The sequence below is a fragment of the Quercus lobata genome, chromosome 10 (assembly GCF_001633185.2).
Source record: "Quercus lobata isolate SW786 chromosome 10, ValleyOak3.0 Primary Assembly, whole genome shotgun sequence".
Lineage (NCBI taxonomy): Eukaryota > Viridiplantae > Streptophyta > Magnoliopsida > Fagales > Fagaceae > Quercus > Quercus lobata.
In genome coordinates this window covers 41,033,409-41,105,497 of record NC_044913.1, presented here as the reverse complement: position 1 = coordinate 41,105,497, position 72,089 = coordinate 41,033,409, and the positions used below count along the sequence as shown (strand labels likewise).

Below are 72,089 nucleotides of genomic sequence, written 5' to 3'. Positions count from 1 at the left end.
TCCCTTCCTCACTTCACAGACTGATTCAAATTAAACAAATCCACCAGTTGAATTGCATTAATACGCAAATGTTTGTTTGTTTCCAAATATTTTTACAACCTTTGTTTGACTTGTTCTCTAGATGCTTTAGACTTTTGTTTTACTTCTTTTTCTTTTCTTTTTTTGAGTTTTTTACTCTAATTAAATGGCCTCTTGGTTTTTTTTTTTTTTTTTTTTTTTTTTTTTATAAGTTGTGTATCAATGTTGAGGTTGAGATTTCCAATATTTTTCTATCGGCTCTTTGTTAGTCTTCTTATACTTTTTTACATTTACCTTATTGATATTACCAGGCTTATATGTGGGATTTTTACTTTACATTTCTCTTTTGCATGTTGTCAAAATTTGGTATATGTGGTCAAATTTAAGCAGCACTTGGTTAAAGTTGGCAGTTTTCCTTTTGGTTTAATTTCATTATTAATGATTTTTTTCTTATAAATGCAATGATTATTTTTCTCAATATATATATTAGTTGTTGTCGTTTTTTCCACAAGTTTGATACTTGTATGGGGCAAAAATCCAAGACCCAAAAAGGAATTCCACTTGGATTAAGGTCCAATGTAATTAATTTATAGAGATGGGACTCCGGACTAACAATTAAACTTTCGGCGTCAATTCTTATTCAAAGATATAAAAATGACAAGAAAATAGTTATGGGATTACTCATAAAGTGTAAATTAGTTCGTATTATCTTCCTCAGAAATGGCCAAGGAGCTGTTTACATTTAGGAAAATACAAGTATATGTGCTACTTTCAATTTCGTAAATCAACTTTCCTCTGTTCAATGGGGGTCTCTTACCTTTTATAGTAATCTTCTTTTGATCATTCCAATGGATAAACCGAAACAATATTCAGAACATTGGTTTATATTAGATTTTGAATAACTTTGTTGTAATATGTATTTATAATTTTGTTTAGTAATAACCTAAAATAAACTTGGTATTGAAATATTCAGTTCCAATGGATAAACCAAAATAGTATTCAAAAATGGGTTCCAGTTAGCTCAACTAGTTAAATCTTTTATGATTGTATAAGAGATTTAGAATTCAACTCCGCTTACACAAAAAATTGATTGGTATTTAGGTCTAATGGTAAAGAGTTATTATCAAGAGCGGATATCATAGGATGAAAATCTCTCCAAAAAAAAAAAAAAAAACAGTATTCAGAACATTGGCTTATATTAGATTTTGAATGCCTTTGTTGTTGAAATGGACCTATCATGGGCTTTAGCCACGAATTGGATCATTTTATTGTGAGTTTGTGTGGGTTTCATGTTTTCTTTTGGGTGGCCCTTTTTCAATTGTTGGCACTTGTGGGTGAGAGTGAGATCCATGATTGGATCTTACCTTCCGTGACACCAACCTACCCTTTTTCTTTTTTTCTTTTTTTATTATTATTGTTTTTTTTTTCGTAAAGGAATGCACGACAGCACGAGTACATTGGCCTAATTCCATTCGGTCGCTGATTTGGGTCTTTATGTTTTGACATGTAGTCAATAATAATAATAATAATAATCTTAAGAAAAGACATAATTAGTGTTAATTTGGATAGCAACGCACTTATGTTTGTGCTGGCGGCTATGTTTTTTGGTTCGGTTCTATACATTGTTTATCAGACCCACAAGTAAGGAAAAATGTAAATCTAACTTTAAAACTGGCTCTCATGGTACTATTCACACATTTAAAAATTATTTTGCTACAGTGTTTTCAGTTTGTAATTTTCAGTAATAAACGACGTTCAAACAAACTCTTAAAAACAATGTCAAAAATTTAGGACTAAAAGTAAAAAAGAAATTTAAGTATCATGACAAAAATCAATTTGGAGAGTATAATTTGGATTTTGTTTTATGGGTATCTTAATCTTTGGCGATATTTGTCTGCGTTGAAGATTCAAAACCAAGATATAGTTTAATATTTCAGATTATCCTACAGTTGGTCCCCCCACCTTGGGCAAAGTGGGTGTCCAAGTCTAGATATGGAGTTTGCTATACCTACAGCTGAAAATTATACGAGTTGTGAAATCAAAAAAATAAATAATAATAATAATAATAATAAGAGTTGTACTGTAAACTGTAAGGCCATATTCCTATCAATAAATTGCACTTATAAATATTTTGATTCGACGAATCCACAGCTAAATTTAAGCATTTCCCTGGACTTTAATTTGACTTGCATATATTCCAGCGAATGTACCTATGAAAAAAAATGGGTAGCTAAGAATATGACATCTGAAAATTCTAGAGCTAGACATCTTACTTAAGAAAATGACATCTACTCATCAAAAAAATGATTAGCTTTTACTGTCTTTTACGGTTGTAATTGTATTTTGGTGGAGCTGAGCTCCTGAATGGTAAGGAGAGTGAAATAATTTTGGATGTTTCGTTGTATGTCATATAAGTAGCAAGTAGCAACTAGCAAGGCTCTGAGTACAATGGACTAAACTGCTTAACCTATCATGAACCAAAAAGACAAAGGAAAAACGAATGGACTTATCATCCGTGAAAGAGATGACTCATATACAAAATTTGTGAAGGAGAAGACTTATATACCCTATTAAGGACTCAACATATGCGAGAGAGAGGACTCATATGCCTTCTCCTAAACAGGGAAGAGTGGATCGACTGCCAGCAAGTTATATAGTACTCACTACTCTCTCTCTCTCTCTCTCTCTCTCTCTCTCTCTCTATATATATATATATATATATGTTCTATCAAGCAAAGTACTCTCTATATAGTATACATACATGAAGGTATCAAATTGTAACTGAGTGAATACCTAAACACACATAATTTAATGAATCAAATTATGCAAGGAACCCAAGGACCTTCGGCTTTTGTTGGTTGGCCATTCAAAGATTATTTATCATGTCGACTAAATCTTTGGGCCCCCAGCTGCTATGATGCAATTCAATCAAATTTGTTCAGTGCTACTTACACTGCTAGTCTGCTACTGCTACCGTCCGATAAAATAAAGCTCCAGTCGGATTGCTATTGCTACAATAATTTGCAACTTAGCTACAGTAATGTTGTATTTGAGCACTAGCATTCAGGGATGCAAAAAAAAAAAAAAAAAAAAAAAAAAAAAAAAAAAAAAAAAAAAAAAACCGATTTTATATCCTCAAACACCACTTACCAACTTATTTTACAATTCACCTTATATCTTAGTTTTTATTTTTACATATAACCCAATAAAATAATATAAACTACTTAATAAAGTAATAAAAATTACTCTTATCTCTCTTTCCTCCCACTCTCTTTTTCTCTTCACACACAACTACAAGATTAAAAAATTAATTTTTTTCTTTACCACCTGTGTAGCACTAGCATAGAGGTTGCATATATGCAACCTTACTATAGCTGGTGGGTATAATTTTTTGCATCTAGCAACCCAGTTGTGGCATGCTTTTAATGGTTTGAATTGTAAAATTGCAAATTGGGGGGTTTTACAACCCCCCTCCCCCCCCCCCCCCCCAAATGATGTGCATACAACCTCACCATAGCCGTTGCTTGACTTTTTAATTATTTTTTTCCTTCTCATTTTCCCCTCTCTCCTTCTATCATCAGCTACCTCCCTTTCTTGTCTCATTTTTATTCTTTTCTCCTCTATCGTAAAGTAGTGTTTATACTATTTTATTAAGTTGTATATAAAAATAAGAACTGAAATGTTGATCATATTGTAAAATGAGTTGATAAAATAGATAAAATGGTATTTGAGGAGGTAAAATAAGTTTTTTTTTTTGGTTGAATCCATGCTAATGCTCTGAGTGTTATTCACTTATCTCAAGCAGCGTCGGTGGGTGCTATTAAACAGTGAGGTGAGAGCATGTGTGGATGGTACTGATAGATTAGGGAATATTGGCATGTGCTATGTGGGCTCGTGGTTTGCACGTTGCACGTAGTAAAGGCACTTTGACAGAGGGAGAAAATCTAGCTTTGTCCCACTCTTATAATCTATTATACTATATTATATCATCATATATATTATTAACGTTTCTTCATATATATTTTTTATCTGGGAAATTTAAATCCTAATATTCTTATTTGAAAATATATAAAAAATGTCAGTTGATTTACAATTGTAAAAAAATTAACTTTAATAATACTTGATTGAAATGAACTTCTCATATCCTCACAGCATAACCCAAATGCACATTAATTGTATTCTTTTACAAGTAGTAACATCCAAATAAAGATGAATAAATGTTGTTAGAAAATGGATATTTTTATCAAACTTAATTTGATGCTTAGCACAAAATATACAATTTTTTATTATTAACAAAATACTTCGATCTGAGATCCAGATTTATTATTAACAAGTTATATATATACTTTTTTTTTTTTTTTTTTTTGTGTGGTTGAGAAAAGGTACGGTAGCTTCCTACACTAATTGGACGGGCCAAAAAGGTTTAAAACTACGCAAGCATCTATAATTATAAATGAGGTGACTTGGGATTATGAATTTAGAAATGAGTCTTGGCCTTTGACTTAATTACTACTACTTGCTTATATTGGCCGCTTGCTTACTTTTTACAAAAGTTTCAATCACAACAACACTAGTCAAAGACCAACTTAGGAATATGGAGACAATTTTGACCTCAACCATTTTATTTTACACTATCTGTATCAAATATAATTTTCTCAAAACTTCGATAGAAATTGGAACGTTATGAAATTAAATTAGGAAAATGGTAGGAGTAGCCGGCAATGAGGATTGACTATTGAGGGTTATGTCCTACCTCTATGAGTACTAAAAAATATAACTGGAGTGCTTGTTTATATATAGTTGCTGATTAAAAAAAATAAAAATCAGGTTTGGTAAACCATTCAATGAAAAGCAAGCCAAACTAGACAAAGCCCTAGTTTAGTTTATGATATAATAAATAATATGGATAATAGGATCCACGTAGGCCAAGTACCTCATTTGAATATCCTATTTCTCATACCATGACTCTCACACCAATCTCTCTCTCTCTCTCTCTCTATATATATATATATATATAAGTTAATTATTTGCATGTTTATATTATGTTCCTAAAAGATGTGGTGCATAAATATAAGCTGCAGTAGGTGTATACTCTTACTCGTCCAAAAGGTCAGTCCCAGCTCTAAGTCTCCAACGGGGTTGGTGTGTTAGGTGAGGGTGTTATCGGAAGTCCCAAATTTAATAACCACGACACAGACAGGGTGAAGATTGAAGACATCTATTAGAATAAATATCCAAACTAATGGGGATTGATGAAGAGCGATTGAGCGAATACATGTATCAAAAATATTCAATGCCTCTAATATGATTAAGGTTGAGTTTTTTTATTATAATCAATCAACTTTAGTTAAAAATAAATAAAATAAGATTGCTTTCCATTACAGTGGAACTCAATAAATTTTTTCTTGACATAAGCGTTAATAAAAGCCATATTTTTCAATATATATATGGAGGCATGAAAGAAAACTAGCGCCAGTTTGGTTCGGCTTTTAGGAGGAAAATAACACGATGCAGTTTTAAATCGTAATTTTTTGAAAACTCACGATTTGGTACTGCACTCTTGGAGGATCAATGCAAAAACACAGTGGAAACCCAATAGCTTTGGTGTTGTTGGTGACCAAAGCTATTTCTAATTCCAACTCAAGAGTCAGTCCCTCCAGAGACTCCATGGTTCTCACTTACCTTTACATTGCGATGAGAGAGTCATGATAATTTCCATCTGAGATAAAATAAGGGAGAAAGAGAGAGAAATAGAAGCATGCACGGTGAAAAATGAAACTAATCACTACCTCATTGACGATGAAAACAAAGATGGAAAGGCCACATTAGATCACTAACAGGGGAGTGAGATAGAGAATGAGAGAGTAAAAAAAAATATATACGACTTTAGAGTCTTTAAGCAGAGTAAAGATTTAGCCTTTTGTTTTAAAACACTAAAAGATAGGCTCAAATATCAATCAATAAAAAAATAAATAAAATAATAAAAAAAAGAAAAAAGAAAAAAAGATAAGCTCAAATAAATAATGGAAGTCTCTGGAATGTTTGAGAAAATGATAAAATAATTAATTTTTTATATTTTTTATGAAGGTGGTGTTATAACTTTTTTAGTCTTTGTTTGGGAATAATTTAACATGCTTTTTACTAAAAACTTTTTACTAAAAATATGCTAAAGTATACTCGTACCTTGAAAAATATTAAAAAAAGAAAAAAATGTGGGAAAAAGTGAGGTTTTAAAAAACTATACATAAAAGTTAAAAACTAAACTTATAAACTAATGCCAAATTAATACATATGATTTATTAATAACTGTTCCAAGGACACCCATTAATATAATCTTCCACATGAATGGAAGCATGAAAGAAAACTAAGGCTTCATTTGGAAATTCATAAGGAAATGGAATAAAATAAAATAATCATAAGAGAATGGAAATGAATAGAATGTATTTGAACAGAGAAAATGAATGGAATGGAATTAAGTATTCTTGATTGGATGTTTTAAAATAAAAGAATGGAAATGAATGAAAGGTAAGTAATTTTGTTTAGGAGTAACATAGAGGAAATAAAATGAAATCATTTTATAACAATATTACTATTAAACTCCTATTTTAAAATAAATTGTTGAATATATAAGAGTATTTGGGGATTTTTAGTAAAATTTTTTATTAAATCTAATTTCATTCTCTCATATTCCTCCCAATTTCGAGAGAAATGAAAATTTGAAATTTTAAGGAAATAGAGAGGAATGAGTGTTCATTTCTATCTATTCCATTTCCTCTCACTTAAACTCTCCAACAAAGAAATAAATTTTCTATTTTCTCCATTAAAACTTCCAAACAAAAGAAGAGAATAATATTCTAAAATTATTCTTCTCATTCTATTTCATTCCATCTTCCCGAGCTAAAGGTTGATCATGATGTATAGCAATTAAAAGTAAGGCACCAAGTCCAACAACCACATTGGCTGCTAAACAAGTGTAGTGGGGGAAAAGGATTAAGGAAGATGTCATTATCAGTGGGGTTGGTATTGTCAAAATGACCAAATTACGTCTCAACAACCCACAAACTTCCAACATCTCCTTTTTATTGTATTGTTTTGTTTTGAGTCTAATTCCAAACCACAACCATCATCTCCTACCATTTACCAACTCTAACAATGACATGGTGAACACATCATTCCCTTCAAGAAAAGTCTCTACATTACTTATTAGACACGTGTCCGAATTACCTTCATTCACTATTCAATACCTATTTTATTATTTTGGCAATTTACGTTCGATTCCTTCTTTCCCTTTTGGTGAATCCATTGTGAACTGAACACCTTAGATCATAAAAACTGCGTTTGTTAAGCCCAAAAGAAGTCTTTGGGCTTTTAGATCTTAGACGAAAACTACGTTTTTGTTTTCGGAGCAATTCAGCGTGCTTTTGTTAAGCCCAAAAAGAAAAGTCGGCTTTTAGATCATACTTTGACGGCCCTGCACAAACCCAAAAACAAAAACAAAACAAAACAATTTCGGTTTTCCTTTCGTTTCTACTATATTTTCGGAAAATAAGCCATTGGCAAAGTGCATGCAAACGTGATAACTAAGCATATTTATACTATTATTTAAGGAGTTTTTCCTGTTTGAATCAATTTTTATTTAATTCCAAAATACTCCTACACCCCTAGGTTTAAATAGAGATAAAATTAAAGAATAGTTTGGTAAAAATACATGTTTAACTTACACTAAAACATTGCCTACAAAATAAGAACACTCTTCCACTAACCCACTTCTTCAAAATAACTATATGTTTTTTTTTAAAAAAAATAGAAAAACAAGTTAAACAACTCAGCAGAGTTGTTTTTTTTTCCTACAAAAAAACATTCCACCTTCATCCAAAAACAAAACTAAATATCAAAAAGAAAATAGTTATTAAAAAAAAAAAAAAAAACTAAATAGATATATACATGTTCTCAAATTACTTGCCACTTGCCTTTCAATTTTTTTACCCTTATCAGAAATGAACAAAGTTTCTTTTCAAACTAGTTTGGAAAGAAACCCTTCAAATTTATTATATATTTTTATATTGAGTGTGAATTTTTAACCAATGGATTACATGTTCTTATTATATCTTTCATGTTTGCAAAATTTCAAGAAGATCAAAGATCAATTACTATGTCATCAAACAAATGATAAAATTTTAAGTTTTTGTGTTCTAAAATTGTATATAAAAAAAAAAAGTTTATTGATTGAATAGTAAATAATATCTTATTTGAACAAAATTTGATATGCATGTTAAGAATATAAGGAACAAGAAATTCAACGGTTAGATTTTCAAAATTTACACCCGAAAATGAGATATACGATAAGTTTGAAGGATATACTAGTTTGGAGAGAAACTTTGTTCATTAAAAACCTCTTCAGTTTGAGTCTTTTCACAACAACTTTTTCTTCTTCTTTGTTCATCACTCCCCTATACGGCAATCTTTATTCCTTCTTCTCCTCATTCGATGGCCATTAAAAGTCTTAACTATGTGCGCTATTGGCTAAGGAAATTTGAAGATATGCTTAAATTTTAAGTTATTACGTACCTGGCTGCTCTATTAGTATTACCACATATTTTGTGATTGTTTTGATCGAACCAAAATTACCAAATCAAAATAAAACCCAGGAAATGGAGCAAATATTGTTGATTGGAATGAAAGCCCAGTACTAAGTGCAGCAATAACAAGTTGTTCAAGAATGGATACATCAAAGGCTCAAATACCTGTTTTCCCCGGTATTATAGTGGTGAGGGAGATTCAATGTAGATGGAGGAGGTAGTGCCACAAATATAAAATTTGATGCAGGTTCAGCTATAAAGATTTTGAGGCATGGAATGCTAATGTTTTAATTTAGGTAGAGAGTGTGTTGATCTAGAAGATAGATATGTCAAGTTTAAAATGGAAAAAAAAAAAAAAAATTATGATTGGTAGATTATAAAGTGAAACACAAAAAATTGTACAAAAGATTTGTATTCATTCATGTGTTTTGTATATTGTAGTTGTAATTTTTTCTCTTTTGTAGTGTTTGGCCTTTTTTAGATGGGTAAGCTTTACATAAGAAATTTAGGCTTTCAATTGGGGTTCATGGGTCTTTTCATGGAATAATTTATGAAAATTTTTAGGTTGTTACTTCAAGAGAAATTTTTATACTTTAAAATGTACAATACCCAATTTCAAATAAGCGAAATGGTGTATGATAAGATTTATATGCGAAAAAATTATTTAACTCACATAAATCTTATTACATATCAACGATTTTTGTGATTCGAAAAATGTAGTCACCCTGAATTATGATAATGGAAGGTATTGACTTTTTTTAAAAAAAAAAAAAATGTTATGTCCACAACAATTTCAAAACATTTTAAATTATTATCCTTATCTCATCATAAAAATAAAAAAATAAAATCTCTTTTGCAAGATCTCCTTTTTTTCCTCTCTCCTTCACATTAATTTTTTTTAATTACCTAATTAAATATTAAAATATTTTCAAGTTTATGAAAATCAAGCTTTAATAACATAAGCCTGTAGACACCCAATTTTGCACCCATGATTTAATCAAGGAGAATGACTTGAATGACTAATTCATATACCCCAAAAATCATAATTGCATTAAATGCATTAGTTTGTCTTTGCATTACATGCATCAATTCATTTATACATATCATAAAAATGATCTTGAGATTCTAATAGTTGCAACAGTGTTTTCAGTTTTCAAATCGAACCATCGGATCAAAAAATATCACATGATCAAGTTTGCACGGTCAACATGCATTGTGTCTAGCTAGAGTCAACCACACATGATTAGTTTAAATTAATTCTGATTGGTTAAACAATTAGAATTGATTAAATAATTTTGTGATTGGTTGATAATTAGTGTTTAAAATTGGGATGCATGCATGGGAATAAAAGGAATGATTGGATAACAAAAAAATTGTGGATAATCTGAATTTTCTCTAGATTTATTTTAGGGTATTTATCGTCAAGATAATTATTCTTAAAAAGCCTGAATTATCCAGAAAAGAGATAAAAAAAAAAAAAAAAATCATAGACGGAGGATGAAAACACATCTAAGTACAAGGACCAGCCAAAAAACCCTAGAAGATGAGTCCAAACGTCACCCAAACACGAAAGAGTGTTCAAAGCCACAGGGCCAATTTGGCACCTTTGGAGTGCCGAATGGCACTCTAAAAGGGCCGAATTTCCATGATGTGGGTTTTGGCCCAATGGCCTTCGGGTGACGATAAAGCACACACTTTTCGACCTTTTCGCAAAAGGATGCATCCAAATTCAAACCCTAATTGTTTGTGCCTATTTTTTAGAGCCTTCTGGCCTCTATAAATAAAGACCGAACCTCATAATTCAACACCTTTTTTTTTACGCTCTAAGAGGCATACGTTTTGGAAACTCACAAATTGCTGAGATTAATTGATCCTCTCTGAGATTTGCTACAAGAATTAGGGTTTTTAGGTTTCAAAGATAGATGAACAAGTTTCTTTGAACCTTAAAACATCCTCTCAAGTAGAAGAGTGCTCATGCAAGAGGTTGCTTTCTAACCCTTTTGTTCTTATGTTCTTTCATCATGATGATGCATGCTTTCTTGTTTTAAATATGCATGTTCTGATTTATTAATTCAGATTATCAAAATATGTTCTTGATTCTTTTATCATTACTATAATATGTTTCTTAGTTTTAGAAATCTACAGTACTAAATTGATTTTTTTTTAAATAAAATAAAATGGATCTACACCTTTCTTAGATGTAGATATGTGTTTTTCATAAAAATAAAACAGATCTACATCTTTCTTAGATGTAGATCTGAGTTTTTCATCAAAATAAAACAAATCTACATCTTTCTTAGATGTAGATTTGAATTTTTCTTAAAATAAAGAACGGATTTTGTATCTTTTTTAGATACAGATTTGATTTTTTAACACATGCAGATTTTTGAAATAAAGAAAGAGATCATGAATTGTTATTTTGTTGTTTGTTTTGTTTGAGTCATGTAACATGAAATTATTTTGTGAATGAGATCCTCTTCATAAAAAATATGTCTTTTTCAAATATAGAAACAAATTTGATTTTTCTATTACATAAAAAACCATTTTTTTTATCATCATCAAAACAGATCTGATCTTTTACAAGACTCAAAACCTTTTTTTTTTTTATCTCTTTTAAAACAAATCTGAATTTTTTTAACAAACCAAGAGACTTTGTGTTTTATTAATAAAAACAAATCTGAATTTTCTCTTCAAAAACCTTTTTTTTTCACATATATAAAAACATATCTAATTTTTCTTTATAAGTCAAAATCAATTTTTTTTTAATCATTAAAACAAATCTAAATTTTTTTTTAAAAACAAAAGGAGGATACATTCATAAATGGTTTTGTGTGATTTATTTAACATTTTCATCATATCATTCATGATATGCTTAAAAAAGTACATTGGTCAAAAGAGTATAGAAGACCAAACTCTATCTAGGTGGAATGGATGCCTAACACCTTCCCATTCCGTAATCTGGCCTCCAGATTTAGGTCTTTGGTTAAGTAGATCTAGTCTTGTCTTTGTTTATTTTGGGTAGAATGTAACTAGGACAAAAGCCATGTATTTTGGTAGATTTTAACTAGGACTCAAAGCTATGTAACTTTTCAATTTTCCAAATATGTAATATTTATTCAATCAATGAAGAGAAAATTTCAGTCGTGTATTTGTATATATTTAGTTTTTCTTATTTTTTGTATAAAAAAAAAAATAAGTGGGGACTCTATACCACTTGCCTAAAAAAAGAGGTACCCCAAAAGGTACCTAAATCTCTTTTTTGAGGGACGTTTTTTTGTTGAGGTATCTCACAAAGCCATCTAATATAAAATTTGAATTTTAATGTTAATTAAGGAAGAGACAAATCAATGTATCATGAGATACACAAACAACTAAGAATTTTTAAAAAAAAAATTATAGATATACATATATAAAAGTTATATTCATTATAAATTCTGAATATATTCAACTAATAACCAATTTAATCATTACTTATGTAATAATATTTAACAAAGCTAACTAGATATATAATATTAACTTATCTTTATAACATATGCATTCAAATTAATTAAACTTAGAAGTGAAAGTACATGATCTTCCTAATCAACTCCATCTTTTTTTCTTTTTCTTTTTTATTATGAAAACTACTTCATTTAATTGAGACGAGGATAAAAACAATACATCTTGAGACACTACTTGCTCAATGATACATGGAGTTTCCTCTATCCTAGAACTAGACTTTAACAGGTTCCTAGCATATTTAGCTAGCCCATGTACCACTCTGTTACCATCCCGGGGAACAAAAGAAAACTTGCACTCACTAAACCTTTTAGCTTGTAACAAAGACCCTGAAATCATATTGAAAATGCTTGAAGGTGGGGTGGCTAAACCAAGCAGGGAATGAAAGACCACCTGTGAATCCCTTTCTAAAATTGCAGCTCTAATACCCATATCCCAAGCAAAACTCATTCCCTCCTCCATCGCCTTGGCTTTAGTCTCTAGAAGCCCCAATGGAGCTTGAATTTTTCTACTCAAAGAAACTCTTACCGACCGAAGATGGTCCCGAATTACAACTCCAATCCCTACTACCCGTAGACTTTCAAATATAGCACCATCAACATTAATTTTGTACCATGGAGCATGAGGAAGCGACTAACCAATAGCAAGTTCTAGTTGCTTTGGCTTAACTTTATGATTAGCAACTTGAAACTCCTCCAGGTAATCCTTAGTCCAACTAGCAATGATGGAGGCTGACTTACGTGAGCCAGCTGTCTGAATCTCATTCCTATTTGACCAAATCCCCCATGCTATCATGAACAATTGGGCCAAAGCTTGATCAGACATTTGCTTCACATTCCGAGCATACCAAACTAGTTCTAGGAATTTGTGTATCTCCACCAAGTTAGACTTGAATTCTATGTTTGAAGTGGTCCACACCTATTTAGCTCATTCACATTGCCAAAATAAATGACCTGAGGATTCCACTGCTGCACCACACTCTTCACATATATTATCCTTAATCACTTGCCGATGAAAGAGATTTGCTTTAGTTGGCAAAATATTTTTGCAGGCTTGCCAAGCAAAAGCCTTTACTTTATTCGGTATAGGCAACTTGCAGATGCACCTCCAGAAATAAGTTAGTTGCTGAGGTGTAGAGCACTCACCATGTTGCAGATCAAGCATGAACTGCAAAGTAACCTTATAGGCACTGCTAACAGAAAACTGACCCATTGGAGTAAGGGCCCAGATTAGCTTATCAGTTAGCAGCGACAAACTGAGAGGAATAGAAAGAATAGCCTCAGCATCAAACGGTAGGAATATTTCATGGATGAAGTCTGATTTCCATGAAGCTATTTCTGAATTAATTAGAGTAGAGACCGTAGCATTATCTAGGAAAAAATGAGAAAAGGTTACTGGTCCATAGGACAACAGGTTAGGCAGCCATTTATCCCTCCACAACCTTGCAGTTTCTCCATTACCAATTTGCCAGCGACAACCTAGTTGAACAGTCTTTTACATAGCCATAGTACTGCGCCATGAGTAAGATGGGCGTTTCCCCAATGAGGCATTTAGAAAATCACCTTTAGGGAAATATTTAGCTTTGCAAACTTGGTGGAACAAAGAATTTGGACAAGTCTGGGTTAGAATTATGTGCCCTCAAAAACAATACTATGCATTTTTATTTGATGATAAAATTTTATTTTCACATTCATAACTTTTATAGGTATATTTCATTGTTTAAATGTGGCATGTGATGTCACCTCTGTAGGAAAAATCATGTTAATGGTTAAGGAACCAAAGACAGGGAGTAATGTTTTTTCATATACTATTAAATTGTTCTAGGCTGTGAATATTAATTAAATATTACCACTGAAGTCTACACTTGTTGTGCTGCTATATGATAGGATGATTTACTCCATCATTGAAGTAATGACTTTAAGCAAATAAGTGGGTGTAATGTAACAAGTACGTACACTGAATTGGATCTGATTAAGGACACCTTATGGAGTGATCATTGTTAATTAAAAGGTTGTTCTATCACAATTTTTCTATTGTCCTCAAACATGAAGGGTTTGTGTATATTTATTTATTATGCACATAATTTTGACAATGTCAACTGGTGATGCCAATTTTAAAGGCTATATATAGACACGTTGGGTTATGTGCGTAATGAGTAAAATATATAAATGCTCAACAATGAATCCACCAGTCTCTAAAGAAGATAGTATATTCAGTTGATTTTCATATTGAAGTTGGACTCAAAACAAAACTGGCCGGTGACTTTTTTCAAAAATGTTTTTCATATATATAATATTGTGTGTGTGTGTATATATATATATATATATATTTAAAGAGTTTTTTAAAGATATTTTGGAGTCCAATAGAAATTATGAAATCAAGAAATTAAGGGTCACATAAGCTAGAGACATGACAGTGATATTTATCCAGTCCTAGTGGCTTGTGGGAATATAGTATGGTGGAAGGACATAGATATAAAATTGTATGAAATGGGACCTCATTTGTAATTCTCAAATCTTCAGGGGTCAATTGCAATGTGTTGATGGACATTATTACAATATGTAGAAGTTCAGATATTTTCTTAATATAGTTGAGAAAATTAAGAAATAATTTTGGAAAGTGTTTCAAGATAAGTCAATAACGTTCAAAAAGTTATTAATAAAATCCTACGGCTGAAGATTAGGATTCCTAAGGATCCCACATCCAATCTCTCTCTAGGGTTTTAGAAGTCTACTATAAAATAAGATTTTATAATATCATATTTAGTGGTTGGCCATCAGAACTACTGTGTGATACTACAGTCTTCTGAAAACTCAAAAGAAATAGAGAGAGAGACGTGAATACCTTGGGAGGCAACACGCTTGGGTTGCTAAGAGAGGTATGCAATTTTCTTCTATTTAGAATCCATGGTTGTGTGGTACAACGATCTTTAAATGAAAATATGATTTTTTTTTTTTTGCTTTATATTGCTTCCGCAAAAGTCATCAGTCTGGAGTCGCCATCCCTGCTTAGCTAGCAAAGCAATGTTAAATGTTCTCAAATCATGAAATCCCATCCCTCCTTCCTCCTTTGGAGTACACATCTTCTCCCAGCTCAACCAAGCCAATTTATTATGATTTTCCTGTTGCCCCTACCAAAAGCGTCTCACCATACCAACAAGTTCATCACACAGAGCATCAGAGAGCTTAAAACAACTCATAATATATGATGGGATTGCTTGGGCCATTGACTTTATAAGAATTTTCCTGCTAGCATTTGAAAGAAGCTTTTCCTTCAAACTTGATAGTTTATTCCACAACTTTTCCTTTAAATCATTGAAAGTATTGCGTTTAGACCGCCCTACCAGTAAGGGTAATCCCAAATATTTTTCATGCTGCCGAATCACTGGAGCCCCAAAAAGCCGTTGTATTTCCTCTTGAATGGACCGTGGCGTATTTTTGTTGAAAAATAAGGCAGTCTTATTTCTATTCAATTGTTGACCCAACACTAATTCATATACTAAGAAAATCTGTTATAGCACTCTGCATTCCTCCAATGTAGCTTGGCAGAAGATCAGGCTATCATCTGCAAAAAATAAGTGAGAAATGCGAGGTGCACCATGACAAACAGCCACTCCCTTGATGCTACCTCTTTCCACCCGCTGTCTAATTAAACCAGATAAGCCCGCTGCACAAAGTCAAAATAGGTAAAGAGAAAGAGGATCCCCTTGATGTAAACCCCTGGTAAGGATAATACGCCCTTTAAGTTTCCCATTAATTAGAATTGAATATGTAACAGTGCAAATACATCTCATTACTATCTCCACCATCCTTCTATGAATACCAAGCTTTTGCATAATACCTTTCAAACAGTCTCATTCCACCCTATCATATGCCTTACTCATATCTAGTTTCAGCACCATCTCCCGAATTTTTCTAATCATTTTTTGGCTAATATGGTGCATAGCTCATAAGCTACTAGGATATTATCAGTTATGAACCGACCCTTAGTAAATGAACTTTGATTTTCACTAACAATGCTAGATAGAATAGTCTTCAGTCTATTACCACAGTTTTAGATGTCAGTTTATAAATAACATTGCAGAGGCTTATAAGCCTATACTCAGTAATCTTCCTGGGATTTTTAACATTTGGTATAAGAACAATGTGGGTTTCGTTAAAGTCTAAGGTGGGCCACCCCATGGTTCAAAAAATCTAATACTGCCTGTGTAACACAAACACCAGAAAGAGACCAAATTTTTTTATAGAAAAGAGGGGGCATACCATTTGGGCCTGGGGCCGTAGTCGGATGCATCTATTTTAGCGCTTGCTATACTTCTAATGCTTGAAAGTCACGACCTAGCAGATAATTCATGTACTCAAAAATCATTGGTTGGACAATGTTAGTCACCTACTCAATCTCAATCAGACAGGATGTGGTAAAAATCGAAGAGAAGTATTCAATAACAATAGCTTCAATTGCTTCCAATGTTTCTTGCCAAGTACCAAAACTGTCCTCTATACCTTCTATCAAATTTTTCTAATGTCTATAAGCTAGTATCCCAGTCCCCTACCACCAAATACATGTTTCTAGATCGTTGCTGCCACATAACCTCCTCAGTATCCAGCCACGAATTCAATTCTTTCTGCATACTTCGAATTTCTTCACCATACAATTCTGGGTGTTGCTCTAGTCGTTGAAGCTGGGTGTTTAGATTCGAAATGCGTCGACCCACATGTCCAAAATCCACCTTATTCCATCGAGTTAGGGCCTCCTTGCAAGATTGTAAACAATTTTTGATTGGGTACCTCGTGGAAAGAAAGAGACCATGTTCCCAAGCTTTGCTGACCACCTCCGGACAACAAGGATTATGAAGCCACTTAGCTTCAAAGCGAAACAATTTCCCCGTTCTTGGTCGACTTCTATCACTTCGGTCCCATTGTAAGCTTAACATACAATGATCTGATTCAGTTGTTGATATATGGACCACCTTGGCATTTGCAAATTTCCTCATCCATTCTGCATTAGCTAAAGCACGATCCAATCTAGCCCATACACTATCCCCAGTCTCAAAATGTCTTGACCAAGTGAATTTTGCACCTGAATACCCCAAATCCCAAAACTAGCATAAATCCACAATATCTCGAAACATCCATCTGTCTTTCCGGCCTATGCTAACCTCCCAATTTCTCTAAGTTTCTAAGAATTTCATTATAATCACCAATATTTAGCCAAGGTGAATTATTATGACGACCAAAAGCTTCTAGGGTCTGCCATGTTTCTTCCCACTTGTTAGTGTCTGGTTGGCCATAAAAGCCTGTAAATCTCCAACTCCCCTGAACATTACTACTCACCACCTCAGCATCAATGTACCACTTCGAATAGCCCCTAACATTGACAGTAGTTTCTGGTTTCCAAAGGAGAGCCAAACCCCCACTTCTACCCTCGCTTGGAACAATTAATCCTTAAGTAAAGCCAATAGAATTCTGAATTTCCTTCATCTTATATTGTCTTTTCTTCGGAATCTTAGTCTCCATGAGGAAAACTAAGTTAGGAACTTCTTTTTCAACCATGCTCTGGAGAGCCTGAACTGTTCAGTGGTTCCTAAGCCCCTGGCAATTCCAACTTAGAGTACTCATTGATCCCAGTGATGTTGCATCGCAGCCACCGCCAATCTAAATTCATTTTTCAGAAGATTACTCACCTCCAGGACTTCATCACCTCCCTGTCTCCTCTTATTCTCTGCAGTCTCCTTCTGATTAGAGATTGTCTTGTTTTTACGTTTAGACCCCGCCTCCTCAACCTTAGGCACCATTACATTCATAGACTTAGGCCTATGCTGGATTCTTTTCCACGTGCTAGTATTCGACCCAAGTAAAATATTGTCTAGTCCACTTATTGATTTGCCTAGGCCCACAGTTTGTACCTCTGCCTTCTGCTAGCTCTTTGCCTCCAAAAGGATTTGATTATCCTGATGTCCTTCCCCCTCTTTATTACTTGAGACCTTACCAATAATGTCCACCTCTCCCTGATTTGAAGAATCCACCAACTCAGTAATTGATTCTACCGAGTTTAACTCATCTACCATAATTATCTCTTCCCCCTGAATTTCAGCCTTATCATCTTTTGGAATAGTTGGCTCTATTGCTCCTCAGTAGTATTTGTATGTCCCTCTACTATCATATCAATTGCTTTTAGATGATTTTGGAAAGAATCCTTATTCCTCAAAATTTCAGAAATTTCCGTAGCTGTTGGTGTGTTTTCCCCCACAACGCGCCTACTTTCCAAATTTGTTTCAAACCACCCCGATCCTCTCTACTGCTCATTGGCACAACTACCCTCCTCCCCGCCAGCTTTCTTGTAATTGAGATTCCTGTCGTTGACCTTAGGATTCGAAGACGCTGCATTGGGTACACCTATTCCACTTACCCATACAACTTTTTGCCTTAGCAAACTTGGAGGGTCAGCCCTCATCCATGGCCCATATTCTTGGTTCTCTATTCTCAGTTTTCCTTTACTTTAAAGCCAAAGATCGCAATCTTTAGAATCATGGTTCAGGATCCCACACTAGTGGCAGAATATAGGCAATCACTCATAACAAAACGACACCTATCCCTCCCTATCTTGAACGAATCTAACCTTTCGTCCCCTACATAAAGGTTTATGGACATCAATCTCCACCCTAACTCACATAAAGTCACCACCCTCTGTCTCAAACCTATCGTTAGAATGGATGACCTAGCCAACTGACTTGCATAAACTTTCTGCTACTTCCGTGACCATCCGCCGAACTGGTAAATCATGCAATTGTACCCAAAATTTTGTCATGTTAAAAAAAAGCTTCCTCAACGAGCTATCATCCTCATACCTACGCAAGACAATCAGATATTTATCGAAACTCCATGGTTCTCCCAACAAAACTCAGTTAGTGTCTACCTCATTCTCAAAAACAAATAACAAAACGTGGTTGCCCATGTTCTGAATCTCAAAATCTTGCTTAGTATGCCATAAAGGTTTAAGAGTGCGAGCAACTGCTTCAATGTTAAGGGCGCATTTTGTGAAGAACTTAGCGGCTAGAGCACATTCTTTTCTGCACCCTTGGTTTTCAAAGTTAAAAACTTCGCCTTCTTGTTTAGAGAGAGATAATCAAGTCCACACATCAGCTAGGGTATCCATCTTAGACTTGTGTTTCCCCACCCCACATAAACAAAGAAAACCCTAGCCCTCTACGAAACCCTGTTACGTGAGGGAACAAAATTTCTACACAGTAGGAAACAGAATTTTACGGACCAAAAATTCTAGCGTCGCCAGACTTTAGGTCAAAAAAACTTCTAATCAACTCCATCTAAGTCAACGTTATCATCATAGTCATCATCTTGCAAAATCATTTTTTATTGACATTTTCTTCACTATTATCAACATTTACTACCACTAATGTGCACCCTTGGCACGATAGTCACTCTACAAGTATATGTGCTTATGGGGTGTGGGGGGTAAGGGTCGAGATTCAAGTCTCCAAGAGTGAGTTTCACACACATATACATTCATATTAGGCTAGAGTAGAATTTCTATCTTGTATACACCAAAAAAAAAAAAAAAAATCAACATATACTACCTTTATTTTTATTTTTTTATTCTAATAATTTTTTTTTCTTGGCATTCTTGCTTTTTAGACTTATAAAAATAATAAAAAAATAAAAAACAATTATATTTTCATTTAATAAATTATTCATAGCATAGAAAAAGAAACTTTCAAATATGAAAGTAAAGTGTCAAGTGTATAAGCTAAATTTTGTAGGAGAAAGAGAAGATAGGGAAAAAAGAATTCACATGCTATTTTATTAGACTTAATTAAATTTCCCAATATGTTAAAAAATGTTTGACAACTTGTTTAAATAAAATAAAACCACAAATTTTAACCCCCCCCCCCACCCAAAAAAAAAAAAAAAAAAAACTCATTTTTAACTCATATGTCTATGTATCATCTGATACGTATGATTCACCGATACAATACAATACGATTAATATGATATGCACCTATGTAGCAAACGGTTCATGAGCACTAATGATATGTCCTTATGATACAAAACTTATTGTACACAAAATGATATGTCTCTTATGATACTAACAACTATAGTCTAGAGATCAAGTTGCCTAAAGAATTCGATCCCATCAAAGTACAAGAAGCTTTTGCTTTTGCTTCTTGTTTTCAATCGTTGGTTGGCCATAATGTTTAGATGATTAAGTTTATGCACATTCCCCTTTGTTTCTTGTCTTATAGTTAGGGTGCATGTCAACATGTGTATGTGTGAGGGCCTACTAACACTAGAGTAAAGTGGCAGCCACAAGCATGGTAGCATGAGGAGTATCCAAATAAGCTTACAACTTAATCCAATCAAATTCTTAAGTCCAACCAAGGTGATTTTTAAGCCCAACATATAAGGCCATTATTTTGAACAAATTTCCCAACAATTTCAAAAGATATTTAAGTATTTTGTCCAAGAATATAAACAGCATTTAATTGGGGTTTCCTATTGTTGATACCGCATTTTGTTCAGCTCTAAATTTGATAGAGATCTTAACCCTAAAGTTAAAGGATTTCATGATTTTAATAGCTAGACTCCATTTTTTTGTTGATTCTAATAAATTTGTATGCGGTTGGCTAAATTTAGTTGAGTTTTAATTGAGTTTTAACCATGTGATTGTATTAATTTTAGTGCTATATTTAAGATCATGAAATTCTCTTTTATTCAGTTTCTAATGGACAAAAAATTGGATTTGAATCAAATAAAATGTCACTTAGGCTGTGTTTGGTTCATGTAAAATATTTTCCAGGAAATAATTATTTTTCGAATATGCTATTTTCGGGAAAGGAAAATATTTTCAAGTGTTTGGTTGCATTATGAAAATTGTTCTAGAAAATATTTTCATGTGTTTGGTAACATTCTGAAAATGCTATTTTCCACCACCACCCATACAAAACCCACCACCACACAACAGGAAAACCACCAAAACACCACCACCCACACCACAATAACAACAACAAAAAAATCAAAGATCAAAAAGAGAAAGTAAAAAATCAAAATCACACAGAAATGTAGATTGGTTCATGTGTCGATCAAAATCACACAAAAAATCAAAATCACAGAGAGAGAGAGAGAGATCGATTCGTGGGTTCGTGTCGCGAAGGCTTTAGGTCGCCGGCAAAGTCGAAGGCTCATGGGTCGAAGGGTCTGGGTCGAGGATCGGTTCGTGGGTTCATAGATCGGTGGGTCGAAGGCTCTGGGTCGAAGATCAGTTCGTGGGTTCGTAGATTGGCGAAGTCGAAGGCGTGATCTGGACTCTGGGTTCGTGGCGTGATCTTGGTTCGTGGGTTCGCCGGCAAAGTCGAAGGCGTGCTTTGGGCTCTGGGTTCGCCGGCGAAGTCGAAGGCTGCTCTCTCTTCTTCCTCTCTCTCTCTCTCTTTGTACGTGAGTCCGGAAATGGTTTGAAGTGAAAATTTTGACTAAAAATCATTTCTAGCTTTGGAGGGGTATTTTACGGTCAATGCAGAAATTGATTTCCGTTTGACCTAATTTTCTGTACTTACCAAACACCTGCATTTACGGAAAAATATTTCCGAAAGTGATTTGAAGCCAAAACAAACACAGCCTTAGTCAAGAAAATTACCCACTTTGCATTTTAATTGTGAAAAAGTACATAGTTTTCTATGTGATGTGTGCTAAATCATTAGAATGATTTTCATGGAAAATTGGTACCATTTTGGGACTTTTTAATCAAGTATGACATCAAGGATCATACACCAAAATTGATTAACAAATTTAGCTGATTTTCCTAAATTACATGTCCTATGTTTTATTATGGTCCATTTACTTTGTCCTATTTGGTCCCTCCTTTTCACCATAAAACCAAAAAAGGTCACTCATTTTTGCCATTTACTCAACAATTGCAAACCTCAATGCCAGTAGCAATTGCTACAAACAACAACAGCAAGGATACATGCAACAAAGGTAGCAACATACATCAAAGAAAAGGAAGAAAGAAGATAGAACAGAGCAGAGATATCCTAACAATATTTGCTCACTCTCTCATCTTTCTTTTCCATTTTAGCTAAATGCCTAACCTAAAGTTTGTTCCTTTTTCAACTATCAAAAGTGTACAAAAGCATAGCATAGTAAAAAAAATAAATGAAAAAAAAAGAAAGAAAAATAAAGTGACATTGAACCTTTTCTCATGGCCTTCTTAGAGCATTAGCATCAGTATGTGTAAAATCTTGCAAATAGAAAAAAGTTTCATTTTACACATTTTGAGCAAAAAAAACCCACATCAGTGGGTGTAAAATTGTGCATTTATGCACAATTACTACAGTAACCGTGCATATATATGCACGGTTACTGTAGCTTTTCTATTTATTATTTTATTTTTTTCTCTCTCCTCTCTTGCCTTGTTAGACTCTCTCTCACCCACTCTTCAATGCCAAGAAGAAGAAGAAGAGGAAGAAGAAGAAGAAGCCGACCATCACAACAACCCAGCACGCTAACCACCACCACTACAACCCAGTACCACTAACCACCACCACAACAACACAGACACACCACAAAATCATCAAAATTGTTCTAAATCTAGATCCAAATTCATCAAACCCATATACAAATTCATATAAATAATCAAACCGAAATTGAAAAAAGAAGAAGGAGAGGAAGAAGAAAGAAAGAAGAAGATGCTGAAGAACTGGAAAGAAAAACCCAAACCGAAATTTTGCTTTCTCCACCCAAAATCACTGCCCTTAATCAAACCCAACCCAAAATCATCATCTATAATAAAAGTATAAAACCCAAATTGTAAAAGAAGAAGAGGAAAGAAAAAGATTCTCAAAAAAAAAAAAAAAGAGGAGAAGAAAGAGAGGCGGAGATAGAGATAATGACAATAAGAAGAAGAAGAAGGGAGTGTATTCAGACTCTGAGAGAAAAAAGAAATAAGTGTTGGGTGGAGGTTGGTGAGAAATAATAGAAAAAGTGAGGAAAAATATTATTTTAATAAAAAAATGTGTATAATAGATAAACTAATGTAGATGTTTTATAAAAATGATGGTGTAGAATAGAAAAAGTAAGTTTTTTGTGTAAAATAGACTCAATCTTTTAGACATACTGATGCGGTTGCTCTTACTTACCATCCATGCAATGCTTGCTAGTCCACATGTTCAAACATCTAGATTTATAGATACAGCTACACGAAACATGTATTTATCAGTTTCATTCGCACAAGCATGCATTTTTTAACATAAAAGGTCATATTTTTCTATCTGTTTATTCATATAATGCCTATTCTTGAACACAAGACACACATATCACTAGGATACATTGCAAACATAGAGCACTAACCCATGTTCATACACATAATCACAAATACCATATCAACATCTGAAACACCTAAAACCCAAATCAAAATCCCATTTTTCTAACCCCAAAACCCATAAAAAAATATTCACACCCAAAAACCCTTTCATGATTTAAACTCCAAACCCCAACACATCAACCAAGATGCAACAACCAAACAGAAAAATAGAAAGAAAATAAAAGAGAAAGATCAAGAGAGAGCCACTTTGGCCATGAACCGCGGTGGTCATTTGGTGGACCCTTGGAGACCATGAACCTTGAGCCGAGAGAGAGAGGGTTTTAGCTTCGGTTATGGTGGGTGAGCTCTTGAGAGACTCGAGTCTTAAGGACTCAAGTTTCTTCACCGAACTCGAGCGTCTAAAGCTCGAGATACTAGTTTATTAAAATGTTTCAAAAACATGCCAACTAACAAAATATTTGCTAAAATCTTGTTAAATGACAAATTTCCCCTAAGAGAGTTTGGCTTGGCTTTAGAGAGAACTAGTCGCCAACCCGTGCTATGCACGGGAACCTACCTATTTATGTAGTAAACTAAATTGATTTTATAAAATTTTAAATTGATTAAGAAACTACATTATTGCATGAATTGCTCTTGTATAACTTCAATTTGTGTTACAATTTGATAAAGAAATCATTGTTTGAACGTGCAATGACTTACGAAAAATATTAAACAATAGTTCATGACTATAAACTTATAACTATTGAAAAGAATCAAAAGATTAAGAGCTTAAAAATTATAAAAATATATATGTGTGTGTGACTACACAACAGAGAAATATAAGAGAAAAATTTGTTACACTCAAAATTATAATTCATGGTTATAATTATTGAAATTTTTCAGATAGTTTTGGATATTACAAAAATATAACTCAAAAAGTCAGATGTTAAAACTTCCAAAAGGCCAAAAAATATTAAGGAATCATAAGATTTACATCCTATAAATATATATATATATATATATGATTTTATAATAGAGAAATATAAAAGAAAAATTGATTACCTTCAAAAGAATAATACATGGTATAGTTGTTGAAATCTGCTAAACATGTTCAAATATTGCAAAAACTAACACAAAATATATGACTATTCAAAAGAGAAAAATAAGAAGAAGAAAAAAGTACATGAACCTATAAAGTAATAAGTTTTAAATTTTAATGGGTCTAAACTTTAAACAATGAAAAAAAATCACATGTTAGGTTGTGTTCCTAGCAACCTTGAAAGTAAAAGTAAAGGGAAAAAAAAAAACCATGAAATACCATCAGCCAATAAGTTTTAATGGGTTTAAACTACAAACAATGAACAAAAATAATCATAAACAATCATAGGTGGAGGGTTTGGTTACCAAGATCAGATGGTTGTAAAACACAACATTTCAACATTGATTTAGGGTTATGCAGAAGGCAACATAAATGACAGAAAATTGTTTTTACGTTGTCTGCTATGCCAACCATCTAAATATATTAATTCCAAAAAAAATTAAATAAAATAATTCCTAGAATTATATGAGATAATTAAGAAGAACATCAAGCCCTTGCGTGGATGTTATTTGTGGACGGCTGTCCATCACTGCAATTCATAGACTTTGTTGTTAATAAGACAATCGAGTTCAAAACTAAAAGCAATTGGGTGGCCTTTGTATTACAGGATTTGTTCTCGTTGAAGAATTAACTTGCTTCCTACTATGGCTTCAATTTGATATGTGTGTTTTCTTTGTGAAAATTTGAGTGAGTATGAAGGGTTTCAACCTTGGCAGAAGTTTATATTTGTGAAAATTTTTGTTATAGAATTTTAGTTGAAATAGAATTTTCAAGCTTTTGAAACATATATCTAATAGAATTTTATTTAAACTAAACTATTGTAATACTTGATAAGATATAAAACCAAAAATAAAAAGAATCTAAAATAAAAAGAAAAAGAAAATAGTGATGACGTGGAAAATTGTGGGAGCTCCAAAGGTTTTGGTTTTATATATATATATATATATATATATAGATGAGGTTAGTCCTGAAAGTTAAGGAGAAAATAAATAAATTGAAAAGGAAATTAAAGAGATAAAAGGCTAGGTGAGGTGGCAGAGTCTCATTGGGTCATTAGAGATTTTCCTAAGCTATGATCGGAGGATGGAAAGGAATTCTAAGAAAATAAGATGGTCCTGGTTCAACACTTTAACCCACTTCAAGACCAACCCGTGAGTCTACACCTGCCCATTGGGTCTCACATTTTTCACTCAGCCCAAGTCCTAAAATATCCAAGGCCCAGCCACTCAAATTCCCTTAGACCCCTATACCTGGCGCCCTCAATAGTCAATAGACTCAATACAGCTTTAAGACCACAAAAGCCTACGTCTAAATAAGAGAGATTCACCATCACAAATCCAAGGTTCGGGCGAGCAATGCTGAGAGCACCTAATTGGGTACAATTTTGTGCCACAACTCACCATATGGCGAGTTGTGACACAAAGTTATACCAAATTTGGTGGTACTAGCATAACTCAAGTTCGGCCCACTATCAAATGAATTTACACAAAATTGCACCTTGGCCCTTCCAATTGCTAGGAATCAAATATCAACCCCAAAATTTTTTAATTTACATTTTGTTCCCCAAAACTTTTCAAAATACAATGTCATCACCAAATCTTTTCCAAATTAAAATTTGAACCCAAAAGTTTTTCAAATTCACTTTGACCTGAAACTTTCTAAAATTACAATTTGACCCAAAACTTTCTCAAATTATATTTTGACCCTAAAATTTTTGAAATCACAAATTGGCCTTTAAAACTTCCAAAAATTGCACAAAGGACGTTAATTTAGGTCATAAAAAATTCATTTTAATCCTTATTTTGCCACAATAAAATGTTTTACTTCAAAATAATAAAATTGCCAAATGAAATTTTTATTAGACTTTTTAGGAATTCAACATTTTTTTTCTTGTCCGATAAAAAAAAAAAATCATTTTTGTTCTTGTTTTTATTAGACTTTTCTCACATGTCTTGGTAGATTTATACATGTAATGCATTTACATGTCACACTAGGGTAGATTATATATGCCATGCATTCACATGTCATCTTAAGATATATTATACATGTCATTCATTTACATATCATCTTAGGATAGACTATGCATATCATCCATTCACATGACATTATAGTTTAGATTGCACATGTCATTTTAGGGTAGATTGTGTCGTTTTTACATGTCAACCTAGGATAGATCATATATCAATATCATTTTTACACATCATCCTAGGATAGAATTTATAATTGTTTCATTATAACTTTCGTATTTTTATGATATAATTTTTATGTTAAGTTGATTTATACAACCATTTTAGAATTGTTACTATATAATGCTTTTGTAATTAAAGTCCAATGATGGTTTAATTGAACAATCAATTAAATTATACAACATGCCCCGAACAAATTTTAATGTATTATTATGTTAAGTTAATTATCTTCTAATACATAAAATGATTATGCACATTGCACTGGTTAAACACTAGTAAGTTGACTAGAGGGTAAAGTAATTGGATACCCTTAGCATTTTTTTTTAAAATGGTTTTGATTCTTTCACATCCACTATTTCATATTCTTTTTTCATATCCATTTTTATGTATTAAAATGTAAACATTCTCACATTAATTGTGGATTTGTACGTGAAATAATATTTTACAAGATATATTCTAAGGATCCGTTTGGATACCGTTTATTTTGCTGAAAACTGAAAACTAAAAATTGAAAACATGCAAAATAATGTTTAAATGTGTGAATAGTACCGTGAAACCCATTTTTAATGAAAAAGTTGTTGTATAACTGAATAAAGAGATTTGTGGGTCCCGTGAACAGCGCACAAGACCCACTAAATAATGTCATTCCAATGAAAAAGTTGCTGCCATTCAACTGAAGGCATTGCTACTATAGCATGGATCCCACCGTTTGGAAATGCAAAACACAAACGCGTAGAAAAAAATCTGTACCCAAACGCATACTAAACCTTTTTTTCAAACCAACTGTATCAATTCTAACGTAATACCTTTTATCACCAAGTTAAGAATCAAAATGATAATTAGTTTTTTTTTTTTGGTATGTATAGACGGAGATTGAACATAAGTTTCCTAACTGCAACTGCTCAACTGGAACCCACATTTAGCTGTATCCTAGAGTCACTAGTCTTTTGAAAACTGCTACGAACAAGTTGACAGGGTTGAATTCCTCGCACTTACAGTGGTATAGCCTACAAGGTCGGACATGACACGTCGGGAGGGCTTAATTGCCACCACATGGCGTGTGGGGTTCTGTTCTGCATTTGATTTATGAACCAAGCCGTGCCCTCAGGCTTTAAAGTTTGAACTTTAAACCTTAAGTTCTAACTATTGCTTCTATAAAATGAGCTGGTTGCTAGGTGTTTGTACTCTATATTTATTGTATTTTATGCTTTGAATGTGTTACATTCATGATTTCATTCATGCCAAGAAGAAGGAGAGAGGTTCAAAACTTTTTTCCATTGGTCATTCAAGTCTCGGAAATGTCCAAAAAGAAAGAAAAGACAAACCAGAAACAAAAGAGATGGATATTGAAAGCTAAAGCTCACCAATAAACCAATTATTGCAACAGTTATAATCTATTATGTCCTCCACAAAAAATCATCTTATTTTTATTACAATAGATAATCTTTGAAATAAGAAAAAATAGATTATCTAATAATTGACTTTGGACACCTCTGTGAATCATAACTGAAGTGTCATGTCATAATTATAAATGTAGATCTACTCAATGACAAAGGAAGAACATAAACCTAGCACAAACACGACAAATTTGTCTCATTCATTCCATATTATGAATCTAAATTGCTGAGATGATTCCTAATAATGTCTCATTAATTCCATATTATGAATTTAATATTAAGTTTAACCAACACAAAGCTTTTCATAATTGCTTAAATGGCTTTTTGGAATCGATACACAAACCAAAATATATGAAAGTCCAAATAAGAAGTTGTGCCATTAGCATTGTTGTATTTTTCAAGTAAATAGTATTCAAATATATAGGAGAGAGGTTCTGCTTTTCTTTTCAAAATATATGAAAGTCCAAATGAAATTAGAAGTTGTGTACTTGTGTTCTAATAGACGAGTGTTAATTGCAAGTTCCATAATTTTGTGGTTGACCAATGTATATTTTCATTTTGGCAAAAAGTTTTATTCATCCGGGATGATCATATACGATCCAAACCCATTAACTTAGTTAAACTAGTAGGTTATAAATAAGTAAAAATTTATAATTAGTTTCTTAGTCATCGCATATTAGATTTTTCAATTAAGTTTAAACACACAATTGTATTGACCAATGAAGGACAAATAGTGATTTCTTTTTCAAGAATAATAAAATTTAATAGAGTTACGCGTTTGAATTTAAGTACGGTACTTAAGTAACTATACCTAAATATTACCCTTAATAATAATTTGTCCAACTAAAAAATTGAGCATAAAAAATACAACCCATTTTTAACTATTTAAAATAGGTATTAAAGCATTTTAAACCAACTAAGGTTGGGATCCCTTTTAATTAAATTTCTTTACTAATTGTTATCATAAGTGGAGGGGGGTATTCGAATGCTAGCTTTCTCACTATATGAGAGACCAAATATGCCACTGTACTACAAAGGCTCTTGGCATGGTCCATTTTAAATTGGTTTCTTTGCTATGAAAATTTATAATTTACATCCTTGAGTATTACAAGTTACAACTTCAATATGACCTTGCAAAAGTTTGTCACATTTTCCCCATTAAAACACAATTTTTTTTCTAGGGTAAACAGTTTAAAATAAATAGACAAAAGTAATTTTTTAAAATTACCCTATCTCTCTCCTTTCAATCCTTTTTTCAAAATAAAAACTTCGAAAAAAAGATCCCCAAACATACCCACGAGTATCAAGGAAAGTTTACCTAAATAAAAACTCATATTGGTCCCAATTTACATCCATAAAAATTCAAAAGTCATCCAAAAATTTCCGATTATAAGGGAAGATTGGCCTAATATTCAAAACATATCAAAAGACAAAGTCATCCAAAAAGATAATTTTCTCTCAATTCCCTAACAAGTAACAACCCCCTAATCCTACATAAGAAACCAACTCAGACCATGCTTTTTTAGCATGAGCTTTTTCGCTTAATTTTTATGTAGTACATTTTTAAAACTCTACTTTTTAAAACTAAAAGTATGTTTAATCTTTAGCCTATTTTTAACAAAAGAATTAATAAAAGGTCAAATAAACTTATACCAAACAAACTCGACAATTTGATAGAATTATTAATCCCCATCTAACCTATTACCTAGGCATGTTGAATGTTATAAAAGTAAAACCAATTAATATCCTGAACTACTTTTGTACCACTTTTTTTTTCTATAACATCAATTCTCTAATAAGTAACAACCCTAATCCTACATAAGAAACCAACTCAGACCATGCTTCTTTAGCATGAGCTTTTTCGCTTAATTTTTACGTAGTACATTTTTAAAACTCTACTTTTTAAAACTAAAAGTATGTTTAATCTTTAGCCCATTTTTAACAAAAGAATTAACAAAAAGTCAAATAAATTTATACCAAACAAACTCGACAATTTGATAGAATCATTAATCCCCATCTAACCTATTACCTAGGCATGTTGAATGTTATAAAAGTAAAACCAATTAATATCCTGAACTACTTTTGTACCACCCTTTTTTTTCTATAACAGAACTACTTTTGTACCACATTACTCTATAGGTGTATAGCCATCACCATTAACCTCCCCTTGGAGACGTATCTAATCTAATATCTAAGTCAATTTATATTAGTCCATTAATCACTACAATTAAAAAGAATAAAATAGTCTCTCTTATTTTCAATGTGGGATTAAACATTTTCACTAACTCCTCATCTTCCATATTCACTCTCACATCTTTACATTTATGTTGTAATATTTATTCATTTTAATTGATTAATATTAAAATGCTCCAACAACATCAATTATAGCCGGCATTTTGGTTGTTTTAGAATCATGTGTTGAGATCAGTCAATTGTTTTAGCTCACTCGTAGCCCAATGACTAATTGAAACTTTATTAAAAGGTCGGTTTGGATTGAGAGGGAGTAGAGTAGAAATGATAAAAAATTAGTCAATAAGCCAACTCTATTTTACTTGCCTCCACTTCCCTTCCCTCCTCCTTCAATCCAAACAGCCCTACACAGAAATCCCTCTTCCACCGTTTCCAGACAAAATGGGAAAGGGAAGAAATATTACAACATAAAATACAATGACTTCTTTTGGTGACATGGTAGGAAGGATTCTCATCTTCTAACTCAGTCTTGTTTTCCTTAGATGGAGATGGTCTTCTTCTTTTTTCACTCTTTTTATCAATAAAAGTTTCTCATTATTTTGGAATAAAAATAATAATAAACAAAATAAAACAAAACCCGGACAGATTGCTACCTTTTCAAAAAGTTTAAGACCACACATTTGCTCACACGCTTTTACACAACTTAGATATGTGATAAGCAGTGATTCGATTACTTTTTACTAAATATTAGTGGTAAACATGTGTATAAGTGATGTAATTCAATATATAATCATATATTGACAAATAAGCATGTAATGTTCACGTGGTTGATTAGTATTTGTACATAAAAGAACTGACTTTTGGTGGAAACATCTTGCAATGGGCTCTCCTTTCAATTTTTCTTTATTTTTGTTGCAGGATGCCTTTCAATTATGAATTTTTGATGACAAAATTAAACAGATTGTCCTTTCAAAATAAGTTCAAAGCACCATTGTAGATGAGAGTGATAGATGCGGTCATTGAAACCTTGACACAGAAGTCAGAGCAGATCTAAATTGTTCGGCAGTTCTGTTTGGTTTGTGATTTTAACTTTACATTTACTCAATTAAATTTAAACTGAATAGTATAGCTACTCGTATGAATGTTGTACGAGATTTTTATTGAAATGGAACCATTGTCTAATAACCCGGCATGCTACTTACATAATTGAAGCTTTTCCTAAACCTAAAACTTCAAATCTATACGTATGAATGTTGTACAATACTTTTTTTTTTTTTCTTTTTGGAAAAAAAAAAGTTACAATACACGATACTTTTACAACATTTTTATAACAAATTTTTAAATAATCGATTATTAATAATAGGTATAAAAGTGATGTCAATAATAGACCTAAATTATAATTAGTAGCAATTTATTATATAAGATTTGTTATGAAAGTGTTATATATGGACGGAGCATTATTCACAATAACCAAAGTTTATTTTGTTTAGAAATGATTTGGACAAAAATAAAATTATACCTTAAAAGAAAGATGTGGGGCCCAATAATTTGTGGGCCAGGTCCATTTATTCATGGGGGTCCAAAGGCCCAAGCCGAGGAGGGTTACGGCCCAAACTCGATAATATAAGTACAAAATAGCCTTGGGATACAGCCGAGGACGATTCAGTCCTTGGCATGTCCGAGGTCTCACAGGAAGGAGGGACAAAAACGACATAGAGACAGCTTGGGGAAAAAAATCTAAAATATCTGCGTCAATAGAAAATGGTACGCTGGGAAGTATAACGACCAGGGAAAGCTGCGCTTACTACCATTCAATACTCTGCACCTGACAGAGCCATACTCTCAGGCTTTTATAACCACCCCCAACCACTTTGGGTATGGGCTGATGGGACAAGTATCCGTCTTGGAATGTCGATCCTACACGTGGACGAAGGATAAAAAAACACAGGCTAATATAAAAGGAAAAGCAAGCAATTCAAAGAGGGGGCTGGGAAAAATGGCCAAAAAACCAGAACCTCCCAGCCCGCCTCCAGGATAAAGAATCCTAGGGCGAAAATGACCTAATCATGTATGAACACCATGAAAAACCCACCGTCTGGTGACTGGGGCCTAGCCTTTCAAACCCACGCTCTACAAATAATGTTGTTTGGACCTTTTTGCGTACGAACCTAATACTGTTACGGATCATTACGAATCATGTCCTTACAAAAGATATTTTAAATAAGTAAATAAGAAAAAAAAATCAAAAAAAAAAAAAAAATTCATGCCAAGCCAATCTTATAAATAAGTGGTTTGTAATTTGTGATGAGTGGCATTGATTGCATGACATATTTACAGTCGAATACTGTTTACAAAAGCAAATGTCATCAACTATGAAGGGTAGAAATGAAATTCGAATTATCATTTGGGTTTTCAACTTTTAGTTCAAAATTATTTGAAAAAAATATAAGCAGTACAAATTGTTTGTAAAAATTAAATCCATTATAAATTTAAATAACACAAATCACTTTTCTACTTTTCTTCTAACACGCAAAACAATTATGAATTGTTGAAATTTATATGTCAAACAATTATACTTAAAGTTATTGTTCAAACCTCTTGAATTAGATCTTTTAAATAATCGTTTCTGGTGAGATAAAGCAATAAAGAGAAACATGACCATTGCGGCCCTTAGAGCATTCCTATTAAGAATTCAAAATTATTTGAAAAAAAATATAAGCAGTACAAATTGTTTGTAAAAATTAAATCCATTATAAATTTAAATAACACAAATCTCTTTTCTACTTTTCTTCTAACACTCAAAACAATTATGAATTGTTGAAATTTATATGTCAAACAATTATACTTAAAGTTATTGTTCAAACCTCTTGAATTAGATCTTTTAAATAATTGTTTCTGGTGAGATAAAGCAATAAAGAGAAACATGACCATTGCGGCCCTTAGAGCATTCCCATTAAGAATTCTAAAATTTTTAGCATTTAACACTTCAAAAATTTACTTTATTTATTATACCATACCACTTTTTGATACAAGATATAATTCTACTCTAGCCTAATCTAAGTGTATATATGTGTGAAACTCCTTCTTGGAGATTTGAATCCTGGCTCTTGCCCCCCACACTCCATAAGCACTAATACTTGTGGAGTGACCATCGTACTAAGGGTGTGCGGTAGTATACCATCCCACTTTAAAATACATCAAACATCAAAACTTCTATATTTTTTACCATTTCATTTAAATTATATAAACTACCCATTAAAATAATAATAAAACAACTACACACAAACAACCAGCCAACCCCCTCAGCCAACGTGAGAATAAAAAACTACTCTCTTTTTTACAATTCAGGCTACAGTGAGCTTGTATTAATACAAGCTCACTGTAGCAGTATGCCAAATATTTTACCATTTGAAAGCTTTGAAGGAGTTGCTTTTTTGGTGTTTTGATGTTAAAATTTAGCATATATCCCTTTTGGCATCCTTAATGGGAATGCTCTAAGACTACAGTTACAAACCACCCCACCAACCACGAAGAAGTGAGAGGTGATGGGGCAGTTTGTGAGAAATAAAGAAGAGAGGGGAGCGGCCACATGAGGATTTAGAAAATGTTTTATGAAAAAAAAAAAAATCCTATTTTTTTTTTTTTTAAATTTGTTCAGTGTGCTTTTAGTCAACCTAAAATATTTTCAGCTTTAACCAAAATTTAATAATGAAACAAACATTTGAAAATGCCAAAAATATTTTTCCAAAAAATATTTTACAATTAAACAAACAGTTAATCATTTAACAATCATTATAATAAAATACTCACTTTTCACATCTTGCAGTTATCTATACAAGAAATTAAATAAATGTTCAAGACATGTTTGTGTCCCATTCTTTGACAATTCCTTCATGTACCTTATTATATGCATGAGCTATTAATTTTAACATTTTTACCCAAAAGAGCCACTTTGCTCTTTCAACAATTTTTTTAATCTTTTTTTTTTAAATAAATTTTTTTGGGGGTATATTATGCTTTATATGCAATTGATATGAAAAAAATTTATTAATTTTATTTAATTCATCTTCATTTTTGAATTCCATTAAGTGATTTTATTGTTAAATTTTTTTAAAGTATTAAACAAAATATAATAATAAAAATTAAGTGAACATCTAACCAAAAAAATACTCACCTTAAAATTATTTTCTTACACCTAAAATATATCAAGTCGTCCATACAATAGTAGTAGAAATAACAACAAATTTGCCTCTTCATGTGTTTTGGGACTTTTGTAGTGCTTTAAAACCAATTCTTTAGAGAGTAAACTATATTCTCTCTCTTCTTCTATTTTTCAGTTTTTTTTTTTTTTTTGAATATTAAAAAGTGGTGTAAGAGCACTAGTATCAGGTTTGCTAAATGCTATATATTCTAAATTGCCTTCAATTTTATCTTTTCTCAGATTAGGTAATTATATATTTGAATTACTCTTATTGTTAACTTTTACGAGTGAGAAAGATAGATACTAGAGAAGTATGACTAATATTGTGAAGGCAGAAATGCACTTTTCATCCTTACATTTTGGTCTGATTTCTGTTTTAGTCCATACTTTTTATTTTGACCACATTTAGCCCATATTTAGAAAAACGCCATCCATTTTAGTCATTTTCATCGGTGCCCTAACGGTAAAATCCTAGGTGGCTAATGGAGTGCACTATTGGCACTCAGAATGCCTACGTGGCCATTAAAATAATAAAAAAAAAATTAATTTGGCATTTAAATAATGCCACGTCAACATTTTAATATTAAAAAAAGCCACGTAATTTTTTTTTACTTTTCTTTACTTATTTTAAAATAAAATAAAATTTTAGTTATTATTTAATTATTTAATAAAAAACACATTAGACATAAAAAAACAAAATTGAAAATTTTTTATTTTTTAAAGGCGAAAATGCACTTTTGGTCCTTACATTTTGGGCCGATTCCCATTTTGGTCCCTAAATTGATTTTGCTACTAATGTAGTCCCTAAAAAAAGAAAATTGATTCTATTTTGGTCCCTACCGTCAACCCACTGACAGAAACCTCCTACGTAGCAGACAGAGTGCATAAGTGGTCTATTAAATGCTGACGTGGCTAATAAAATAATAATAAAAATACCACCTCAGCATCCATATCAGCATTTTAATAAATAAAATAAGCCACGTCAGAAAATTAATCAAAATTTTTTTATGGAAGAAAATTAATCAATTAAAAACACATTCCAGCACTAAAATAAATCAAAAATCATATATATTTAATTAAAAAAAATTTCTTCATGTTCTTTATGTTCTTCAACTTGTTCTTCGTGTTCTTCCCAAATCAAACCCAGCAACAAGAACTCAAACTTGTCACAAGAACACAAACCCAGCAACCAACAACTCAAACCCAGATCACTAGGACATGAATGACAAGAAGAAGAAAAAACCCAAATTCAACACCTCAGAGATCATCAAACCCAACACCGTCAGATCTACTACAAATCAAGACCATTGAATTCTTCATGTTCTTCCCCAAATTCTAACACAATCAACACCAAATTCTCTAGCAAATCAAACCCATAAACCCAGTAAACAAACCAATCTCCAACAAACCCATAAACCTATAAATTTTCTTGGGAAACAAACACAAAAAACCCAATAAACATACCTTTTCTTGTTCTTCCCTATTCTTCATGGCAAAAACCCATCTTCCCCACAGCCACATCGATCTCCACAGCCACACCGATCTCCACCTCCATTACAGACCACCCACTCCCATGGAAACCCAAAAAAACCCAGCCACCTCCAACGAAACTTGTAAACACGAATCCAAAACCCACAATCCAAGACCCATGGCCACACCGATTTGCACAGCCACAACCCACCCCAACGAAAACCCATAAAAACCCAATCAAACCCACTACCACCATCTCTGATCAAACAAGAGAGAGGGAGAGAGAGAGTAACTTGCTGATTGCAACAACGATGGTTGAAGATTCGAGCTTTGAGGATGACCAATAGCGATGGTTGAAGATCCGAGCTTCAAAGATTCGAGGATGGCAACACCGATGACATCGTTCGTGCATCTCGTTTCCTTAACACCGAGATCCGCATCCTCAAGGTCCTCTCTCTCTCTAGCTAGAGTTTCTTCAGCAATACCATGAAAACTAAAGTAAGCCTCTTGATTTGTTTGTTTTCATATTTTTTTAATTTTTTATTTATCTATGCATTATAATTTTAATTTTATTGATCGATTTATGAAAAACAAATTCCAGTTTTTATATCTGCTTTAATTTTAATGTAAAGCTCTTTTTTTCAAAAAATATGTATGATTTTTGATTTATTTTAGTGCTGGAATGTGTTTTTAATGGATTAATTTTCTTCCAAAAAAAAAATTTTTTTTGATTAATTTTATGACGTGGCTTATTTTATTTATTAAAATGCTGACATGGATGCTGACGTGGTATTTTTATCCAAAATAGAATCGATTTTCCTTTTTTAGGGACTACATTAGTAGCAAAATCAATTTATTGACCAAAATGGGAATTGGCCCAAAATGTAGGGACCAAAAATGCATTTTCGCTTTTTTTTTTTTTTACATTCCCAAACTTTCTCAAACCTTCCTCTCTCTCTCTCTCTCTCTCTCTCTCTCTCTCTCTCTCAGAAACATTCTCAAACATCCAAAACATTCTCAAACCTTCCTCTCTCTCTCTCTCTTCCAAAGCTCTCAGAAACATTCTCAAACATCCAAAACATTCTCAAACCTTCCTCTCTCTCTCTCTCTTCCAAAACTCTCACAAATATCTTTCAAACTCCATGGCCAGCCTCCTTCACTCATCACTGCCACCACCACCACAATCGGTGGTGGTTCTTTCTTTTCTTTCTCTGACCAATCCTCTTCTCTACATCTCTCGATTCGCTCAAACTCATACCCAAACGGCTCAAACTCAGACCCAAATGGTTCAAGCTCATTCTCTCTAGATTCTATCTCACAAATCGGTGTCTCTCTCTCTTAGATCAGTGTTTTTCTCTCTTAGATCAGTGGGTTTCTTTCATCTCTCTATCTCTCAGCTCGGTGGTGGAGATCACGATTGAGATTGATGGTCATGTACTCCGATGATCTGGGTTTGTAGGTTTGTGGTGGATTGGTGAGTTTGTGGATTGTGATTCCGATGAGTGGGTTTTCGAGTTGGAGATTTAGGTTTGTGGCAAAATGGTGGGATCTGGAGGATGGTGGAGATCAATGGGTTTTCGAATTGGAGATCAGTGGGTTTGTGGTTTCAAATTTCTAGGAATGCAAATCAGTTTCTGGGTTCGATTTTAGTTAGTGTATGTTGATTTTTGGGTTTTGAATATTGGAGGGTGTATGTTGATTTCTGGATTTTGGTTGGTGTATGGTTATAAAGAAAGTACTAGAAAGACAAAGAAAAGAAAAGAAAAGGAAATATATTAATTTACTAAAGTCAGGAAGAACACAAAGACCATAAACACAGACATAGGAAGAACACAAAGAACAAAAACACATGATCTTCCAACAAATTACAAAATAATGAAAAGAAAAGAAAATTTTATTTTAATTATTTAATTATTATTTAAATAATTAAATAATAACTAAAATTTTATTTTATTTAAAAATAATTAAAGAAAAGTAAAAAGAATGACGTGGCTTTTTTAAATATTAAAATGCTGATGTGGCATTATTTAAATGTCAAAATAAAATTTTTATTATTATTTTAATCATCACGTAGGCATTCTAATTGTTAAAAGTGCACTCCATTAACCACCAAGGATTTTGTTGTTAAGGCATTACTGAAAAGGACTAAAATGGATGACGTTTTTCTAAGTAGGGATTAAATGTGGTAAAAATAAAAATTAGGGACCAAATAGGAATCTAGCCAAAATATAAGGACGGAAAGTGTATTTCTGCCTATTATGAACTTCAATTGTGTTTTGTTTTGACTATTTTAATGTGTTTTATTTATTTACTTATTTATGGAATACTATTTTTAATGTCTTACCAAGAAAAAAGGCTATTTTAATGTCTTAGTTCTTATTTGTTAAATAGAAAATAGGAAATGTTAATAAAATGTGAGTTGCATTTTTAAGGATATTCTTTAGAGCAAATTAAGGTAGCTATCAAAAACCTCTCTTTTTAATCATAGATTTTGTTTAGGTTGCATTAAATTTTTTTGAAGGCAAGGTTGCATTAAATTTAAGTAACTAACTCCTATCCTCTTTTTTTAATTATGGCTTTTATTAAGGTTGCATTAAATGTAACTAACTAACTCACTATTACTAGAGTCCAAATATTTTTTTTCCCACATTTTCTAATCTATGCTCCCTTAATAAAATTTTGATATTTGTCCATGTCTTTAATTAAATGGTCATATTAAAGAGTGCTCTAAGGGAAATTGTTAATAAACTATATTAGAAAAGTTTTAACACCACTTTCATGAGAAATATAAAAAGTTGTTTAGAATAATTAATAGCTTTATCGTTTTCCCATAAAATGTTTCTAAAAATGGTTCCTAAACCAATGGACTTAGGACATTCATTAACCTTTCCCATAATTAAATCATAGTTTTCAACTTTTTCTCATTTTCCCAAAATAAATAATTAAAAAAAAATCTAGTCACCACCACCACCGCCAGTCCATCACCGTCAACCTTCGTTGGCACCATTAAGAAGAGATTGCCAACATCTTCAATAGTCATCCACCACTGGCAATTACCAATAAATAAAGGGGTAATTACACACCCTGCCCATGAAATCTGGAAAAATGACACTCTACTCCAAACTTACAAAAAAAAAAAAAAAAAAAAAAAAAAAAGTTTTCTCCTTGACATACGATTGACCAAACTTTATTAAATTAATATTAAAATTTTGTGTACTAATTTGCCCTTTACTTAAGAGCAAGTTTCCAAAATTATCTTATTTCATAATTAAAACTCATTATTTTAAAATATTAATTGAATTTTGCTTATTATTATTTTTCTTTTTTTAACGGGCTATGGAGAGATTTGCCATTGCAAGTGTTTTAGTGTTTGATAAATTTTGCATTTTTATTATAAATTTATTAGTTATTTTTTACTAACTATTGTTAAACTTTTGTAAAGAGATTCTTATAAAAATTTAGAATAATTCATTAATAATATAAACAAAAAAGGGGAGTGTTAATTTATTCAAACCTCAAGGAAAGGAAGTGTTTTTTCCTTTAGGTTTGGAGTGAAATGTCATTCCCCCAAACGTCAAGGAAGGAGAGTGTAATTATTCCATAAATAAAATAGGAAAAAATTGCAACCTAACACCAATCCCCAAACAATTTTGTTAGTTAGCAACGTTTCTAAACTATTTAGGAAACTAACATCTCGAGTCTAAGACACTCAAGTTTGATGTGCTAAATCGAGCCTCTAAGGCTCGAGTTTTGTAAATTGAAATGATAGCAAAAGAGAACAGAAACACAAACCTAGCAAAGATATCAAAAACACAAGTTCACAAAGAAGCAAAGAGATAAACACAAACCTAGCAAAAGAGATAAACAGAAACACAAACCCAGCAAAGATGGAAAATGGAAACCACGAAGAAGGCTCCAGGCAGTGGCTCAGATTGAACCCAGGTGGCGAAGACTCGAATTGAATGAAGAACAAAGGGGTTTTCTCTTGGGGTTTGATTTAGGTCTATTGATCTGGAGAATGAAGAACAAAGGAAGAAAAGTGGGCTTGTTGATTTGGAGAATGAAGAACGAAGGAAGAAAAGGAAGAACAGTGGGTCAACAAGAAAGGAAATCAAGTGTGTAAAACTCGATTTTCACTATCATCTCGAGTCTCTTAGGCTCGAGTTACAACAGTGAACTCGAGATGTTAGTTTCCTAAATAGTTTAGAAACGTTGCTAAGTAACAAAATTGTTTGGGGATTGGAGTTAGTTTGCAACTTTTTCCAACAAAACATCCCAACACATCCCCACTAGTCACTACCACCACCACATTTGCAATTTTGTAGGAGAATCTAGCCTTTTGCCCTTATTTGGCAAAAAAATTGGCAATATGCCCCAGTTTGCAAACTATATAGGTGCGTGCCCTGTTTCGAAACTCGATTACCTTAAAATCGAGTTATGCCCGATCAAACTTAAAAAAAAAAAAAAAAAAAAAAAAAAAAAAAAAAAAAAATTGCATAGAACTCAATTTTATGGAGATTGAGTTCCAAAACGCCACTATAGGGCTTTAAAACGCCACTATAGGGCTCCCTCAACCTACCATGGGACAATTACATTTAGAAAAAAAATTTACAGGAAAACGCCACTATAGGGCATTAAAACGTCACTATAAGGATAAAAAATGCTACTATAGGGCTCCCTCAACCTGCCATGGGACAATCACACTTAGGAAAAAAAAATTGCAGGAAAACGCCGCTATAGGGCTTTAAAACGTCACTATAGGGCTTAAAAACGCAACTATAAGGCTTCCTAAACCTAGTATGGGGTAATCACACTTATTAAAAAAAATTTGTAGAAAAACGCCACTATAGGGCTTAAAGACGCCACTATAGGGCTCCCTAAACCTGGTATAGGGTAATCACACTTATTAAAAAAAATTTGTAGAAAAACGCCACTATAGGGCTTAAAAACGCCACTATAGGACTTAAAAACGTCACTATAGGGCTCCTTGGGTGATTACACTAAAATTTTTTTTGCATGGAACTCGATTTCTAGGAACTCGAGTTCCATGCAATTTTTTTTTTTTTTTTTAAGTTTGATCAGGCATAAGTTGATTTTTTACAAATCGAGTATTGAATTGAAACTCGATTTTAAGGTAATCGAGTATCAAAACAGGGGCACGTCCCTATATAGTTTGGAAACAGGGGCATATTGCTAAATTTTTTTTAAAAAATGGGTAAAATGCCAGAATCTCCCAATTTTGTAACCATCTCAAAAAATAAAAAATAGTCACCAACATCATTAACTATCTCTAGCGCTATTAGGAAGAGATCACGACGTCATCAACATGCATTGCCATACCTAGCCATAGATTTGGGGATGACAAGTCAATCATGGGTACCCACTAACAAGACATCACAAAACTAATACCCACTTACCTAGTCATGGATTTAAAGACAAGAGGTGGTTATAGATGACTATTGTTAATGTTAGAGAAGGGTTGTTATCAATGTCAAAGAAGGTCAGTGGTGGTGGCTAGCTATGGATTTGAAGATAAAAGGTGGCAGTGGATGGCTGTGTTATTATTATTATTTATTTGTTTTTAGTAATTGCCAACAGTGGTGAATGGTTATTGATGGCATCAGAGATTTCTTCCTAGTGGTGTTGATGAGGGTTTATGGTAGTGGATTTGTGGTGGTGGGTATTTTTTTTCTTATTATCTATTTTAGGAAACTGAAATAAGAAAAAAGGCTAAAAATTAGGATTTAATTAAAGAGATAAACAAGTGTCAAAATTTTATTAGTAGAATATAGAGTAGAGTAGGAAATGTGGAACAAAAGATTTGATAGAAAAGGGAATGGTAACTGTGGGGCCAGAGAATTTGTGATCCCGGCTCACTTTCCATTAGGGCCCAAGGCCCGTGTCGAGGAGAAGCCGTTGCCGAGAACATGCAGCGAAAGTCCAAATGGTCTAGAGATGCAGGTCCTTGGCATCCCAAGGCCTAGAAGGGAAGAACGACACGCCACCAAAGACAGTCCCCAAAGCTCCCAGAAGAAAAGGCAAGTAGAATAGGACTCGCACGGGGGTACAGTATGGGAGCAGTTCAAGGAAAAGACGTCACCTCCACATTGAATGCACCAACAAACGTCCTGGTCACATTGATGGGAAAAGACCCCTGAATAGTGTGGTTTTGGTTATTGCAACTAACAGAAAGTGGGGGAAGGTGGCTGATGGGACAAGCACTCGAGTAGTTACCTGCCTAATCAACAGATGGAAGGTCAGGATCAACTGAGAGGGGCTATATAATGTAAGAATTCGTACGCCAAAGAAGAGCATTAGGTATCGACTCTTGAACCATTGTAACCGAAGCACAAAGGGATAATAAGAACATAAAACTCCTCGGATGAAGGCCAAGAACCAGAGCCACTCAGGCCGTGCCGAGGGGAACGTTTTCTTGGACAAACTCAGTTCATCTCTGTGCGACCATTAGGAACACCATGACTAACAACTGTCCGGTGACCATGGCCTAGTCTTTTAGCCCACTCTTTACAAATTTATTGTTTGGGTTTTTAACGTTTGAACCCAATACACTAATTTGGGATCGTTACAAATTGAGTCCTTATAATTGGCGCCGTTTGTGGGAAGGGTTGTGTATTGGCACAGGCATCAGTTAGTCATGGTAGGATCAAGCTCCTGTCAAACAAGGGTCTGCGAAAGCTTTTCCATCATTTCCAATAGCACGGGGTTATAGTCCTAACTCAACTCCCACTCAAGGCTGCACTTCGAAGTGCTAGTGGCATGGGCAGTTCTAGGGGCTTCCAACATCAAGTTTATGCCCCACACACATTTGTCAAGGGGCTAATCCTCGCAGGTCCAGTAGCCTGATTCATCGAATTCCTATAAGTTTTGGACAAAACCAAGGTCTTGCTTGGTCCTCGAACTCAAACCTATGGAGAAACCAACAACTTGAAGAAAATAATAAGTTTTGGACAGAATCAAGGTCTTGCATGGTCCTCGGACTCAAACCTATGGAGAAACCAACTACTTGAAGAAAATAATAAGTTTTGGACAGAACCAAGGTTTTACTCAAACCTATGGGGAAACCAACTACTTCAAAAAATATAAGTTTTGGATAGAATCAAGGTCTTGTATGGTCCTTGGACTCAAACCTATGGAGAAACCAACTACTTCAAGAAAATCTAGGTACCAGACATGGCCTAAGAACACGCTTGACACCTCGGATGATGCATTTAGCTCCCTAGAAGTATGTGTAGACGCAAACTCAACGCCCCATGGGCGTGGATAAGTTAGAATTCTGGGATGTAATTCCAAACACATCATATGCACAACTATTCATACATGTTAAGATAGCTAATTCAAAAACCATGTGATTCGCAACAATGATAAATATCGGCAAGGGCAACGAGCGTATAATTTAAAGGAAAAAGGAAGAAAGGAATTTCAAACGTACGGTCAAAGAGTTTGTGAGGGTGCCTTTTTTTGTGACACTCAGGCCCAAGGATCCTGGGCCTAATAAGTGGTTTGGTGGACCAGGCATTGACTCACCGCAGCTAACAGTCTGTTTAAGTGTCAAGTGATGCACAGAGGATACTTCCTACAATACAAATAAAATGACAAGTAAGGATATTCGTATTGAAAGACGTATCAAAACAACAAGGTAAATTCGGAAAACAGGATCAGCAAAGGGGCACAAAATAATGTCATAGGGATCCTTGAATTACTGAGACATATTTCATTAATATATTCTTTGTTATAGTTACATAATGCTCACTAAGACGTGATACAAGGTTCAATCAAGCTCAAAAATTACAGTCTTGAATGGCTATTTCAGCCTTCAAAACTTGCAAAGTTTGATTCTCTTTGAATCCGAGCATGTGCAATAGTGACTTTTACAGGATATCGGGAAGCAATATTAACTTTTCCCTTAGTTTTTTTCTTTCTTTTTTCCAAAACTTCACTGATAGTTCTTTTTCTCTAAAAATCTCTCTGCCTTGTTTTTGTAACCTACCCCTCCTTTTATAATGAGATTCTGGCATCCCAGGGGAACCATTGGTTCCCCTGTTTCGTCTTATGGTTAACAGAGCCTGTTCCATGCCTATCACTCGGCAGGTTCCATTTTCTATTTTTCTCATTCTTTCCTTTTTTCAGTTTGATTCCTTTGAAAGTCCCTGGCTGGTTACCTTCTTTTGGACATGCTGAGGTATGCCCTTTTCGGTCTCACCGTTGGGCAGTTCCCTTTTTTGCCCTTTTTTCTCATCTGGGCAGAATCTCATTCTACCGACTTGAAAGTTGCCTGTTGCCATTCTCCTTTTATATTTCTCTATTCTGGTTCCCCGAGACGCTTCATGCTTGTGCCATGAGAGGTCGCTGGTTATTTCTTCTTTTTTTGTTGGGTTTTTTGGCGCTTGTGACTTTTGCTCTATTTCTTATTTTCTTTTCTTGTCCTTTTCTTTCGAACTGTCTTAATCTTCTTTTAACTGTGCGCCTGGAAAGATCCGCGCCTCTTAATGGTTGCTGAGGATCCTGGCTACTTAATCTCTTGTCGTGGGTTTCTTGTCCTTCTTGATGTTTCTTCGTTTGGGCTTCAAGCCTCCTGGGCCTGCTTTTTTATTCTTTCGTGGTCCCCTTGCACCTGCTTCTTTGGACTTGGCTTGTTTTCTTTTGGGCTTGGCTCACTCTTTTAGGCTTCTCTCACTGTGATCCTTTTAGACCTCAACAGAGTTTAATTACAAGTAAATTCCAAGGTCCTTAAAACAAGAGGGAAACTAATTAACAGTTAAACAAAAAACAAATACAAAAGTTGGCCAGGGCTCCTACTTCTTCAATTTTGTTTTGGCCACTTCCTGGGGAGGCTGAGCATGACTAGCCTCGGGACCCTGAGAGACATCCCCTTCCTGGGGAGGCCGAGCAGGGTTAGCCTCAAGGCCCTCGGGGACATCAGTAAGGGGAATGGCCTGAAGGGGCTGAACCAAGAGGGTTGGCTCCTCGGCGTCAGAGACTTGAGCACTGACTGTGGACTTGGTAGCCTCCTGGGACACCTCAAGATTTGGACCTCCAGGTGTTTCTGTCGCTCTATGAAACTTTCCTCCCTTAGTCGGCTCGTCAGGAGTGAGAACGAGTTGAGCAGCTTCCGGTTGAGCAGCCTCAGTCTCCTGTGGAGCACTCACAGTCTCTGAGCTGGTAGAGGCGGTCTTGCAGGTGGCCGGAGGATAAAACACGCTCTTCGCCTTCCACAAGTCGGATGAAGCCTCCACCTCAGCTCGTTTGAAGGCCTCATTCCAAACCTGGGAGCAGTATAGCCTACATACACCAAGGATTTGAGCTTTAAGGATGGCCTGGGTTTCAGTCACCCCCGCATCATAAGCCTTCTCCTCGGCCTTGTCCTTGGAAGTCTCGGCCTCTGTCTTGGCCTTCACGGCTTTGTCCCTGGCCCATTCCACCAGGCCCTTAGCATTCTCTGCCTCGATCAATTTCTTCTTTAAATTACTAATCTGCTCTTTGGCAATCTCCAATTGCTCCTCGGCAGCAAGTAGGCGCCTCGTCTGGTCCTCGGCTTGTTTTTGGGTATCGGTCAAACCTGCCTCAGCACTATTCCTGGCCCTGGTTACCTCCTTTAAATCCTCCCTGGCCTTTATGAGGTCAGCCTCGAAATTTTTGAGGGTTTGCGCAGCCTCTATACGTTTATTACGCTCAAGTTCTAATGACTTACTCTGCCTCTTAGCTTCTTCCTCCAGCCTATAGGTGGCCTGGACAACCTACCAATTGAGACAAACACATTATGAATGAGAATCTAGGAGTAAGAGTCGACGGAGTCATAGGTTTTAGGAGCCTTACCATACTCAGATACCTCTTTACGCTGAGGAAAACCTCTTGCATCCTCATATTCTTCAACTCTTTCATATTAGTGGGAAGCAGCAGGGTCCTCTCTAACGCGTTGGCTACATAAGCACCTTCGCCATCTCCAAGGTTCCTTATGGATGCATCTTCCATCAATGGCTCCCCATGGAGCATTGGGGTAGGAAGCCACGCACTCGGCGCGGATTGGGCATCGATCCCTTTCCCCTAACCTTGATGCCTGATCTTTAACTGTTTTTGAGCTCGCGGGGCTTCGTCCTCCTCTCGAGAGGATTGGGATTTCCCCCCATCCATTGGTTCCTTACTCTTGAGACTCCTTTTTCTCTTTGGGTCGATGAGTTCAGGCCGAGGAGGCAAAGTTGATTGGGGAGGAGTAGGAATTTTGGGGCTGGGAGATTGTGGCTACGACCGGGAAGGAGAAGACCCATTCTGGACAGGCTGGGGCTGTGGTAGGGGAGTTGGAACATTGGATTGCGACTTTCCCTGTGCACCCTTCCCCGGCTGACCTTCAATGAGGTCGAACAAGCTGGTTGGGGGCTTTCTCTTAAGATTCATCTCCGCCCGAAAGGATGTTCCCACTGACAACAGTTCCGCTTCGGACAAGTCAGGGTCACCCATGTCACCGGAAGGATCTTCGGATGGGTCAGCTTTTTCAAATACTCCGAACCCCTCTTCGGACAGACCCAAATCACCTTCGTCCTCCACTGCTTGGTGAGACGGGGAAGAGCCCGCCAACGGAATGCCTTCCGGGACAGGAGATCCTTCAGAGATCAAAAACCCGTGCTCGACTACAGTGATTTTCTGAAGCCGAGGATCGTTAGCTCTAATCACGTGATTTGGAGTGGGAAACGACTTCTGGATGGGATCATACCCTAAGATTTTGTGAGCGGCTCTGACTTGACCATCCTCGTTATTTACAAAAACCGTCGCCTTGAGAACGGTCTCCTAATCCACCTGGTTGATTAGATGAAAGTGTTGGTGAAAGGCGTGTGAATCTGCAAAAAAAGTCATGTTCATAGTTAGTAACCGAACCACACAAAATTAAGACGGCGCAAAAGATTGGTCCCCTTCTACTCTATACACTCCACCTGATTCTCCCTCCACAATTGGGCAAGGAAGGCCATCGTGCCACTCCCCAGATATAATAAAAAAGTCCTTGTTCAATCCTTTGTTGGACTCGGGGAGGTACTGGATTAGCCGAACCCTATCGTCTCTCGTCTTCATGTAGTAGGATTTGCCCCTCAAATGTTGGAGGTTGTAACACCAGTTTATGTCATGATGGGTTAGTCGTAGTCCCATTTTTTTGTTTAAGGTTTCCACACAATCCAGAATCCTAAACACATTAGCAGCGCATGGGGTGGGAGCTAATCGGAAATGCCTAAGGTAACTCCTCATTACCAGCCCTATGGGGATTCTTATACCCCCCTCTATAAAGGCGAGAAGGGGAATCACCACCTCGCCCGTCCTTCTCTTAAGATGCCACTTCTCCTCCTTGCAGTGCCTCAAACTCACATTGGGGGGTATCTTATAGTCGGCGATGAACTTTTCCATCGCCTCTTCGGTCTCAACCAACTTTTTTAACTTAACCATCAATAGGAACTACTAAACAGACTCAGGGGATGACGGGAGAAGGAGAGGAACAAGAGAAAAATAAACCTAGAAGAAAAAAAACACGAGTTAGTGAGAGCAGAAAACCTACAGAAAGGAGGAAAAGTTCCTCAGACAGGCTTTTTATGCTGGAGATAGACTTGAATTTGGACGGAAGTTTGACTGAACCCAGGATATGTGCGTTATAACTCTTAAGTGCGAAAGTGAAGAGACAAATCACTTCTAAAAATTATTTATACCTCCCATCAAAAGTAACTGTGCGAATTTTCCCGCCCATAAAGGTAAGGAAATCTCCACCGTTAGATTACCATCGCACTGTTGAACGTGGGAAGCGCAGAGCCGCCCGCATTTAATGAAGACACGTTTCACCTACCAAGGCTTCAAGAACGTGTCTCGGGCAGACGAAGAGTCTCTGATACTGATAGATGACAAGGATTGACAAGCTATGACAGAAGCTTGATATCATGAAAACCCTCCTCTCCGTCCGAGGAGCCGGACAGCAGGATTTTGAGGGGCTATTGTGGGGTCAGAGAATTTGTGATCCCGGCCCACTTTCCATTAGAGCCTAAGGCCTGCGCCAAGGAGAAGCTGATGCCGAGGACATGCAGCGAAAGTCCAAATGGCCTAGAGATGCAGCCGAAGACGACCCTGTTCTTGACATCCTAAAGCCTAGAAGGAAAGAACGACACGCCACCAAAGGCAGCTCCCAAAGCGCTCCCAGAAGAAAAGGCGAGTAGAATAGAACTCGCACGGGGGTACAGTGTGGGAGCAGTTCAAGGAAAAGACGTCACCTTCGCATTGAATGCGCCAACAAACGTCCTAGTCACATTGATGGGAAAAGACCCCTGAACAGTGTGGTTTCGGTTATTGCAACTAACAGAAAGTAGGGGAAGGTGGCTGATGGGACAAGCACTCGAGTAGTTACTTGCCTGATCAACAGATGGAAGGTCAGGATCAACTGAGAGGGGCTATATAATGTAAGAATGCATATGCCAAAGGAGAGCATTAGGTATCGACCCTTGAACCATTGTAACCGGAGCACAGAGGGATAATAAGAATATAAAACTCCACGGACGAGGGCCAAGAACCAGAGCCACTCAGGCCGTGCCGAGGGGAATGTTTTCTTGGACAAACTCGGTTCATCTCTGTGCGACCATCAGGAACAACATGACTAACAACTGTCCGGTAATCAAGGCTTAGCCTTTTAGCCCACTCTCTACAAATTTATTGTTTTGGCTTTTAACGTTCGAACCCAATACACTAATTTGGGATCGTTACAAATTGAGTCCTTACAGTAACTCAAGCTAGAAAAATGAGATAAAAAAGTAGAAATAATAAAAAAGTGAAATGATAGAGAATATTTTAATTTTTCCTTATTTATATTTTATAGGGAGGATGTAAAGGTGAAATGACAGAAATGTAATAGCAATAAATTTACTATTATACCTTACTAGATAAGGAGATAATAGAACAAATTATAATTAAAAGGGGTGAAATAGTAATTTACATGTAAGAAACATATTCTACCCAATTTTGGATGATGGTTTTTGGTGGGGCTAGGGTTGAAAATTCCACCCATCTCTTTTTTCATCATCCCTCTTTTCTACCACACTAACTAAGAGATGGAAAAGAAGGAGGATGGACTAAATTATATTCATTTAATTAATAGATTATAAGTGGGTTCTAATTAGCTTAACATGTAAAGACAAATCATTGAATAAGATATATAGGATTTGAACCCCGCCAATATAAAAAATTGATTGGTGTATTAGTCTTAAAATAAGAGCAATCATTATAAAGCGAACGCCATAGATTGAAATTTTATTGTATTTATAACAAAAATTATTAGATTATAATATGCCAACTCAATAGTTTTGAAGAATTTTATGTTACTTATCAAAAAAAGAAAAAAAAAAGTTTTGAAGAATTTTGTGTATGTAGCTTGAGTTTTTCGATGGATACACTCTTTACCACAACTTGCACAATTGTTAGTGTGATTTGATTACATCATATACACATGAAATCATCAATGATACTTGATAAAAAGTAATCTAATCATCATTTGATACATGTGCAAATTATGTTAAAATATGACAATGTTTGTGTCCCTAGACGATTTGACCTTGCATTATTCTTATGCTCCGTTTCATTTGAAGTAGAATATTTTTTGTAAAATGTTTTTCCATCTTTAGGTGTTTGTTTACATGTAAAATGTGATCAAACTTGTAAAATATTTTCCATTGATTATAAAATCATTTGTAAAAAGTAAAATTTTGGTAATACATTTTACAGAAAAACACTCAGTGGATCTCCTCCTAAATCTGGTGGCTAGGATACAAGTTTGATCATTAGATCCTCCGGTGTTGATGGTCAAGTTGTTGGAGATAGTGGTTCTAGCGGTTGGAACCGTCATTCCAACGGTTTGGTGGCCAAGGAGGCAGCTCCAAAGGTCAGGTCACTAGAGTAGTGGTTTCGACTTACGGACTATAATGTGAAAGTGACGTATAATAAATTATTATTATTTTTTTTTTGAGAAAGGACGTATAATAAATTATAGTTTGACATCTAAAATAATTTTGACAAAAATTGTAGCGCATTTTGCGCTAGAATTACTATACAAAGTTTTTATTTTATTTTATTTTATAGATTACTGTACAAAGTTGATACAGATGTAATGTAAGCGCCGAAACTCAAAACTCTAGTTTCACATGTCGTTAGTTACACGTACATGAAGTGAAATTAAAGAAAAAGAAGAAGTGGGACCCGCAGCATTGAATACCGTTGTTTCGCATCGTCCACCGGGCACCGGCCCCATTTCATTTCTAGTTTCTTCTATTCACCTTCTCTCTCTGTGTGAAGTTTAGACTTTGGAGTCTGGCCGTACTGTCTAAACCAATATGATTGTTGAAAGAAAGGACCGAGTTGCACATGGTGCATTTCCATCACCTCCATAGATCTCTCTCTGTCTCTTAACTGTGCCTCTTTTATTTCTACTAAGACTACCATTACCATTTATCACTTTCTACAGATAGCCATAGAGATATTAAAGCTCTGAATAGGTTTTTTTTGTTTGTTTTGTTTTGTCTCATCTGTGTTTTTGTCCTTTTCCTCTAAAACTTACATAAGAAGGCTTGGTCTGAAGTTGAGGAAAGCAAATTGGAACATAGGAAGGAAATGGCAGAGGAAAGTATGAGTGAAGTTACTACTCCAGTTCGTCAGGTTCTTCTCATTTCTGCTGGTGCTAGTCACTCTGTTGCTCTTCTCTGTAAGCTTCCATCCTTCTAACAATTATTTACAAGTTTCCTTTCAAGTCATTTTGATTTTGATTTTGATTTTGATGGAATGGTGGATTGAATTGTTGTCACTCTTTCTAAGGTACTGAGAATATTCTGAGGAAAATGGAATGCAATATTGATTGTTCAGTGGCTTGTGTGGAAGTTATTGTTTCTTGGATTTTTCTAGTAGTGGAAATTCTGTAATTCAAAGTTCTAGAAAAAAAAAAAAAAAGTGATCTTTCTTTTTTTCCAAGAGATAATCTCTGCAACCATTTTGGGCATATCTTTTAATGAGATATTTTGTGGTTTTTGTGGGCAATTCTCCTTTTTCATTGCAAAGCTCATTTGGGGTTCTTCTCTTTATATCTAAAAGTCATTATGGAAACAACTTTCAAACTGTTTTTTTATTTATTTATTTTTTATCTTGTTCATAAAGTCCTATGATTGATTAACTATTAACTATTTTTTCCTTCTTTTTTTTTTTTTTTTTTTTTTTTTTTTTTTTTTTTTTTTGTGCCCGTATCTCACTTTGGATTTAGAAATCCTTTTCTTTTGATAAGTAAAATGTGATAGCCAATCCTTAGCATTTAAAATTTCATGGAATATTGGGATGGTGCAGTGACTGCTCTATTGGCAACACTCTGTAGATTTACAAAGCACGTTGCTATCCATTTACAAATATTACCTTGTTTTATTTGATAAAGACAGATATTTTTATGGACAGAATAATATGTGCTAATATTTGATCATTTGATGGACATTAACAGATTAACCCCATTTATGACTATACTAGAGTGCAGAGCCTACACGCACCTTAATACATTTTGTTATAGACTACATTATCATTTAGTCTACAATGGGGCAAAAGTCAAGGAAGAGTAACCATGATAATCTTAATCTGTCAATGTCGATTTATTTACCAAAGAAAACATTGCCGTATATATGTTGATGTTATGGATTGTTGTATACAACATCAGCATCTTCTAAGTATTCTGTCATTCTATTAAATTTCTAGGTTATTTGTTTCCTTAATGGGGGGCTTCCTAGTAATCATTGTCTGATCCTGCATGGATTTGACCCTGTCTTTTAATAGATTGGTGCTTGATTTGGCTATTGGATCAGAATTGATTTTGATATCTTGCTTCATTTTGCTGTGGGGGCTCTTGTTCCTGATCTGCCACTAAATAGGGTAGGCTCATGTGAGGGGAGGATTTTTGTTTCAAGCAACTAATTCTACAATAATATGCGTCACAATGAAGCAATCAAATAACATCAAATTGATTTAGGGTAGGTTTGGTTGTTGGTTGAAATTAAAGGACTCGGTTGCACACCATTTAGCATCTCAGGGGTTAAATCTATAAAATTAGAGCTTAATCACAGCAGATTTTATTTTGATGAATTTATGGATTTTAGGAAATGTGGTTATACCAAAGTTTTGCTGTTTGGCTACCATTTAAATGCAACCCTGTCTATATGGATCGATTTTTAGAATTATATAGAATGTACAATGAATAAATTCCGTGCAATGGGAAGCTCAATTCAGCTGGTGTAATTGACATGGCACTCTTCAGCTATCCTTAATCTTTGAATATAATATCAAATTGGTGTCTGTTGCCTTCTTAGATAAATTATTAGGATGGCTAAGGTTAAAAGCTTAGCACTAGTAATTGTTATTTATCCCACAAAACGTATTAAGTTAAATGGAAGAACATTATCAAGCACCTTGTTTTAGGACCTCTGGTAATCAAATTTGCTTTCCCAGTTAATTAAAGCTATTTACAGCTTTATTGAAGGAGAAAAAAAAATACTATTACTGCTGCCAAGCAATTTGCTTGGCAGTATTTTCTTTTCTGCAATGAAATATTTTGTGAAGCCATGTTTGTTTTGTTGATCTTCAAACTTGCTGGCTTGACTGTTGCTTCTGCGAATGACTTGTGTGCACATAATTTCTAATATGACTATCTTCCTTCATAGATGTGTGTATATATATATATATATATATATATATAAGGACTACCTTCCTTTATTCTTTTATTTAATGGATGGCTCTTTTGTTGGCTTCTAGTTCTTTGTGTATATATTCAGTTGGTGCCAGTTCTCTTCTGGAAACATGTTCAGCTTCATTCTCATACCTATGTTATAAATTTCACTCATTTGTTTCTTGTGCTTTTGTTAATATTATACAGCTGGAAACATTGTTTGTTCTTGGGGACGAGGAGAGGATGGACAGTTAGGCCATGGCGATGCTCATGATCGACTTTTACCTACTCAATTGAGTTCATTGGATGAGCATGAAATAGTATCTGTTACATGTGGAGCTGATCATACAACTGCATATTCTCTGTCACGTGTGGAAGTATATAGTTGGGGATGGTCTGTTTATCTTCTTTCAATTTGGTCTTTTGAAATTCAGTTTGATTGCGTTTGGATTTGAAAATTTAAAATCAAGGGATTTGTAGAACATCACAAGTATAAATTGCTATATATATAACTATAATATAATATAACAACACATGATGATGTGGGTTTTGAAGATTTTGTCCAAATAAAAACAATTATGATATTATGGATTTGAAAAGACATCTTAGGATTCTTAACTCTACTTATTTCAAATCCACTATTAACAGAGCTCAAGTCCATCCATAAATTTCATCAACAGAAAACAATCTGGCATTTTGTACTATATTCAAGCCATTTAAACCTGAAATTGAAATCCAAATCTTTCTTTTATAACTTCCTCTATCCAAATGCACCATTTAGGTATTTTACCTCAAAATATGTTGTCTTTGCCACATTATTGCATTGATTTTAAATTTAAAAACTAAACATGTTTTAGAAGTTAGCTAAGATCTTATTTAATAAAGTTCTTCGTTTATTTGACTCTTCATGAAAGAAAGTGGTTGATCAGATGGTTGATAGTGGTACTATTATGGATGAAAAGAAAAGAAAAGAAAAGTTGAAAGGGGTATAAGAGAATTTGGTCTCTTGTCCTGCTCTTGCTGAAGGGAACTTTTATTTTTCAGAAAGGTTTCCATTTATTCTGTTTGCCCTCCCCCGCTTGTAAGATTTGAGAGGGGTATGTGGCTGTAATTGAGTCCTTGAGGAAACCTGTAGGTCTTGAGTTGGGCTTTTGGGGCCACCAGTGGCCTTAGGTTGGCCAAACAACCCTTTCTGATTTACATTAGGTAGGTCATGCCTGGGCTGCCATGCAGTTCCATGGTCAGCATGGTGTGTGGGGCTTGTTTGGGCCTTTTAGATAAATCACCTGTTGCGATAAACTCTGAGGGGGTGTCAGCAATGCATAACACTTGGCTGCCAACACTAATATTTTATCATATGCAAATTTGTACTTGCCTTTTGCTTTTTAAATCACATTATTTTTATCTTCCTGCTTGATTGAAATATGGCTAAATTTATAGTCCACTTCTTGGTTTGAAACTTCAAATGGACTCTTTTTTGAATGGTTTCCTTCATAAAGTATGGCAATGCTTAAAGATTCATGCTTGTTAATGTTCATGAGGTTAAATTTGTGTTAGGAGGCGGTGAGAGATGTATATATATATTAGTTTTTATTTATTGTTTTATTTTATTTTTTTATATTTCCTAAGAAAAAAACATATAAGTATTCTATAGTTTTGCAGTTACGTTTCTTGCTTACTGATTTTCATATATAATTCTTATAAAAAATATCATATATCATCGATTGTGTAAACTTCATGGCATATTGTAAGATTCTTTATGTTGTTTTACTCATTTACAGAACTCTATTAGTTTTTCTACTCTTGGCTGGATGTTCATGTAACATGGCTTCTTACTCATTGTGTTATTTAATAATAAATGCGAATGTATTGATATTTTTTTTGGTTTGATTTTCATGTTGTTTGTGTGCATTTACCTATTTTCCAGGGGTGATTTTGGGAGGTTGGGTCATGGAAACTCTAGTGATTTGTTCACTCCTCAGCCAATCAAAGCATTGCATGGTCTAAAGATAAAGCAAATTGCTTGTGGGGACAGCCATTGCTTGGCAGTGACCATGGATGGCGAGGTGCAGAGGTTAGAAATCTTTCCTAAACTCTAACCCAAATTTATGTTTTGATGAATGCCTAGAATTTAAGTTATTTCAATATAGCTATAGTAGCGGTCCAATCCAAGGTGGTTGCTTCAATGTCTTAGCAGTATTTACTAAAAGTCCACTTTGGCCAGCCTCCTTCTTTTTCATCTTACATTTGAAAGGAAAAAATCATTTTCAAACTGAAAGGGACTGAGAATTTTTGCTTAGTAGTAGTACATCACAATTCACAACTCACTCGGGACACTAGGATAGCAGACCCAGGATAACAGACCCAATGCCTTAGTAAGCATCATCCAACAAGTCCCAAGAACTCTAAGAAGAACAAACACTATGCTTGATCTCTGACAAAAGACGAGAAACATATGATCACAAATGGGACCAAAGTTCCACTCTATGAATATCATGTTTGAGCTCCCATCTAGGAAGGGTAATTTCATGCTTAATATGTACATGTCTCTTTAGAAACCTTTAGGTTTGGAAACATAGACGATAATTTTCTATGTCTACCTATTCCCTTGATGCCTAGCTGCAGTGGGTTGTCTATGCTAGATCAGTCTATGTTGTTGAAGTGTGGCTTGAATTGCCGTAAAGTCAGTCATGATTGATCAAATTTGAGTAGAAAAAAGATTCCTCATTACGAAGGAGAGATTTTCCCTAGGCTTGGTTGTTTCTGTAAGGGAGAGCTATATGTATGTAATTGGATTTAGGTTTCTTGAGAGTGCATTTGTGCTACTAATGTAATCTCGCTATTTTTGTAGTGAAACTTACTCCTTTTTGTCACCCATGAATGTAGGCAATTTGCTAAACTACGTAACTTCTTGTGTTCTCTATGCATATGCTTCTTGATTTATTGTCTTTTATTGTTTTGGTTTGAATCTTTTGAGTGCTATCGCATAAGAAGTGGTATCAGAACTTGGTAAGGGTTTTGATATCTTGATTACGGTAAATATGCCGAGCATCAACTATGAGGTGGAGAAGTTTTACAGCAAAGGAAATTTCTCCATTTGGCATAGGAAATTTCTTCATAAGGTGTTCCTTCGGAAAGTAGGGAAGCTTGAGAATATGAGTGACAAATACTGGGAAGAGATGGAAGAGAAGGCTGCCAGTGAAATTCTTCTCAACCTAGATGATGAGGTCCTTCACAACATTACAGGAGCATGGACAACATAGTAGATTTGGAAGAAATTAGAAGGTCTTTATGTGAGAGAATTTGGTGAATAAGTTGTATGTAAAGAAGTAGCTTTATGGTTTGCAGATGAAGGAAGGCTCAGACTTGTTGGAGCATCTATGTGTGTTTAACATTGAGATTTACAAATTTAGACCCCAGTTTTACAGCTTATGACAATTTTAAGCTAACTAACAAATTAAGCCCAATTGTTAATGTAATTAGCCAATTAACATATGCATGGATATAAAAACATAGCAGCAGGTCCCAACTAGAATACAAACAAAACAAATTGTTTACAGAGAGAAAAACCTGAAACTGGACAAATTACTCTTCAGGCCCTATAGCACCAAATGATCCACTAAACAAGAATGATTGTATTGTTTTGTACAAATCATTTACAAAACTCTCCAAGCTAAGTAATGACTATGTACTTGAGCCTCCAACTCCTGCTATTGCCCGATTCCTCAAATCTTTTCTTCTTGTGAATCACCGGATTCGTGAATTGAGCCTCCAATTGCAAGACCAAGTCTACTTGGCCATTCCAGGGCCCCTTGGAGATTTTGGGCTATTCCAATAATTCCCCAACACCAAACAACACCAAGAACTTTCAAGGTTTCTTTGTGTGTATTGGATTTAATTGGAGAGGGAGAAGGTAGAGAGAAGAAATGGATTTTTGCTCTAGGCTTTTAGGATTCTTTCTAGCTCTTCAATATGAGAATTCTTTCTGAAATTTCATGAGAAATGAGGGTTATATGGAGGATGGGTCTATAGGTTGGTATTGTATAGAACTTTGTAACTGATTTCTCTCAAGTTGCAGAAATGTATGCTTGAGCGAATGAGCGGAGAGAGAGGCAAACTTGTTGTTAACTGTTTTTCAAACTCATGATTTGCCTAGCACATTGCCTGACACTCCAAATTTCACTCGAACTAAAATCCCTAGCCTACAGCTTCAAAATTTAATTCTTGACCTCTTCAACCTACTACAAGTTAACTCACAATAGTACAAAATACATTGAAATAAAAAAATAAAAAATTACATGCAAATTTGGCATGGACTATGCCAACACACTAAGAATCCTAACATGTTCAATACTTAGTTTTTGAATTTGGGGTAAAGCTTGGGGAGGAAGACAAAGCGATACCCCTTTTAGCATCTAGTGACTACGTTGATGTCTAGAACTCAAAAAGGTGCATAATGCTCTCCTATCACATGTAAAGATGAAGTTGGATAGTTAGATTCCCAGGCCAATGGATTTCTTGGAAGAAGTAAGTCAAGGGGAAGGAACTCCAATAGGAAGTGATCTCAGTCCAGATAATGAGCAAAAAAAGATGTAGAGGGTGCTAATATTCCTAATAAACAACGATGTTTTGTGCTTGGTCATTTTTTGGTGAATGATAATATTTTACTAAAAATCCTTAGTATTCAAGACCTATAACTATGAGAACAAATTCAAAAAACAATCAAGAAAAAGAACAACTATCAATGAAAGGAAGCAAAGGAGATGAAAGGGTGGACAACACAACCATCCACTCATATAAAACAAGCTGAAAAACTAGTTTTAGCTTTGTAGAAGGCCTCTCTAAACCTCTAAACGTTCGACTATTCCGTTTCCTCCATACCATCCACATCAGACACAAACATACTGCATACCAAATATTGTCATTACCCCATAGAACAAAACTCCCTTTCCAACATGTCAACATATCAATCATACTCTCTGAGGCATAACCCACTGTACCCTGAATAAACAGAAGACTAGGGACCATAGCTCACTAACATACGTACATTGGAGGAACAAGTGATCAGCGGTCTCCCCATACTATTGCATTCGTAACACCACTCAACCACACAAACCGTTTGGCGGCAAAGATTATCAATTGTGGGAATCTTACCCAAGGCAGTGGTCTAGGTAAAAAAGGCAGCCTTAAGAGGAACCTTAACTCTCCATATGCTCTTCCAAGGAAATGGATTGACACTCCCCTTTAATATAACACTATAAAAGGAATTTACTTCAAACATGTCACTCTTATTAGGTTGCCAACACAACTACTCTTATACATCCTTCTTGTTCTTAAATAGAGAAGATCCATAAATGTGATCATCTCCCATCTCCTCCAACTCCCATTCATGTAAGAACCCTGTAAAGGTAAAATCTCAAAACATGGACCCTGTTAGAATTATATGGTTAAATGATTAAATTTATCATCTCCTAACAGCTTAAGCTTTTGGGAGAATCGGTAATTTAATAGACCCATCTTGCCAACACAAATAATCCGCAAACCACTTATCCTGAGCAATGCTAAACAAAGAAGGGAAAATATCCTTCAAAACCCCATCTCTGCACCACCAATCAAGCCAAAAACGAACATTGGCTCCTTTTCCTACGGTAAAAGATACAAACCTAGCAAACTAGTTCCAACTTGTTCAAATATACTCCCATAAGCAAACTCCATACCCACCTCGAACCTCCTTCAAACACCACCCACCCCAATCACAACCATATTTGCATTCCACAACCTGCCTCCATAGAGCTCATTTTCTGTAGCAATCTCCATAACCACTTATACTATAGAACTTGTTTAAACCGCCCCATCTACCTAACTCCCAACCCTCGCTGTTTGATCAGGGGTACACATTGTCTTCCAGTTCACAAGGTGATACTTAAATTTATCCCCCCAAGCTGCCCCAAAGAAAACCCCACTGCACATTCTCAATATGACTTCCAATACTAGCTGGGGGAAGGAAGATAGAGAGAATGTAAGTGCACAAACTAAAGAGAGTACTCTTAATCATAGTAAGCCTACCCCCTTAGACATATAAAAATTTTCTACCAACGCAAAAGCCATTTCACCATCTTTTCCAAAATAGGATCCGAAACCTCTATATAGGTTTAAATTTAGCTCCAAAAGGTGGTCCCAAGTATTTCATTGGAAGACTAGAGACCCTACATCCAAGAATAAGAGCCAAACCCACCCCCTCAGGAACAGAACCAACTGGAACTAATTCAGACTTCCCCAAGTTTATTCTTAGACCTGAAACTGCCTCAAAACACAACATAACACATTTCAAGTGAAGGGGTTGATTCAGATCCGCACCACAAAAAATCAAGGTATTGTCTGCAAACAATAGTTGTGAAACCTGTTTGTTCGTTTAGACCCCTTAAATTAGATTGTTTAATCTAATAGATTAACCAAGTGATTACGTAGATTAATTATTTAGATCTAGGTTAAACAACAATATATCATATCATGCAAAGCAGTGGAAAATAAATAATACCACGATATGACAACCCAGGAAAACCAATGAAAACCAATAAATAAGACACCCCGCTTTCTTCGGGTGGTTTAGGGATTAGGAACCTGAGAACTTTCAACATAGCTCTTTTAGGGAAATGGCTTTGGAGATTCGGGCAAGAAAGGGATGCTCTCTGGCGTCAAATGATAGAGGTAAAGTATGGTTGTGATTGGGGTGGTTGGTGTTCTACCTCTTCCTCTAGTCCTTATGGTGTCAGTTTGTGGAAAAATATTAGCAGGGGGTGGCACTCTTTATCTCGGTTTATTATGTATGATATTGGAGATGGTTCAAAAGTGCAGTTTTGGCTAGATCGTTGGTGTGGGACTTCCTCTCTCCTGTCCGCTATCCCGATTTATATAGGATTAGCTGTAGCAAAGAGGCAAGTGTGGCGGATCTTATGCGATTCTCCAACGGAGTCCTCCATTGGGAGTTTCAGTTTTGAAGGGAGGTGCATAATCGTGAATTGGAAGCTTTCAGGAGCTTCATCAACTCCATTTATAGCACTCCTGTAAGGGGAATCGAGGAGGATAAGAGATTTTGGCTGCCTTGTAAGAGTAAGGGGTTCACGGTTAGTACTTACTACCATCTTCTTGTTGGTCATAGTGAGCATTTTTTCCCTTGGAAAAGTATTTGGAAGCAGAAGATCCCCTCTAGAGTGGCTTTTTTTGCCTGGTCCGCAGCCTTGGGGAAATGTTTGACTATTGACAATCTAAGGAAAAGAAAGGTTTGCATTTTGGATTGGTGTTATATGTGCAAGCGTAGTAGTGAAAGTGTTGACCATCTTTTCCTTCATTGCCCGGTTGCTTCGGAGTTATGGGATATGGTTTTTGGTTTATTTGGAGTGTGTTGGATCATGCCCTCATCTGTTGTTGGTCTCTTTGCTTGCTGGCAAGGTCACTTTGGTCACCTCCGCAATGGAGTTATTTGGAAGGTCGTTCCTCTTTGTTTGATGTGGTGTATTTGGAAGGAGAGGAATAGTAGATGCTTTGAAGACTCTGAACGTGCTATGCCTGACCTCAAGCTTCTTTTCATCCGAACCTTACTTGAATGGTTCTCTGTGTGGAGAAACCATCCTTTTTCTATTTTGGATTTACTTGACTTTTGTAATTTTCGTTCTTGACTTGCTCCCCCATGTATACTCCCTGTGTGCTTGGGTGTATCTTTTTTACTATCAATGAATTCTTATTACTTATAAAAAAAAAAGAACCGTTTCAAGGTAAAAACCTATTGAATTGAAGTTTTTACAATCAAATTTAACCCTAAGTCTATTGCTACCTCAAATAGTAACTTACTAACACGACCACGTACAAGCTCCGAATCCATGAACTCCTTTTCTTCTCGGATTTACACCAACACAAGCAACCTTACTTGTGACTTTGAGATCCCACTCAAAGGTTTAGCAACACAAACTCTCCAGTTTGTGACTCCAAAACCACCCTTGAAGGTTTAGATCATCAGCAGTTATTGATTTTGTTGCAGCAACTTTAGATCTACCGGATCTAAGGATATAAGATCAATTTCCAGTAGTGACTTTGATGGAGGAAGGCACAATACCTTTTAGATCTCACGAGAGCACCTCCAAAGTCTCCATAAAATGTGGCTTAGTGTTTCCTTTATATACCATGTGAAATAGGTTTGAAACCCTAATCACTTATTGGGCCAATGGGTTGTTGGGCTTAATTAAAATTCTGCAGAATTTGATTTTTTGCGATTTTCGATCAGTCGGATTTCATAGAATTTGAATTCTTCTTTTTGCAGCTTGTATGTTCTTGTGTTTTGACTTGTAACACCTTGAGTATTGTCTAATCAAACCTATAGATCTAGGAATCTATATTTAGACAAGTTTGTGCTCACGGTTTGCCAATTGTTCTAAACTTTTAGAACCTAACAAAACCATCAAAGGGAAATTATCCCTGCTTGCCACAAAAAAAAAAAAAAAAAAAAAAAGCCCCCAATAAACAATCTGTATACTACTTTATCCAACAACTTACTCAAAGCCTCCATAACTATCACAAATAGTAGGGGCGGTAAGGGATTACCCTGCCAAAGCCCTCTAAAGCTACTGAAAGCCCACATGAGCTACTAGTAACTAAGACAGAAAAATATACAGTGGAAATACAAAAATAAATCCAAACCCGCCACCACTCCCAAAACCACATCTTCTTAACAGATGAAGTAAAAAATCCCATAAAAGTCAATTAATCATGACTGAATTTGAGTTGCAAAAGGAGTCCTCATTCCTTCAATCTTTTTAGCTCCTTTGCTTGTGCAGAAAAACCAAGTGTCACCTCCTCCAAACTCAACATTTTTGTGCCTATATTCCTGGTCTTTTTTTTAATTTTTACATGAGAGTTCCAAGCCATGGCAAGCTTTTAAGCTATCTTGTGTAACTGAGAGTGGCACGAAGAAGAGATTGTCTCTAGTTTTGATCATTTGTGTGAGAGAAAGCTCTTTGGGTGTATTTAGGTTTTAGGTTTCTTGAGAGTGCCTTAATGCCATTTTTGTAATCTTTCTATTTTCTTAGTGAAATTTCATCGTCATCCCTGCCCGTTAATGTAGGTAGTTTGTCAAACCACGTAAAAATTCTTGTGTTCTCCGTGTGTATGGTTGTTGATTTATCTTATCTTGACCATTTTTAGTTTCAATCTTGGGAGCGCTATTGCACAACATATTTAGTTTGAACTTCCCACCGCCAATTGAAAATTCTATTTAAGGGATATTGGGAATACACTTGTAACAATTCCTGATGTAGAATTACTCAAAGGTTTCTTTTTACAAAGACCCATTATGGAAGCAATAACTATAGGTCTATTGGCCATCTCCTTTGATCGATGAACTTGCTTTCCTCATAATATTGGTTAATTACATAGCAGGCTCATGCTCATTGATAAAACCAAAATTTGGTATTTATCTTATGTTCAGTTGGAACTGTCTTCAATGTCTTTACACCAAATTAATTTTAAGCAGAATTGTCTTGAGTGTTGTTAGGAAACATGAATCCTAACCCAGGATATATGAGATGCGAATGCCATAAAATAGACGAGAAGTGATCAATCCACACATAAAAACCCTAGATTAACATGGTGCACCAAAACTAGGGCTACATCCATGAAGTTGTTGCATTTTATTATGATGGCTATGGAGTGATAGGGATTATATAACCCTACTCAACTATTTTTGGGGCTACATGTATACATGAAATTTCAATGATGGGCTTAGGCTTCTAATGTAATCTAAAGCACTGGAAATACCCCCAATAATTGTAGGGAAAATTTTGCATGATCTGGGGCTGGTCCTGAACCACCAACATAATAAAAAGAATAGCCATCATGTCATGTGAACTTAGGCTACTATTCCAATGGATTCTATGTCTAAGTATTCTTGCTTTCTGCCATCATTTATTACTTATGCATATAAGCTCTAAATTTTAGGAAAATGATATACTAGTGAATTATCTGTCTTTATTTTTATGAAGTTGGGGGCGGAACCAAAATGGTCAACTTGGTCTTGGCACCACCGAGGACTCTCTTGTCCCACAGAAAATTCAAGCATTTCAGGTACTTAAGTCATTTAGTTATTTTCAAGAGACATTCATTATATGCTCTATTTCATCTTCCTCACTTTTAATTATCAACATTTGAAGGTATAAGACCGTTCCCTGTCAAGACAGAGCGAACTTGCTTTTTCTTTTAACCCTTTTTTTAATATATAATTTTAGAACATAAATATTAGGAAGATGTGTATTTTTTGTAGTTTATGATTTGGTTCTCTGATAAAGAGTTATGTTCTCATTAGTTGTCTATATCTATGTGGGATAGTGTTAGGATATTTACTGACTTCTGATCCAGTTTTTCAATTTACAAAAACAAGGGATGTATCCAAGTAAAGAATATTGGAGGTTTGTAATTGGAAAGGTCTAAGATCAAAAGGGAACAGATCTCCAAAATCGATGCAATCCTTTTAGCATTTTTCAAATTTCACTTTTGGTAGACCAATGAGTAAATTAATATTTGGATACAATCGTTTGAGAGATCAATACTTTAAAAAAAAATCATCTGAGAAATCATTGTATTTCTTTAACAAATTGATGACTTTTCAAGGCACAAACAGTCATGATATCTTTTCAAATGGGATGAGACCAGTCCTATTTTATCTTAATTGAAGAAATAATTGCAAATAAAAATTAGTAATCCTGTAGAAATTGGTATGATTCAAATTCCACATTTTGTTTGTTTAAGTATCATTGTGTCATAGCTCTATGACTCAGATTTGGTTCATCCTTAGATGAATTGCACTATATTGACTCAGATTTGGTTCATCCTTAGATGAATTGCACTATATTGACTCAGATTTGGTTCATCCTTAGATGAATTGCATTATATTGACCCCCATAAAAGAAATGGTAAGTATTAAAAAAATAAACAAACAAAAAAAAAAAAGATTACAATTTAACAGAAATTTCACCACCGAGCATTGTGACTGTACATGCTTGTTTCCCTTTATCGATATTCTTTTGTACTTGTTGCTTATTTTTAATAGAAACTGTGGATGTCACAACTCACAAATGCTACCAACCATTTTGAAAAATGCCATCTATCTAATAACTACGTTTATTAAGAGTTCAAAATATTTCCATCAAAGAAAGAGAAAAAATAAGAAACAAACGAATTTATCAGGATAAATAATTATCTGGAAATATGATGTTATTTTTCAAATTCCTGTATCAAATGACAATGTAATTTGTGAAATACACAAACAGAATTTTTAATCAGGTTTTCATACATACACTTTTATGAAATGATTTATGCATCTAACTCATGTATCTCTTGTTAGGGAGTATCTATTAAAATGGTTGCTGCTGGTGCTGAACATACTGCAGCTGTTACAGAAGATGGGGAGCTATATGGATGGGGCTGGGGCCGATATGGAAACTTGGGCTTAGGTGACAGAAATGATCGATTGGTTCCTGAAAAAGTTTCTGCTGTTGATGTATGTGAAAATATGGTATTATTTATTTCTTCTTCTAAGATAAGATAATGGTGTAAATGATCATTTAAGCTATAGTGCTGGCAAAATAGTGTCATACATGCATAATTCATTGGACTTAAAGATTCTGGTTATAAAATATTAGATCTTTGGTGTTAATAGGAAGTGGTTGCGTTGGTTCATGAATGAGTGGAATTCCAAAAAATTTATTGCAGCTGTCTATGTTGTTGATAGAAGTAAACTTAGGATGTGTTGAAGGGCTAGCCCTTATGGCTTTGATCTTTTTGAAGGTATTTATTCAAGCTGGTTTTTCTTTGAGAGTGGGTTGTCATGGACAATGGTACTAGGGTTTTGTGATGATAAGTGGCATGGTTGTCCGCAACTATGGTTGGAGTGTTGAGTATCAAGTACATTCTAACTGTCACAAATTGGGAATTGGGTAATCTTATGGAGGGAAAATAAATATTTGGTTGTTGTTGTTAATAAATTACCGATTGTCCCAAAACTTGAGTTATTGGGATATGGTAAATTTAATCATTTAATTACACAATTCTAACACTCTCCCTCATGTGTGAGCCAAAACTACCTTTTAATAGGTGATGCCCAACATGTGGGATTTCAAATGGGAGGTAAAGTGGAGGAGACATAGATCAAATTTAGGACCTCTTGCTTTGATACTGTGTTAAATTACTGATTGTCCCAAAAGCTTAACACTTTTCATAGAAATCTTAGATTGGGATGGAGTCTTTCAACAGACTATTAGGCCTCTTAATAGTCCTAGGTTGGTGCCAGTGGTGGGGATTAAGATGTGTGTGAGATCATTATAGAGTCTTTGCTATCAAAGCTTGTTCTGTTCTTTCTTGGGTCATCAGGAGGGATTATTCATGAAAATTTCCATTTGGATAACTCCCATGCAATAGAAAGTGGGTTTTTTGAAGGAAAAAAAATTTTTAGATACCTGATATTTCTGAATATGATTGACCATAGATGATTTCATAGCATGCAGATGGATGACCCCAAAGAATTGTGAATTAAATGCGAGGGATATATGATTTGTTCTGTCATCCATTCATATGGGCCATATTGTCCCTTCTATATTGGCATTTGGTCCATATTATTGGGAAGATCTAGATTATATTAGGTGACACTTCATCACTTTGACTGTTCATAGATGAGTGGTGACAGAAAGCTTGATCTCTTCTGGGGGGAGTTGCAGATTTTTCTGTGTGCATTCTTGTTGTATATGTGGAAAGAGAGGAATAGAATATGAGGATGTTAAGGCAAGGGGAATATAGTTGACAATTGGATATCCTTTTGTTGCTATTGCTTTCCTTGATTCATGGGTCAATTTCTTATGAATTTTCATGGTGCTCCATTGGCTTTTCTATGTTGATTTTCCTCATAGGCTTTGGCTCTGATCCTTGTTTGGTATCTTGTACATATTGTATATAATATTCTTTGTTTCAATGAAATTTATTACAGTTATAGCAATTGTCTTGTGTCCAAATAATTCAAAATAATTGGGAAAACATATACAAATTAATTATCAAAATTTTATACATCAAAACAAGTACCAAAAAAAAAAGAAAAAAAGAAAAGAAAAAAAGAAAAGGAAAAAATGAAGCAAGATAGTTTGGCTCATAAAGGTCTCCCTTTAATTGTTTCCAAATGAAAAACTAGGCAGGTACCAGATTGAGGCATATACTGTTACAAACCGGTATAAGCTATAAAGTCAATTGAGCTGTAGGAACATTGTAGGAATTGAATGTCACCTGCTCTAAAATCTTGGTCATTATTTTCAATTCTAATTTTTATTATTCTTTAACCCATCAGGGTGCAACCTAGTGATTGGAGGCTTGGGATGAGCTATAGACCTAGACATCCTGATTTAGATCCCCACTAGAAGTTCCCTTGGATTACCTGATACATGGTTTTGGCGGGTGGGATCGTGTATCCATGGTTTATTTACTAAGAGCACTCACAGTAGTGGTGCTATATAAATATAATGCTATTTTTTAGCTCTCAAACACCAAAAAACCATTACGCAGCGGTGGAGCTAAATCTTTTAGATTTAGCACCTCAGCTACAGTGCACATCTATCTTTAGATGTGCACTGTAGCTCAAAGATAAATCTTTTATTTTTTATTTTTTATTACACTTCTCTCTCCTCTCTCATTAAAATATTTCTTTCCTTTTCTCTCTCTCTCTCCGGCTTCTCTTCTTTCTTCTTTCTTCCTCAATTTTTTTTTCTCTCTAGCTTGCCGGCCTCCCTCATCCCTCAGCTCGCCGGCCAACTCCCTCACCGCCGACCTGTTCCACCAACCCAGCTCGCCGACCCACACCAAGCCCCATCGCCGATCTCCCCAAGCCCCATCGCCCAGTCCATGCCCCTCCGCCGGCCTCAACGTCACCGACCCAAACCCCAAGCCGCCGATCCACGCCTTTGCCCAGTCCTCCAATCAGACCCTCGCCATCTCTCTATTCTCTTTGCTGTGATTGAGTTTGTTTGTTTGTTTTTTTTTTTTTTTTTTTTATTAATGTATTTTCATATGGGTTTGGTGGCTGTGGTGGTGGTGGTTGATTTTGGCTATGGTAGTGGTGGTGGATGATTTTGACAGTGGGTTTGTGGATTTTGGTTGTGGTGGTGGAATGATGTTTGATTTTTTTTTTTCTTCTGTGGGTTTGATGATTGGTGACTATGATGGTGGTTTGATTTTTTATTTTATTTGTGGGTTTGGTTGTGTCTGGTGGTGGTGGTGGTAGTGGTGGTTGTGGCTGTGGCTGATGGTAGAGGTGGTTGTGGATGGTGTTGGGTTGTTTTTTTGGGTAGTGGGATATATTATTTTATTATAGGTGATATATTATTTTATTGTAGGGCATATATTATTTTATTGTGATGTTTATATTATTTTATTGCGTTGATAGCTAAAATAGATCCACTGCTGCAGCATGTGTGTAGGTATAATAGATAAAGTAACTTTTGGTGGAGCTAAAAAGCTAAATTTTTATTTTTTTAGCTCCACTACTGTGGATGCTCTAAGGTTGGGTCTAAAGGGCCCTACCTTGGTGAGGTCCCATGTCATAAAAAATAAAAATCTTGGTCGTTATATCCAATATATAGATTTATTGCAATATGTTAAACACATGGTGTTTCATGCTCATATCAGGATATAGCCACTCGAATGGAAGGTCAGCACAACAAGAGCTATGTCAAGTTGTAAATTTATAAAACTGTCATTTCCATTGATATACACTGTCTATATGGTTGGAGTGTCCTAGTTTGATCATTGTTCTTCACTCCCAATGAGATATGTATATTAAATGGATTTTAAAGAAGCTTTGTAAACTGTCTGGTGCCCAAAAATAAGTCACTTGTTATTTAGATGAAAATTTGGGAGAAGTCTGTAACTGGTGTTATATTTTTTCACCTGGTAGGTTACGTTTGACATGAACATTTTTTTTTCAATTCTAACTCTTCTCATGAAATACTTAGTATCTTTCATCTTGAAAGATAAATATCTAAGTTTCATTCTCCAAAATACTCTGCCATTTTCTCCCAGCTCTGCTTTGTTTCTCATCCCCCTTCCCCCTCATCATGTGCTTCACCTTATAGATATATATATATATATATATTTATATATACATGTATATTTATATATAGATATATATGTATATTTATATATATATATATATATATGTATATATTTAATTCTTTTTAAAAGATCAGTTTTCTATCAAATAATGTTACAGGGTGTGAAGATGGTTACAGTAGCCTGTGGATGGCGGCATACAATATCTGTTTCTGCTTCTGGTGGTTTATACACTTATGGCTGGAGCAAATATGGTCAACTTGGACATGGGGATTTTAAGGATCACCTTATTCCTCACAAGCTAGAAGCCTTGCATGACAATCATATTTCTCAGGTGATCTCTTACTCCCATTTTCTTGGTAATGATTTTTGTTTAGAAGTGAAATTCGATATCCTACAACTTTCTGAGTTTGGAATGATAATTTTGAGATTCAAATTGTTTTGCAACCTCCATTGCCTGGGCAACAAATTAAATAATATTGATAATTCTCAATAGAAGTTTTACAAAGGCATATTCTCAACTTATAATCCATTTTCAACAAGTCAAGCTGTCCTATGTATATTCAATTATACCACTGAATAGAATTCTCTTTTCATGCTAGAATATGTCATGCATCTCAACTTAGAATCCATTTTCAACAGGTCAAGCTGTCCTATGTATATTCAGTTATACCATTGAATAGAATTCTCATTCATGCTAGAATATGTTATGCATCTGAAAAAAGTAATTGAATTTGTGATTGGTATGAGCTGGATAATGCTTATCAAATTACATCTATTTTATTGTGTGAGATCTTCTGCTCAGAACAATTTTTTACTACAGATTGGGAACACTTCTCTCTATATTTGGTTATATGTAAAGTTGTATCTAGACCTTCTAAGAAAACTGTGTCAAAAATACTCTTGAGCCAGCTCTTCAATGTTTAGAATAAGTAGTGACTGGTAAAACTAAATGGAAAAAATTCTGTATCATTATCTGTAGCAGTAGAACTGTATGTGCAGTTCTAAATGGGGTCAAGAAATATTCAAATAATGAGATGAGTGTCAGTCTCTGCACCATGCTCAATGCATTAACTGGCCCAAGAAAGACTATTGTGTGTGCCTTTAATAGTAAAGAGACCCCATCTGTTTCTTCCCAAAGTAGAAAATGAAATATAGCAACCGGTGTAGGGAGAGCTCTGTACATGCATATGTGTGTGTGAGTTGTGTGTGTGCATTCTGTTCCTAAGCATCACTAAAGTTCATATTTACTTCAGTAGAAGATTACTTCACCCATCCTTCTCTTCACCCAAAAGAGAAAACGAAATATAGCAAGGGGCATTGGGAGATCTGTAAATGTGTGTGTACGCGCGCGCGTGCGTGCATTCTGTTCCTAAGCATCACTAAAGTTCATCATATTTACTTCAGTAAAAGATTACTTTTATTGTATTGTATCGCGGACCATATGTTCAATTTATGTTTGATTCTTTTATGAGAATAATTGATGCCTGATATATGTTGAATTCCATATGGTGGACTTAATTGTGCTGCTAAAGTCCATTTTGTCTGAACTTTTCTTGGCTTGAGAATTTTCAGATATCAGGAGGTTGGAGGCATACAATGGCAATTACATCTGATGGAAAACTTTATGGCTGGGGCTGGAATAAGGCTAGCTATCTACCTTCTTCTATTTAAAATTTTATTATCTTTAAAATATTTTGCAAAAAGCTTCCTTGTTCATGAATATTTTTTTTTCAACCATTTTGTGGTGTCAATGCCCATGTCCTAACTCATGCCATGTTTGTTCAATGTGGTAATAATATTGTTACTAATTTTCTGTCATGGAAATTTGACAACTTCAATTGTCACTCTTTTTGAAATTTTACATCTCTTAAGTTGTACTTCACCTGCACTAGCTAATTTATTTTGTATGTAAAACCTTTTGGTTGATTTTATTTCTTTGTCTCTTTTATGTACAGTTTGGACAGGTTGGAGCTGGTGACAATGAAGATCATTGCTCTCCTGTGCAAGTTAAATTTCCCCATGAGCAGGCACATTATTATTACTGTAGCACCTAAATTGGTTAAGATATTCAGTTATAAAGAGATTTTCTTCTTTTGATTTCTTGTCTTAGTGAGATCCCCCCCCCCCCCCCGCCCCGGTGGGGCTGGTTATTCTCTTATTTCTTTGTAAGTACTCTTTTTTGTAGTCTTATTTTTCAATTATTCATGCATATTTTATTTGGCACTTGACAGAAAGTAGTTCAAATCTCTTGTGGGTGGAGACACTCACTTGCTGTTACCGAAAAGCAAAATGTATTTTCTTGGGGAAGAGGTACCAATGGACAGCTTGGGCATGGGGAATCTGTTGACCGGTAATAGCATTTAGATCTGGATCAATATCTGGATTTGCATGCATTAATGATTGTTACTCTATTTGCTCGTATGTAGAAATAATAAGCTATGCATGAGGAAATGAGATGATTTGGATTCCTTCTTGTTTTTAAATATAGGTCTTGCTTAATTATATGTTTACTCTCAAATTAATGATGTTTGTCTCTTGTAATCCAAGGAACATTCCAAAGATCATAGAGTCCTTGAGTGTTGATGGATCTAGTGGGCAGCAGATAGAATCCTCCAATGTGGATCCATCATCAGGTGCTGTATTCACTGGAAAAAAAAAATATATATATATATATATATATATAGGCTAGTAATTCAAGAATTTTTGTCTTAATTGTTGGATTTTTGTTTTTGTTTTTTAATGTTCCTTTTATATGTTTCCTTGGACAGGCAAAACCTGGGTCTCACTATCAGAGAGATATGCAGTTGTTCCTGATGAAACTGTAAGTTTCTGTTCCAATAAGTTTAATATCAAAGTTGGATATTTTCTGTTATGGACGAGTGATGATTCCCACTAAGATTTGAGTTGTAACTTGACTAGAGTAAAGACTCATATAAGCTTGAAAGTTTCTAAAATTGAGGAAAATAAATTTATTACTCCTATTAAAAGGCTTCTATGGTAGTAATAACAAAGAACAGTGACCCAAAAATATACAATTGGGCCTTTTAATTTTTTTTTTTTTTAATTTATTAATTTTGACAGCATACCTCTTTTCAAGAATTACCAAAATATTTAATTGTATGGATGTTTTCACCACCTTTTTAGCACTTTCGCTGTAGGGAAAGAAAGATTGGCACCTTTTCTCTGTCTCTCTCTCTGTGTTTGTGTTTGTGTATTTGTGTGTTGGTAGCTTGGTAGAATGAGAGTCACATTTGTATTGTGGAAAGTCCATATGGCATTAAGGTTGATAGCCTTGCAAACTGAAGTTTATAACAGGTCATTGACTTAGTCTGCTTCTGCAGGTCCAAGGGCAAGCATCTGTCTCAGTCAGTGGTAATGGGAATGATGCAAGTGTTCCTGAAAATTAAGTCAAACGGGTACGAGTGTGATATTCCAGACATCAATGAAACAGTCGAGTTACCTGTCCTGGCTTCTGAGTTACCAAGCATCATGTTGTGAACTAGGCAACTGCATGATTTCTGTAAATTCTAATCATTTCTTGGATTTAACACTGGTTTATGCGCGGAGGGTATACTTTGAACTCTACTCATTTAGAAATAATTTTTGTTTGAATGCAATAGTTGTGTCTTGTTTCGTTCCTTGGCTATGGAAAAGCATTTAATGATTCTTCTAATCTCTGGGGATCTTTGTTTTTTATCAAGGAACACGAAAGATTCAATTCTGGTCAATTAGACGAGTAATTGGCTCAAAGGCAAAATCTGAACTCTACTTTTGCAACAAAAGACATACAACTTTATATTAACTATAAATCAACCTCATTACACGAATCTACTCTTCACCTTTCGTTTTCAAAATACTGTTACATTCAGTGTCTCAAAAATTTCTAAAATTACTGTAGCCACATCTATTCCATGAACTAGGCATGTATTCTACACACAAGCCAGTAGTGAATGTAAGAGCTATCATGTTTGCTTAATTTTATGAAGCAATCCACGTAATAGTCCAAGAAGAGCCCAAGTCCAAAAATATCTTAATTTTTAGTTTTTACTGTAAAAGCAAAAGCAAGAGAACAAAGGCCAAGAAGAGCCCAAGCCCATCAAAGATCTCAATATTGTACATCACAACTTCCGTAATGTTAGGAGACTGGTAGGAATACCGAATACGAATATCCATAAAGAAGTTTCACTGAAAACTCATCATCTTTTACACCAGGAAAATCCATTTGTATTAGAAAGTAGGAAGCACTATAGAAAATAAAATACGTATTTATCTAGGTAAATAAACAC

At 34.8% G+C, this 72,089-nt stretch overlaps 1 protein-coding gene across 3 annotated transcripts; it reads left to right on the top strand.

Moving 5' to 3' along the window:
* The first annotated feature begins 50,234 nt into the window (after positions 1-50,234).
* On the top strand, positions 50,235-71,477 carry LOC115963378 (ultraviolet-B receptor UVR8). 3 transcript variants are annotated; one of them, XM_031082351.1, is made up of 12 exons: positions 50,235-50,679; positions 52,876-53,062; positions 54,596-54,742; positions 62,700-62,781; positions 64,058-64,228; positions 67,961-68,134; positions 69,376-69,447; positions 69,759-69,809; positions 70,035-70,153; positions 70,351-70,436; positions 70,572-70,624; positions 71,145-71,477. In XM_031082351.1, the coding sequence occupies exons 1-12, from the start codon at positions 50,589-50,591 to the stop codon at positions 71,208-71,210; spliced, it is 1,299 nt and encodes a 432-aa protein (XP_030938211.1). In that variant the 5' UTR covers positions 50,235-50,588; the 3' UTR covers positions 71,211-71,477. The 3 variants fall into 3 exon arrangements, with proteins under 3 accessions (XP_030938211.1, XP_030938207.1, XP_030938208.1); XM_031082347.1 differs by having other exon boundaries at positions 50,236-50,679; positions 69,759-69,830; XM_031082348.1 differs by having other exon boundaries at positions 50,238-50,679; positions 64,058-64,213; positions 69,759-69,830.
* The last annotated feature ends 612 nt before the right edge of the window (positions 71,478-72,089 follow it).

Bases quoted from the DNA above. Each gene is read 5' to 3' on its own strand.
- LOC115963378 (XM_031082347.1), top strand. From the start codon at position 50,589: ATGGCAGAGGAAAGTATGAGTGAAGTTACTACTCCAGTTCGTCAGGTT. The intron at 70,154-70,350 runs GTAATAGCATTT...TTGTAATCCAAG, and splicing joins CATGGGGAATCTGTTGACCG to GAACATTCCAAAGATCATAG. The intron at 70,437-70,571 runs GTGCTGTATTCA...TTCCTTGGACAG, and splicing joins CAATGTGGATCCATCATCAG to GCAAAACCTGGGTCTCACTA.